The sequence below is a fragment of the Cupressus sempervirens genome, chromosome 10 (assembly GCF_028749045.1).
Source record: "Cupressus sempervirens isolate cs-2001-9-10 chromosome 10, ASM2874904v1, whole genome shotgun sequence".
NCBI classification, from domain to species: Eukaryota; Viridiplantae; Streptophyta; class Pinopsida; order Cupressales; family Cupressaceae; genus Cupressus; species Cupressus sempervirens.
The window spans coordinates 269,472,581-269,538,238 of record NC_143127.1 but is presented as its reverse complement, the minus strand read 5'-3'; the positions used below and the strand labels follow the sequence as shown (position 1 = coordinate 269,538,238).

The window sequence follows — 65,658 nt, the reverse complement described above, 5'->3', positions numbered from 1 at the left end:
GGAGACATTGCTTTGCAACATCAAATAATATGGACCCAAGAAAACAACCAGATGAATTAAAAAATCTAACCCAAGTTGAAGAGATGCTCACAACACGTGTAAAACCGATAGTGCAAGTAAAACATGCTCGTGGTGGGCAATACTAATATTACAATCATATGATTAGCTTCTCGCAAGACATTAGATCAATATCAAGTACCTCCCACACAAAATTTCAGATTTGGATGTCTTAATAGTTCACAGACTCCAGACCCATGGAACGTACTATGATTGCTATGTAAGTAAAACTCGAGTTTGGGCTGCATTAAAATATAAGATCAAATATGATCCATACTATAAGGATGTTCTAATTTCTAATGAATGTCTACATGAACTCCCAGATACAAGTGTGGACATTTCAAGCTTGCTTCATACTATTGATGTACACAATGAACGTGATCTCTCAACTGAATTTGAACATGCATGTGGTGAGGATGAAAATGAAAGTGACATGACATACACGTCATCTTTTTTCGCTAACTTACCAAATAGACGACATGAGATAGATATCATCAAAGAAGCAATGCAAATTTCAAATACAAATGACACTCTTATTCATTAGCCAGAGCTTGATCCCTCTCTAGTAAATGAATACAATATTGAAGGACTACTCGATATGGCTTTCCCCACATTTTTCCCAAATGGTGTTGCATTGCCAATGCAACCTCACTATCGACAAGTTAAGATGCATGAATATGTGTTGCACTTAATGAGATATCATGATAGTAGATTTGGGAGCCACCCAAGGTTCTGCTACTTTGTACTCAATCTAATGATGTAACATTGAACTCAAGGTCTCTCTTTTGTGTTTGTGAAGAAAAATCTAGAGGACTCCATCCCAACCACCGTTGAAAAGCTTCGATTGCACATACAACAGATGCCCAACACTTAATTGGCTCAAGAATTGATGCACTTTGGATCTTCCTTGAGGGGAACTCGTGTGTATCGGAGTAAACATCATGGTGAACTTACAAATATGATCAACCAGATAGGAACCCCTACTCTTTTCTTCATGTTTAGTGCTGCAGATACTAAATGGCTTGAATTATAATGACTTTTTTCCAAATGGCCTTCCATCGATGCTTCAGACCAACAAAGAATGCACAAACAATGCTATTAATAACCCACATACGACTTCTCTATTTTTGCATAAAAGGTTCACAATATTCCATGAAGAAGTTATAGAGAAATGCTTTTGTGTGATAGATTATTAGTATAGGTATGAATGGCAACATTGAGGATCAAGACTTATACATGGATTCATCTGGATTCTAGGTGCACTTGACATGGAGAAGCTTGACTAGAATAATCATGCAGAGGTAGAACGAGTGAGACCGTTCTTTGACAAATATGTGAGTGCATGGATCCCTGCACTTCGTCTTGTAGATGCAACACACAACATTAATCATTTCAAGAAGATCCTTGTCTATTGGAAACAAAGACTATCTTCTCTAGAGATATGTGTGTTGACTATGAGGAATTGATCAACCACATTCAATGACACACACAATGTACTGAAGCAACGTGCTTACAAAAATGAGGTAATATTTTAGAGTGTCACTACAAAGCCTCTTGGTTAGAATGTGTTAATTCATCCTTGCCTTGTGATGAGTCCAGAAAAAAAACCTATGCTCTAGCTTGGAATGATGATAGGTTGAATATACACAACCCATATATGCTTTCAATATGGAGGGCCAATATGGATTGCCAACTAGTTGTATCAAAGATACTTGTTCTTAAATATATAGAAAAATACACATCAAAAGTAGAGAGGAAATTAGAGAGTTGTATTGATATGCTAACGTGCATATGCAGGCAACAAGTGGGTGAAGACTATGCACTATTAGCATATCGTAGATTTCTGTTTGAGATAATTGCAAATCGTGATATTGGTGCACAAGAGACATGCCATATGCTACAAAAGTTACCACTTATTGTTAGTAATTGCTCTTTTATAACACTAAATGTTGGACATAAAGTTTTGCATCAGATTAACAAAAAACTAGGTGATAATACAATACTAGCAAGTTATTTACACTCCTACATAGAACGACCCATTGGTATGGAACTCATGTCATTGATCGAAACTACTAGATCATTCTCATTTTTAGCTACACGCAAAGGGTGCAAGTGGATGGTTAGGAAACAAAAGGCAATTGTCAATGCTTTTCCTTGTTTCTATAGTACCCCTGATGAGGAATCTGAACAATTCAAGTTGTTTTGTTGCAGTGAGCTACTTTTGTACAAGCATTATTGCAACATCGCTATAGATATTGGTCTCACTAAAGATGTGATTGTTGCAAATTGGAAACAATTAAAATTAAATAACTACCATGTCTGGCATGTGGACCGCCTAATAGTTACAAAAGATGACTATAAAGATGATTCCAATGATACAAGTGAGGTGGATCCAATAAAGACGAGTGACCTAGATGAATGTGAGATGTTATCATAGATGGGAGTTGGTGGTGGTGAGAACTTGAATGCCCTTGAAATGCTAGGAAGATGTGACTTTGATAATATCAACAATTGGGGTGAATTTTCTATACCTCCCCATTTGCACAATACTGCAGAACATTTCATAAGTACAAACAAGACATCCGAGAGAGATGAACACTCCATATTACAAGAGCATGCTCCACTATATCCATTATCATCTAAACAAGAACTAGCACTTACCATTATAAAAGAGCATTATAATGATAATTCCTCCAAACAACCCCTCTATATGATCATACAAGGAACGTCGGGCACATGCAAATCATACTTGATAAATTGCATCAGACATGTACTTTGGGTTTTAACATCTAAAAGTAATAGTCCACTCCTTACTGTTGCACCTACAGGAGTTGTGGCATTCAACATAAATGCCTCAACCATACATGCTACCCTTAGAATACTAATAAGAGAAATTTACCCATTGCGTGGACAATCACTACTAGTCTTTCAAGAAGAGATGAGATATGTGAAATACCTCCTTATTGATGAATTTAGCTTTGTAGGGCCGAAGTTTCTTTTGAAAATAGATAGTAGATTTTGTGAGGCTTTCCCCCATCAACAAAAACAATGCTTCGGTGGCACATCTATAATTCTTGTTGGTGACTTAACACAACTACCTCCTATCATGGATAAACCAATTTATGCATCACACTCAAATTCGAAATACCTTTGGGATAAATTTACAAAGGTCATCACATTGACAACCATATTTCGCCAACAAGGTGACAATCAAGTTCAAATCAAATTTCGTCACATGTTGTACAATATGTGAAATGCAAATTTGACTGAGAAAGATTGGGAATTACTCATGCAACGTACAAATAAAATGATATTTGCTTCTGAATGAAGATCATTTGATTAGTCGATGCATCTTTACTCTACAAACAATTTAGTCGATATACACAACCAACAAATGCTTAAATTACTCAATCTTCCTATTGCACTTAGTATTGCTATAAAAATACACTTATAGCCAAACCTTGATAGTGATGTCGATCAATTTCCAAAAGAACTATTGCTATGTAAAGGTCAAAGAACAATGTTACCGACAAACATTTGGATTCAAATGGGCCTTGTAAATGGATCGCTTGGAGAGGTGGTAGATATTGTGTATACACCAGGATGTAGGCCCCCTGACCTACCCCTATATGTGGTAGTCCGATTTGATAATTATACTGGCCCACCTTGGGACCAAAATGCCCCAAACAATCTACCTATAACACCAATAACCTTGGGTAATTATAGACAGATCCCACTATCTATGTCATGTGCACTTACCATACATAAATCCCAAGGATTAACACTTCAAAGGGCAACAATTGATATTGATACAACAGAATGACAGGGTTTGACTTTTACAGCTATATTAAGAGTTAAATCACTCAACAACTTGCATATAGACCCATCATTCTCTTTTGATCAATATTCAAGAATGAAAGATAATCCATATACCATTATTAGAAAAAAGGAAGAGTCACGATTGCAACAACTCTCCCTATAGAGTGGACAGGTAACAAATATATTACTTTCCTCTAATTTATATGACTATGTTTGTGCTTACATCATCAATTCTGAAATTGGCTAAATTTATGCATTTCAATCTCATTGTACGCTAATGTATATAATTGTTGTGTTACATGTATGGTGCATAAAAAAAAACCCTTTTGGTGATCCGTTGAAATTTACTTATGTATGGATACTTGCATGTATCCAATATGATCTATAAGCTGTCTTGTTTAGTATATCTCTATTGTATCTAACATGTAATACACTCTCTGCGTCTATTTTGTTAATGTATGATGCAATTGAATAATAAATATGTTGTCTTTGTAGAGAATCTATTGGTATCATTCTTTGTCTACACAACTTTAATTACATATATGTTACTTGTATCCCACATGGCTTTCAATGGGTCCATATTTGTGGAGGCTCCAAGACTCTATACTTTCAAATATTGTAGATTATTAATGTTTTTAATTTTTAAATGGTGTAGTTTGAAATTTTATATGCCCATGTACATTCTCAAAAATGTGATCTTTAGATGATGCACACATAGTATCATTCATCATAAATTGTAAATAATAATAAATAAATAAAAATAATTGTATTCGAAATGTTTTGATTTGTAAGATATTAAAAAAATGGTCATCAACATGCAAAGTTTGAAATAAAGTTATTGATTCCTTTCATGAATTGTTTTTTAATTGTCAAAATAACAACTTTCAACCTAGCATTTTTTGTTGTTTATATTCTTTTACCGTCTTATTATATGTATGGCACAAACTAGACATAATCATGTATCTTACATGTAAACTACCACCTTTTCTCACTATTGACGTATCCCTTGCTCTTTCCGGTGTAAGTGCTAGTTCTAACACTATTACCTATAATCTACTCAACTATTTTAGTGTCACCGAATATCACGGAGTCGACTATTAAACTTGTCGATATCCTATCCTCCTTACCTGCTGCCAATTCCATTCTTCAAAAGCCACCAAAATTCTACCAAATCGTCCGCATGCCGAAAATATATCCACGTGTTATTCACCACTAACATACAGACAAATAATGAAGTGATAACATAGGACTTGCCGCCAAATGTTCTCCCCAACCACCCCTCAAAATCGGGCACCATAAACCCCTGCCTTTATCTCCGGAAATACCCGGGTAGAAAATCGCTGCCCGTTGCCCGCTGCCCGAAGGCCGCTTAGTCGCCATTATAAAACTATCACAGAGCCGCTGGTTTGTCTTTTTCTTTTCATTTTATATTCCTTGAAATCGATTCGTCTTCTTTTGTTTTCAAGTTTAATTCTGTATATGTGTTCTGTTTCATGTAGGTCTGCATTATTTTTTGTTGTTTTAACTCCAGTTTGTGCTACGCTTTGTCAAGAGTCTGAAATTTGACTGGGGTTTTAGAGGGTTTGATTTGAGAATTGTAAGAATGTCGTCTCCAAATGGGGGGAGTTTGAGGAAGGCAGTGTTCGTTAAGATAGATCAGTTGAGGCCGGGGACGACGGGACATAATTTGGTGTTGAAGGTGATAAATGTTAAGGTTGTACTGCAGAAGGGCCGCCCTGATGCTCAAGTCCGTCAAATGCGAATCGCCGAGTGTCTCGTCGGCGACGATACTGGTATCATCGTCTTTACTGCCAGAAATGAGCAAGGTACTTACCTAGCTTATCCCATTAAAAGGAAGGGCACTTTCAAGTGTTTTAAATGTTAATTTATTGATTTTTTCATCTGAAAAATTCAAAATGCGGAACTTAGAGGTAGTTGAGTACTAGTACCTAGCATCTCGTTGTTTTGCGGTTTTGGTGTTTTACCAACTGCCCCTCTAGTTCTTTGTTGGTTCCGAACATTATACTAAACTTTACAAAGATTAGGCGGTCATTTAACATTTGCTGATTGAAAATTTCTCTCTGGGGTTTTTAGCTTAGATGGCAACTCAGTTAGGACTCTCACCTGGCCTAGTTCTTTGAAATTCAGCTTAGATATCCAAATCATCCTGGACTTGTACCTAGCACCATCCACTGTGATAATTAGTTTGGAAAAGCTACAGCCGGAATCGGATGCGGTGGGTTAACTTCGTCCTTTCCCATATTTAAAATAGAATGCGAAAAATGGACATGTATGTGCTCTATAAAAAATATTTTTAAAGAGTATATTTAGGAATTTGTTGCTATGAAACATCTAAAGACTTTTAGATATAATATATAAATTAATTTTGTTAAGCAGGTTTCTTAAAGTAATGTGCATTAACTACTCATTATGATGACCTATTTTCATGAGTAATTGTAGGAATTTTTGGAAGATTCAAGGTTAGAAAACTTATCACAATTGCCCATCAGAGAAACTTTATTATGGACATAGATGTGCTTTATAAAAATTATTTTTAAAGAGTATATTTAGGTATTTGTTGCTATAAAAAATCAAAAGACTTTTCTTAAAGTAATGTGCATTAACTACTCATTATGATGACCTCCTGCGAAGTCCCAATGATTCACCATTGTGAGCATCACCTAGGTCCAATTAATGCTAAGTGTTATATTCATTATCCAATTAATGCTAAGTGTTATATTCATTATCTGAGAGATGGGTTTATGTGTACCACTACTCATGAAACATGAGTCAGTCACTTTGATTCAAAAATTACACAGTTGAATGCTGATAGCAATATCACAATTTTACTTGCTATGGAAAAATCTCCTACTTATCGACTTTATGTCTACCAGGTTTGAAAGATCTATGATAGCCCACAAGACCCTAGAAGAGTGCTCAAGCCCAACAAAATCTCCCTTCTTTTTCACTTATTTGAAAAAACATTGACATCCCCTGCAAGGATCCAAGGTATCTATGTAGCAAGGACATAACCACCTGATTTGAGACCAGAGCATACACATTGTCGAGGAGATTAACTTGACCTTATTCCAACCTTGGGGCAGCCATAGACATCAATGATCTACTAGAGATCCACAATTTGGGGACAACTTTGTGAGGGTCTCTGTGACAAGACAGACCACCTGAATTTCCTTGAGTCCCTATGCACTAGCACTGGCCTCTGGCCCAAATCTGCCAAACTCAATATACCTTCCTCAAACATCTTAGTCTCGAAGGTGAAGACAACATTTAGAGAATGAAATCAAATCAAATATTGAATAGCCTATTGTCTATTGATGCTAGTCATACTCCTTATATTCCCTGAAAGAAAATGAAATGAAATGAAATATTGAATAGTGTATTGTCTATTGATGCTAGTCATACTCCTTACGTTCCTTGAAAGAAAATGAAATGAAATGAAATATTGAATTGCCTATTGTCTATTGAGGCTAGTCATACTCCTTATATTCCTTGAAAGAACTATCTTTTTTGAGACGGAGAAATGAATCATTGGTTTTTATTGCCAGATTGACAAACATCTTGCCAATTGTTTTCTTTTTTTTCTTGATCTTTCTTCCTACCCATGTTAGGAGGCTTCTCAAGGAATCTCATTTTTGAGAGTTTTTCACTGTAATCTCAATGCTGTTAAGGTTCCATTACTTCTACCAGCATCCCAAGCATGCTGATGCAGACATGAACTGTTGTACTGGCTTGATCTATTTATTCACTGTAAGGATCATGAGGCAGAGTACCTGTTGCCATTTTTAGATCTGCATGAATCACATGCCTTTGATTTGCCACTGTGGCCAAGGGGACAATTACCTGAAATATCCTATCTGCAGAGACTTTGTCAAAATCAATATCATGTTTTATGTATTCTTTTTTTAGTTGGAATCCCTTTATCTAGTTTCTTGTGGAATGTTACGAGGCTTCATTTTAGCATCAGTCTTTCTTAGGACTGAATGAGAAAACATTTTGTTTTAAGAATAAGAATTTTTAAAATTATGGTAAGAAATCATTCAGAAGAATTATTGCCAAAATTAGAAAACTCAGAAACCCTAAAATTTTTTAATCAAGAATTTAATAAAGCTACAAATAATTTTGTCTGGTCAATTTCTTTTTCCAGTTTCTTGACATGTTTTGTCACAATTTGTATGTTTTAACTTGTTGAATGTGTGATATGAATATCAGGATTTAACTGTGTGATTTTGAGTCAAACACGATGACCCATGTTTCATGAGTAGTGATTCAACATGAATCCATCTCTCATGAGAATAAATGGAACACTCATCACTCATTGGATCTAGGTGATGCTCACAGGGGTGAAGCACCGGGACTTCCCGGGAGGTCATAAGGCACAACACTTGGTGAAGGCACAACACTTGGTGAAGGTTTTAAACAGTGACCTCCCAGGAAGTCCCGGTGCTTCACCCCTGTGAGCATCACCTAGATCCAATGAGTGATGAGTGTTCCATTTATTCTCATGAGAGATGGATTCATGTTGAATCACTACTCATGAAACATGGGTCATCGTGTTTGACTCAAAATCACACAGTTAAATCCTGATATTCATATCACAATTTGACTAGCTGTGGAAATTATCTCCTACTTATCAATTGTTGAATGTGATTTTATCAAAAGCTTGTGACAATTTTGGAATGAAAAAATTGGTTCTGGAGTTGGCTTTGAGTTGTCACGATTTATTCCCAAATTTTGGAACTATAGACTTTGACTATCCTCTTTGTGCAGTATTTTGCTTCCTAGTTGAAAGGGTATTTAACGTAAACTAATAATTTGAGTGACCATTCTCATCTAGGTGTATGATTATTCTACGTTTTATCTCTATTTTTTATATTTGAAAACAAAGCTATCATATATCCTTTGGCTGTTGTAACAGATAGTTAGATCTGTGTCAAGAGGGTTTGTGTTTTATTTGAGAAAACAAGGATAATATTTGAATTTTAAAGTCAAAGATAAAAGTTGGTGAAAAAATGTGTGATTAAGTTCAACTAATATAAATTTGTAAATTTTTTAAAACATGAAATAATGCAGTATAATAAATTTTAAATATTCAAATTTTAAAATGTAAGTAATGAGCTATTTAAGATTGGTGTGGTAAGGTTTTGCCTCCCACAGCCGGTGTCTACACAACATGATGTAATGCTGTGCAACTCTTTGATAGCATGAGACAGTCAATGGCGGAAAAGGGAAAAATATATGATAAATACATTTATCTTAACCATGAGAAGTTGTTCATATTGGCTTATTGATCATCCTTGAACTATTCTGTTGCTGTTCTGCTTTCTTTGGGTTTCAGCAGTGAAAAAGGATAAACTATATGATAGCTACATTTAACCATGAGAAGCTGTTGTTCATAACCACGAGGAGCTGTTTATATTGGCTTATTGTGACATAAATGATTCCATTGGAAGAAGTGTTTAATGCGTCTGATTGCAAGTGTTTCTATTGTTCCTCAAACAATAATTTTGTGGTAGAGCATTGCCCTTTCTCTCTGTTGAGTTCAGGTGCTTTGTTCCCTCATGTATGCCATCATGCCCAGTTGTTGACTGGCCTGTATTTGAACAATAGACTAACAGTGGACTAGGTAGCATACTATCTCGAACCAGGTTGCTGGACAAACTGTCGGTTTAAGCAGTTCATGTTGAAGGTAGTGCATCTTTCTGACATTTAAAATAGTAATTTGAGTAGTTGAAAGAGTAAATTTTGCTCCATGTCCTTGACATTGATTCTCTTGTGTGCCTATTACAATTCAGAAATTGTACCAGAACCATATATGGTAGAAATATTTCGTAATAGTGCTAGACTGAAGAAAGACTGTAGCTTTTAATTGGACAGGAGGAGAATTGGAGATAGAGAGTTCTTCAGGACATAGGATGCTGAATGCTTTCCTCATTCCACTCCTGCTTCTGTCTTGAATTTCATCTAATCTGATCACTTTTTAAAGGGATAATTTAAATAAATAAAAGCTAGGCCTGCAGCTTATCGAGTGATATGCTCATGGATGCCTTATCTCATATGCTCTGGATACTTCTAGAGAAATGCAGATTTATTGCCATTTCACACAGAAGTAGAACCTAAATTTTTTGTAACTGTGTATGCAATCACAGCATTGCACAATTCCAGTTCTATAGGACTATTCAAGTCATATGCTCATGGGTACCTTCCATATTATCACATATGCTCTGGATACTTCTAGATAAATGCAGATTTATTGCCATATCACACAGAAATAGAACTTAAATGTTTTATAACTGTGTAGGCAATCATAGCTTTGCACAATTCCAGTTCTATAGGACAATTATGAAAAGATGTGTGAAGTACTTTCGAAGATCTTTTGGTCTTGGATTTTTCTTGGTTCGTTTTTCAATTCAATATGCAGTTCAAAGGCATTCAAGTTACAGGCACCACTGAGGGTCCACATCATTATATAGGTTTTGTAGTAATCCTTACAAGTCAATTGTAGCAACAAGATATACTGACAGTGAAATGGGTATCACGTTATGTTGGATCAGGTTGCTGGACTAATTGTTAAGTTTAGTCCTTCAGTTAGAGTTTTAATTAAATGTTCTAGCATTTGGTGCTAGTAATTTTTGAAGTTGAAATAATCAATGGTGGTCTGTCACTTCCCCAATCTCTCTCTCTCTCTCATCTCTCATGTTCGCTTTGCAACTCACAAAATTATTTTAAGAGTCTAAGTTGAATTAAATCACAGTAGTGCTAGACAGAAAAAATTCTGGAGGCCCAAAGAATTTGAGGAGGAAAGTTTTAATGTATCATGCACAGACACGAGGTAAACTGAAATCAAGCTTTGGTGGGATGTGAAGTAGAAATATAAACATTGCCTCATGCTCTAGGTATGGCTACAGAAATGTAGGTTTAAATTTTATTTCTGTTCCACACAGAAATAGAACCCAGAAACAACATTCTTATTACTGGCTAGGCAAGGACAGCTTTGCACAATTTCCAACAGTGTTGATGGGACTATTACCAAGGACTCATAAAGCAATCTGGCTCATCTTGGAAGTTGGATTTTCTTGGATGCAGTTTTCAAATCAATATGCAATTCAAAGACATTCGAACTTTAGGTCACTACTGAGGATCTGCATTTTATTATTCCTCTGAATTCTTCTCCCCTTATTTTGGTACTTTCTTACCTTCTTAATTCATCTCCCTCGTTGACAACAATGCCACAGGTGCCACTAAACATGAGTCACCAATTGCTGCAACCAACCTTCTACTTTCAACTTCTTTACATCCAACTACTTCCCCTGAGACGTAGTTTCCTGAACACCAATCCAATGAAAGATATGCAATGATTCCTCTGGATTGATGCTATAACAACATCTTAGTTCTACTCTAGTAGGGGAATGACCCCTAACTTACCTCTTAGATACTCAAAAACATCCTTAGTTAATGGCTCTGTGAAGATATCTACAACCTGTTCCTTAGATGACACATAATCCATCTTCACTTCCTCTTCTTGGACCTTTTCTCTCTGAAAGTAATAATTTATTGCAATGTGCTTAGTCTCAGGGTGCTGCACTGGGTTCTTGGATATGCTTATTGCGCTGGTATTGTCACAAAAGACAATCACTAGTTCTGTGATCTTCTCCTCGATTCCTTCTAAAGCTTTATCCATACAACCAATGAACAATTACTGGAAGCTGCTACATACTCTGCCTCTGTTGTGGATTGAGAGATACAATTTTGCTTCGTGCTAATCCAAGACACAAGTCTTCCACCTACAAAGAATATACCACCACTCGTGTTTTTTCTTATCATCTATATTTCCTGCCCAGTCTGCATCACTGTACACACTTAGAATGAAGTCGCATCATGTGGTTACTAAAGACCATATTGAGTAGTTCCTTTCTGGTATTTAAATATCTTTTCTATTGCAATCACGTGTGTTTCCTTAGGATTTGATTGAAACCTTGCAACTATCCCAACTGCATGAGCAATATTCAGTCTGCTGTGAAAATATAATGCAATTTATCATTCCGAATGTATTCAACACTTCCTTTACATATTTTGATTGACTGATGAAGATGTCATCCTTTAGTTGCATGACCTGCAACCCAATGAAAAACTTAATCTTTCCTATCATTAACATTTCAAAATCCTTCATTTTCGCTGCAAATGCCAAGCCTCATATCATCGTCACCACCACATATTATATCATCAACAAATATCATAGCTATCAATGAGTTATCACTTTCAGTCTTCTAATAGATATTATTGCCTTCACTAGTTCTTTTGAAGCTGATCTTTATTACGAAGTAATTGGAAAATATTTGTTTGATATTAATAGTGATCAAGAGATCAATTCATACAAGAGACTGAACGATGTTTCCTTAGGAAACAATTGTAAAGAATAGAAACATTCTATTTCAGAAATAGAAAACTAAATATTAGAATTACTCTAATATTTATAGAAGATAACAATAGATGACCATTAGAAACTAAATAGAGATAATAGAAACTAACTATTATCGTAATACCCTCCTTTAATGGTTAATCTATCCAGAGCACGAAGTTATCAAAAAAGTGTGAAAGACAGATTCTGTGTGCCCAAGGTGCTCCGCACTATTCGCTATGAGCTGCAAACCAGATTGCTTAGATAGGGCAGCTAAGCGTGTCCGACATTCAACCTTCATGTGCCCATACTTGTGGCAATAGTTGTGTTGGATGTTTTTTCTTCTAGGAGCCTTCTGAATCTGGAGCACAGGATGTTTGCTGATGGTACTTTTGATAATGCTCCAAAACTTTGCAGATGAGCATGATGCTCCAACACAAACTGCAAAAAGCCATGATTTTTAAGAGAAAATTGAAAGAACCGAACATGATTTTTGGGGTGAAAAATCAATCAAAACCCAACATGATTTTTGAGGTGAAAAATCAATCAAAACCCAACATGATTTTTGAGGTGAAAAATCAATCAAAACTTGATAATACAAAGCTTCATTTTTGTAGAAAAAACGGTAAAACCCGATAGATAATTTTTTAGGAAAAAATTACAAACCCACAAAGAAATCCCAAACAACTTTGCAAATTAAAGAATCAGAAAATTTTAAGGGAAAATTTATAGAAACCCATAATATTGAGTAGTTCTTTTTTGGTATTTAAATATCTTTTCTATTGCAATCACGTGTGTTTCCTTAGGATTTGATTGAAACCCTGCAACTATCCCAATTGCATGAGCAATATTCAGTCTGCTGTGAAAACATAATGCAATTTATCATTTCAAATGTCTTCAACACTTCCTTTACATATTTTGATTGACTGATGAAGATGCCATCCTTTAGTTGCATGACTTGCAACCCAATGAAAAACTTAATCTTTCCTATCATTAACATTTCAAAATCCTTCATTTCCGCTGCGTATGCCAAGCCTCATATCATCATCACCACCACATATTATATCATCAACAAATATCATAGCTATCAACGAGTTATCACTTTCAGTCTTCTAATAGATATTATTGCCTTCACTAGTTCTTTTAAAGCTGATCTTTATTACGAAGTAATTGGAAAATATTTGTTTGATATTAATAGTGATCAAGAGATCAATTCATACAAGAGACTGAACGATGTTTCCTTAGGAAACAATTGTAAAGAATAGAAACATTCTACTCTAGAAATAGAAAACTAAACATTAGAATTATTCTAATATTTATAGATGATAACAATAGATGACCATTAGAAACTAAATAAAGATAATAGAAACTAACTATTATTGTAATACTCTCATTTAATGGTTAATCTATCCAGAGCACGAAGTTATCAAAAAGCCGTAAAAGACAGATTCTGTGTGCTCAAGGTGCTCTGCACTATTCGCTATGAGCTGCGAACTAGATTGTTTAGATAGGGCAGCTAAGTGCGTTCGACATTCAACCTTCATGTGCCCATACTTATGGCAATAGTTGCATCGGATGGTTTTCTTCTAGGAGCCTTTTGAATCTTGAGCAGAGGATGTTTGCTGATGGTACTTTCGATAATGCTCCAAAACTTTGTAGATGAGCATGATGCTCCAAAACAAACCGCAAAAAGCCATGATTTTTAAGAGAAAATCAAAAGAACCGAACATGATTTTTGGGGTGACAAATCAATCAAAACCCAACATGATTTTTGAGGTGAAAAATCAATCAAAACTCAACATGATTTTTGAGGTGAAAAATCAATCAAATCTCAACATGATTTTTGAGGTGAAAAATCAATCAAAACTTGATAATACAAAGTTTCATTTTTGTAGGAAAAATGGTAAAACCTAATAGATAATTTTTTAGGAAAAAATTACAAACCCACAAAGAAATCCCAGAGAACTTTGCAGATTAAAGAATTAGAAAATTTTAAGGGAAAATTTATAGAAACCCATAAAAAAAATTTAGAGAAAAAAATATGAAAACCCATCAGAAATTTTTTTTTGAGGAAAAAAATTTATGAAAAACCCACTAGAATTTTTAAGGGAGGCAAACGTGAGACTTTGCATGGTAAAGCAACACATGCAAACAACATGCAAGTGCATGCAACCCTCAAATAGTAGAGACTTAGAAAATTTGAAGGGTGGCTTAGAAGAGAGTTCAAAAAACCCAAAAAGAATATGTTGTCGGTTTCTGGATTAGCTAGCTCAAAAATCAAGGCACCCAGAAAAATCTGACGACAACCCAATTGAGTTATCGAAAAACCCCGCAACAATGTGGAATAAAAAAATTTCCGAACTCGAAAACTAGGGTTTTGAACAAAAGCTACCCTTTTGCAAAAAAACCACAAAAATGGCAGAAATGTGCAGAAAAACAGATGGATCTGGACAAAAATGGGTTGCAGAACTGAACCAGAAGTTGACAGATTTAAATCTTTCAGAACGGAAACCCTAGTCAGATTGTAGAGAGAGTTGGAAGCAAATATGCATGTAAATAATTTCAAAAATAAAAGGCAGATAATTTCAACCAAGAAATTATAATTATTTTTGAAATCTTTTTTAGAGTATTGGCTTTGATACCATACTACAAAGAAAATATTTGCTTGATATTAACAGTGATCAAGAGATCAATTTATACAAGAGGCTGAACGATGTTTATTTAGGAAACAATCGTAAAGAATAGAAACATTCTACTCTAGAAACAAAAAACTAAATATTGGAAACACTCTAATATTTACAAAAGATTACAATAGATAACCATTAGAAATTAAACAGAGCTAATAGAAACTATCTATTGTCGTAACAATCTTAAATAGTGCAATCTTTCAAACCATACTCTTGGTGCTTGTTTCAGGCCATACAAAGATATCTGCAGATGACACACCATGTACTTATCTTTTGATAGCGCAAAACCATTCAGTTGTTCTATGTATAATTCTTCTGCTAGAATTCCATTCAAGGATGCATTCTTGACATTCATTTGAAATACTTTAAACTTCTTATAAGCAACATAGGCAAGTAACATCCTTACCTTCAAGTCTTGCAACCGGTGCAAAGGTCTTGACTCTCCATATTTCAGTCCTTCTTTTGCATAACCCTTGCAAACTAGTCTTCTCCATCTTCATTCAGTTAATTCCTGAAGACCCACTTTGTGTTGATTACATTTTTGTCTACTAGTTTGGGAACTAATATCCATGTATCATTCTTCTCAATCTGATCAAGTTCTTCCTCCATAGCCTTGATCAATTCATCACTCCTTAGTGCTTCAGTGACTGTCCTAGGTTCAAATTCTGAAATCAAACAAGTACTCTCCCTGATTTCCCTTCTAGTCTGAACTTCTGCATTCTTATCACCAATGATTTTGTTTGTAAATTGATTTAGCTTCACATACCTTGGTATTACTAGTTCAGGCTTTGGAACTTCTTCCACCAGTTGAACTACCTCATCCTCATCATTGTTCAGTTTAACTGTTTCTTGTTTTTCTGGTTGTACGTATACGATTTCCTGAGCTTTTCCGGATTCATGTGTTGAAATCATTATGCATGTCAAATCTATCTGTAGTAATTCAGATTCAACCACCTTCACATTTGCACTTTCAATTATCTTGTTAGCCCTTTTATTGAGACATTTGTAAGCCTTAATGTTTGTAGAATATTATAAGAAAATTCCTTCATCACTCTTAGGATCAAAGTTTCTTGTAAATTTATCTCTCTTGATGTAAGACCTACTACCAGAAACTTTAAAAGTGCTTTACACTAGGTGTATGAGCATACCATCATTCATGGGGAGTCTTACTGGTTCTTTTCTTTACAAGCACCTGGTTCATAGTGTAGGCTGTAGTATTGATTGCTTTTTTCCAATACATCTTGACAACATTTCCTTGGATCATCATGGTTCTGGAAGCATCAACAATTGTTCTATTTCTTCTTTCAACATTTTCATATTGCCGTAGAGTCTTTGCAGCAGATATCTGACGCTTGATACCATTCCTGTCACAATTATCAAGAAATTCCCAAGAAGTATATTCTCCTCCTCTACCAGATCTCAAGAACTTCAGATTCTTACCAGTTGCTTTCTCTACAAGTTTCTTGAACACCTTGAGCTTATGAAATGCTTCATATTTGTCTCTCAAGATATCTCCTTGTCCTCATAGGACTACACAAAATCCAACACATTCTCAGATGAATAAGACTTGCTACTGAAAATAGTATTAGTTAACTTACTCAATTGACATTTCTTGTACATAACATTGTTTGATTTTACTAGTGGAGGCAATCCTTTAATTGCATTTTTCTTACTTGCTTTGACCAAGCTATCAAAGTTCACATGACACCACCTTCTATGCCAAAGCCAGCTAGCTATCTTCGACCTTAGCAACCAAACAGCTGTTAGTCTTAATAGTAGTATAGAAATGAAATAAGTTAACTTCAGTTTGCCTCTTGGTAGCAATCAAGTCTCCCGAGCTTCCTAGAGTCCTGCAAATATCTCCCTTGAATTCTGGATGATTTTTTTATCATTTAGCTGACCAACATTGAGGGAGTTATGCTTTAGACCTTCCACATGATAAACATCATCTGCATTACTTTTACCATTCAGAGAGATAAAGCATTTTTCTTTTACATAACAAGGTGTATTGTTACCACTTATCTACACCACCATCAAACTGAAGAGCTTGATAAATTTGATAAACTTACTTCTATTGTCAGTCGTGTGATGTGAGCATTCACTATCAATGACCCAATCATTACTGTGATCTAGATGTGAGACTAATGGCTTCTCACCTTTTGTGGTCTCTTCCTTGACAACAACAAACACCACCTCTTCCTCATCATTATCCTCTGATACCTCATACCTTACACTTTCATCTTCTGCAACATAATTCTACTTCTTGCCTTTGTCTTTAGATCTTCTGATCTTGTCGTTCTGATCACCATTACGACATCTAGCAACAATATGTCCTATTTTCTTACATGAAAAACATTTTAATTGTAATTTGCCTTTGTACTTATTGGTACCTCTAGGCAATCTTCTTGCAAGTAGGGCTTCAAGTTCTTCTTGCTTTTGTTCTTCACACTAACTCAAGCTCTATGTGACCACTTGTCTCTTTATCTTTCTTTTTGGAACCAAGGATAAGGAGGCCCTGAAAGTTGCTTCAACCTTTGGAATACTATTATCATAATTGCTCAACTCAAAAGCAGCAAGCTTGCTAATTAATCCACTAGTGGAGACTTTGTTGAAAGTTCTTAATTCATGAATAGCAGAAACTCTAATGGCAGAAGCCAGTAGCTAGGTTCTCAACACTTTACTTACCACATCTTCATCATCAGTGGTACTACTGACACTTCTGATGGCAATAACAACTTTTATCCTATGACCATACTGAGCAATATTTTCGCCTTGTACCATTTTCATGTCATCATGCTTTCCTTTTAAAATTATCTACCTTAGCTCTCTGCACACAAACAACTCCACTATAGACTAACTTGAGCTTTTCCCAAACATCATGATCAGTATCAAGTTGACAAACAGTAATCAACTTAGTATCAAATAAAGTACTTACAATGGTTTCCAGTGCTTGAATGCTCTCCAACTGCACCTTCAATTGATCTTCACTAAGTGTCCTAGTAGGTGTAACATATTTGTTCTCAAGATGTCTCCAGTACTATGGCTTCATTCCTATGATATAGGTCTTCATCCTGTCATACCATTTGGAGTAGTTCTCCTTAGAAAACTTTGGACCTTGTTTCTTTATCATCCTTATCTTACCTCAAGTTGTTAGACTTACCACCAAGAGGACCTAGGGCTTTGATACCAATTAGAAGTATTATAAGGTCTAAGATTACTGGGGGGGGATGAAGCAATAATCTATCAGATTCAAACATTAACCAACTTATTAACATAGATCAGATCTGATCACTCAGACATTCAATCATTTTCACACAATGTTAACTTGTGAAGTAAGAAGCAAAGCAACACAGGAAAGTGTCCACACAAGTAACACAATAACACCTATATTTTTCATGTGGAAACCCGTGGTCAGAAGGAAAAACCATGATGGGAACTAGTAACTGCAAATATTTTACACTCTTCTAAAATGTGCCCCGCTGAAGGCCTAGCTATGTTAGGAGCCTACAATGATATCTGGTTAAGAGCAGGCCTTGTTTGGAGTTATCTGGTTAAGTTATTTGCCTCCAGCCATGCTAGGAGCTTTACCTTGTTAGGAGTAACCTTGCTGGAGGATTCCTAACTTATGCTAATGAGCCACCAGGTTAAGGGAATAAAATTTCAAAAGATTAGGCTCCTTCTCACCCTGTTAGGAGTGATCTGGTAAGGGATTTAGCTTGGAGATTCTATTTAGAATTCAACAAGGAAGATGATCAGGGGATAACAGTTTTTCTTTGCTTGTACATATCCAGTCAAGCTCAGATTCTGCTTGTTGTCAACATTCAAAAAGTTGATCAACTGCAATCGTCTTTCATGATCTACCAACTTACAAATACAACCTGCTGAAATATAAGTACAACTTCACTTGCTATGGTGGCCATTGCCTCAAACAAAATGTATTACATTTGAATTTCACTTGTGACCTGCCAAAATGTGTCACTAAACCTTAATCTGTCATTTTTCAGATCCACTCGATTACCGATTCGAACTGCACATTGATTTGACCAAGAACATCTAGCTCTTTTCACCTTTTCCAACAAACATGCACAACTTAAAGAAATTCGATCACAATGATCAACACAAGACCAATTCATCACAACTCATTAGTGCCACATCATCACGACACTTTATATTGTGAAAGATCCACCAGGGTCGGCCCTTCGGCACCGGCTAAGGATCAAACATAAATTATTCTAAGAGTTCTATTATTTTCCATAGATCGAACTTTTATCAATCCAAACCATGCCTTCCAGTAAACTAAACATTTGCGACTGTAACACTGGTCTCATAACTGAGTCTAGATCATAAATCCAAAACCTCACCATGTGAATCTTCATAGATTTGATAGACCAATCAAAATCACTCACTGTCTGTCAGTGACTGTTCTTTGTGGTTTTTCTTTCATACTTCAATCGATCATAACTTTGTTCAGACTTGTTTCTGGTGTGCGCAATTATAGACACTGCATCATGGGACATCACCCAGTCTTCCATACAAACCACACACTCCAGTTCCTACTGCAACAGGACTTCAATGCTGATTTTGATACTGCATATGTCAGAACAATGCTCTGTGTAAACTGTCAGCTATCAACACTTTAGTTGACCAGTGACAATACAAATAACCGACCAATTGTGTATCATACCTGCACTATAATATCTCTTCAATACAATCATTAGTTATGCCAACATAATTAGCTATCACATTTTTAAGTATAGCCAATCTTCAATTATTTTTATATTAATTAATTGTTAATACTTCAATATTTCAAATAACAATTACATCTGTCCTAGATAGCAGCCTTTCTAGAAGTAATAAACAAGTAAACAAGGACTTGATCATAATTAGCAAAACAGTAATATTTAAGTATCAAAGACCATTACACGTCAGCTAATATATTTCCCTAAAATGGATAATTTTCTGCAGTCAAGCTACAAACTGTGATTGGTTTGAGCCAACTAAACATCTACCACATCAACAAGTATATAATTGGAACATTGGTCTAAACCAACAGCGATCATGGCCATTAACCAATAAAGAAATTAATAATCATACAATATGAACAGAAACATAATGATACACATGCGATTTCATATATCAAAATATAAGAGAATCATTTGACCCTACTCATGGTAAATTAATTGTTGTCAAGCAAAATACCAAGGGCTGGATAAATAAATAATCCATTTATAATATTCATATTGAGAGATGGGATCTGTTGTGGAGAGACATGGTTAGGAAAGGATGCGTCTTTCAGACATTCAAGAGATACAATTGTTTAGATTACTAGATATATAATATGGATTAAATCAGAAAAGAGGAGGGGGATGTATAAGAGGAGAAGAATAAGTATCTTATAGAAGTTAATATACATTGGAGGAAAATTAATATATATATAGGTATTTAGAAAGGAATACGAAGAAATACATATCAAGTGTGCCTATTAAAGATAATTCATTTCTAGATTTAATGGCTGTTGAGGATAATAAAACAGCATAATGATTTTCTGTAACTTATCTATAAATCAACGATGAATTGCAGAATAGTATATCTGGATTCTCTTAGAATCAGAGATCCTTATTTATTTTAATATATATCTATGAATAAGAATAATAAGACAATCATATATCAGTCATATTACACAGAGGTATATATCTTCCTGATCTATTACTATTTGAATCTTAGAAGGTAAGACTGTCATGTCTCCAAGAAAGGCTTAAGGGCATGGATCTGTAAACTTTTACTGGAGCCTATTGTGATTGATACCTGAGCAACTTGTTTACATCCTAAGCTTCTTCTTCTCGAACTAAAATGGTAATAAGGTAGTACGAACAATAATAAATAATAATAAGATCAATGACTAATCTTAACAAGGGACATCACAACTTAAAGCCCAATCGAGAAATCTGGGATAAACTAAGTAAAGTCCCAATAGTGGACGTTACATCATGCTCCTTCGTTTAGGGATTTGTAAAGTTCGGAAAGAAAACTGAAGTGACAAAATTATGTTTCGGCATTGACTTTGGTGCCGTCTTGGAGTTAACCCTATTTATGAGTAACTCGTCAATGTTGTGAGTCTTTTGCAGGGTTTCACTAGATTTTTGCAATGACTTTTGACATTTTAAAGGATTTTAATGTGCTCTAAAGCTAAAGGGTCTTTAACAATTCGTTTAATGATTTGTCAACGATTTTTTCATGAATTGAGATTTTTTCAAGTAAAAAATTGGCTAGCTTTGGGATTCAAGATTAATCATGTTTTCTTTTGTAGATTTCTGCTTCTATGGTACTCACTAATCGCTATCCAAAATACTCGTTAAAAATAAGCTTGGTCAAACATAGTAGGTGTCATCCCAAATTGGCTTTGGATATTGTAGGTGAAAACTTAACCAAATTGTATGTGGGAAATATTATAGTAAATGGGTATGCTAAATGTGGAAGCATAGACAAGGCCCGTGAACGATTAACAGAATGCCTGACAAAGCCTCATAAAAATATTGCCTCAAGGAATGCCATGAAGTAGAATGCTACATCTCAATGAAAGTCTATATATTGGTGGAGTCATTAGAAGTCTATTCTAGCTCATAAATGATGGATTCATTGATTGGGCTTTTGTTATTTCTTATAGTTTGGTGAATGTTTGCAGCCATCGTGTTTGTTTGTGCCTTGTTCTTTCAATAGATTCTTACTCAAATGGGGAATGCTTCAAGGTTTCTCGTTGCATTTTGCATAGTACAACCCCTGATTAGTCCAAAATGTGGAACCAATAACTAGCCTAATTCCTTTTCAGAGAGAGAGTAACACGTAGTTGATAAAAAATGGTTAAAAGAGTGGACAAAAAGTGTCTATATAGATGTTACTAAGCTACGATGACTTATGCTTAGGTGTGAAAGGGTGGATGATTAGCAAATTGAATAGTACCATTTTCTGGCTTCTTATTTGGGATGTAATCCAGTTAGCAAATGCAAGAATGATGTGAGTTTTGGTAAAGACTTCATACGATTACAATGTATGAATAGTATTGTGTTTTTGGAAGTTATCTTTAAATAAAATGATGACACATATAACATTTTGCTGCCTATGAGAGATTTTGGTCATGCTTCAAACATTTTGTCACAGGGTGACATATTGCTATGTTTTGTGGGTAATGTGAATCATTTGAATGTATAATTTAATTGGTGTCAGGTATTCTAATCTTGCATTGTCCTCTTCTTTCCTAATATACTTAACCTATTTGACTTGTAAATTGTTGCCTATATAAATAGTGTATACTATAGTGAGATGTATTATAATATGCTAAGCAAACCATAGAAGGAAGTGACAATGTAATTTAGAAACACTGTACATATTATAAAATGGTAAAGCTTCTTGTTATTGTAAACTCAAAAAAAATATTAAATTGCTCTTAGATGTTCTTTTATGACTGTATACTGATTCCTTCTATACCTAAATTTGCGAGTTTATCGGCTTCAGTATTTTCTTCTCAATAAATATGTTCATGACTTATATTGTTGAAGTGATTTATCAGACCTAGTACTCTTAAGTAATTTAGAATTTAAACACCAGTTTGGGGTTGATCCCATTCTAATGGTGTTAATGATGATCTGAGATTTACCTTCAGTTTCAATTTTTTATTCCAAGAGTTCTACACATGACAAGTCCTTCTGACAGGGCTTCTAGTTCAGCGATGTTATTAGTGGCCTTTCCTATAGCCTTACTATTCTGATACAAATAACTTTGTTCCAATTGTGAATATTGCAACCAATGCCAGCCATCCCAGAATTACCATGGGAACCCCTGTCAAAATTTAATTTGTAACAATTTTGTTGAGTTGGGGACCACTTACAATTTAATGGCATAGTGAGGGGGAATATCAAGATTATTACATTCATTCTGAATCTTGTTATCCCATTGTGAGAAAATACATTCTGAGTATTTCATCTGTCGAGTCTATTATTTGATACTTCTACAATACTTGCTTGTACCTTGTTTAACAAAATGTCTGTCCCTAGTTTCTTGGCCTGAAATATCCTCGATTATTTTACTTCCAAATTTCCCACATCAGGATAGATGGGGCAATTTTAGCTAAGGGGGAAAAAGTGTTATTTTTAAATAGACTTGGCCAACTTTTAAAAAGTTCAAATAAATTTCTTGGAAGGGGAATTTGGAAATGTAATTTATTGAGTAACCAGAACCAGCAGTTTTGAGTGTATGGGCAATTTAACAAAATATGATCCATGGTTTCTTCATGTGATTCACATAAAACACATCTGAAGTACCTTCAAACCCTATATTTTTAAACCATCAGCTGTTAGAATTCGCTGTTGGAGAGCAGCCCATGTGAACATACCTGCATTAGGTAAGCACAACTTGACATAAATGCAACGGTAGATCAGTATTATTCCAGTTTTGATTTTTCACCAGGGGTTGATATCCTTCTTTCACCTTATAGGTTCGAGCTTTAGAACTCAACCAAACCAAAGAATCTTCAGAGTATTTAGGATTAATGGTTCTAGATGACAATCAACAGGATAATTCTGATCGTTCATCATTTGTAAGAGGGGTATTGTCCAAAGATTTCCATTTCAATTTTAGACTAGGATCACCCTCAGGAAATAATAAATATTGGTTAAACATTATTGTAATGATGTTTGATCTTGGTTAAACATTTACCAGATTAATATTGGTTAAACATTATTTTAATGATCTTTGATCTTTAAAATCGTAACTGCCTAGCTGACTAAATTAAAAATTATGGTCATCGGATTTGTCAGAAACAGATGCCATCAGTTACGAAGAGACAATCTTTTGAGAGCAGCCAGGAGACAAAACAGGTGTCTATTTGGAACATGTCAAGGGTTAGAATATAAATACTTTCAACCCAGCAGGAAAAGATTGAAAAGAAAACACAGTAGAGAATCATATCAAATCATGCACAACCAGCAATATATCGCAAGGAATATACACAACCAGCAATACACGGCAAAGGAAGCAATACTCAGCCAGCGACAGTCAGAAACATAAGGAAGTCAATCATCCAGCGGATCATCAAACATAGAAATAGGGCATCATTCAGGAAGAATAATCAGCAGTTCTATAACAGCACGGGTAATAATGTGTAAACATAGAACTGATGGCAGAGGGCACATCCAGTAAGGAAGAAGTGAGAACTATATAGAGCAGTGGAGAGAGGATAGAGGGAATAAACTAGGGCAAATTGTAGAAGGGGACAGTACAATTTCCCACCATTTCTCTTTTCTCCAGCTCAACAATATAGGTCAGAGGGGCAGGGCACTCCATCTTGAAGTTGTCCTGGTTATATCTTGGTTTCTCTGTAGAGGAACTTTCCCAGTACCTTTCACACTAGGGGATCCTTGATGAGGGTTCCAACCTGAAGCTTGTAAGCTATTTATTTTCATTTCAAGATATCCTTACCTCGATCAACTCCTTATGTTTCAAGACATATTAGGATGGGATTTCTTTTTAACAAGCCTAAAGGAAGAGAAACAAAGCTGAGCAATATTTTAGCCCCTACCTTTTCCTAGTTATCAGTATCATACTACTCAGGTTTTTCAACAAGAAGCAAATTTCTTGTTCAGTTTCTTCTATCATTGCATCAGTTTTAAGGCTTGCAGCATTCTGGTTTTTCATTCAATGTGGCTCTGTCCATCTTCAATCTTTTGGCCAGTTAAAAGTTAAACACATGTTTCACCAGCCACAAGGGAAATGAAAGTTTGTTGTCACATTTATGGTAAACAGAGGTTACAGTAGTTCACATGCATTTTCTAGGAGCTGTCACTGTCATGCAATGGTTTAGAAGCATTTACCTCTGCAAAGACCGCTGACATGACAAGTAATGTATATTTTTCAGCGGATGATTTACAAATGCCTACGTCACAAAGATGATACAGGGATCTTGACTAGGATTGAAGCTTAGCAATGAATGATGAAAGCATTTAGTATTTATAGCACTAAATGAGTACCAAAGTCAACTTCAATACACCAGGGAATCTTAGGTCTCAAATGATTTTGATCTTGGTAAAGCTATTTAAATAGCAGGAACCCCAATCAAATTATGTGTATCAAAATGCAATTTCTGGAAGCAAAGTTTAGGTGGGACATTCATAGCAGGAGCCCCAATTAACTTAGGTATCAAAATGCAATTTCTGGAAGCATAGTTTAGGTGGGACATTCTGGCCAAACTGTGCCCTTCGCTAGATGGTGAACAGCTAAAACAGAGATCTTTTAGATTGTCTTGAATTGAAGTTCTACCAATGTTATTTTTGCTGTAGTTTTATTTTAGACTGCTTTCATGTGCATGGTGCTAATGTGTTTGATATGGGCTTTCATGCAACAAGTCAGTTTGTTTGGCACATATTTCACCTCTTCTCTTGCATGTTAGCCTACTGCTCTTTATATCTATGATACAAATGTTTCGTCTCCTTCTTCTTTTGGTTTGACAACTGTGTTTTAGTTTATTAAGCTTTGTTCATTTTTATTTGAAGTTCTTTTGTTCACATGTTGACTTTTTTTTTTTTTTTTTGGCAGTGGATCTGATGAAGGAAGGATCAACTGTAGTCTTCCGCAATGCAAAGATTGATATGTTTAGAGGATCCATGCGTCTTGCTGTTGATAAGTGGGGTAGGATTGAGGTAGCCGAGCCTGCAGATTTTGTTGTGAAGGAGGACAATAATCTCTCTCTCGTTGAGTATGAGTTGGTCAATGTTCAAGAGGAGTGAACTAAAATAACTCTATGTTACAAGGAGATAACATATTTTCCTTGCATACTAATGATTATTCTAGGAGCTACATGCAAAATGGGGGTTGATAGGAATATGGTACATAAATCGTACTGGTATATGGTGTCACTTCTTAGCTTGTTTTTGGTAATTTAACAAGTTCGCTTATATAGTATGACAGTAGATAGATACACTACAAATTTTAGGAGCAGGTTGTAATGGTTTACAACTTTATTATGTTAGATAATTATGATAATACTCAGTAGATGGGGAGGCAGAAGGACTTCGGGGATATTTTATTTAAGACATGCTTTTTAGTGAATGCTCGTCAGGTTTGTTTTGGGACGACTTACTCACGAGGAATATTTTCTGTTTTCCTCTGTTATACAAGTTTATGGTAATGGCAAGAATATCCAGCTTATCCTAAGGTGCTGCCTTAGCTTATGTTTTAATGTGGTCGTAGACATGGAAATGCAGTAATGCTTATAGCTTTTAGCTTTCTTTTCACGTTTCACTTTGGGTGATTTTCATGTTGGACAATTTGCAAGCACTGGCCATGTCCAATAGCCATCTACATCCCTTATACGGAGCATTTTCTGATTTGTTAGCAGAAGGTATTCAAAAACTTGTGCAATTTTTCCTTCCTATAGTTATTGATTCAATTTTATTGGTATGGTATTTCAAAGTATAGAAATTATTGAGAATATAAGGTCCTATTCTTGCTTTTTTAATAACATTCCTAAAATAAAGGACTCAATGGTCCAAGTGCTAACCAAAGAAATGCTTGTGACAATAAATTGCATATAGAACCAAACATGGTTCCAGGGAAAATCAAACAAATCTACTACGTGCAACCTTACACAAATCAGAAATACAAAACGTCAAGGAATGTTTTGGTGTAATGCCACTGTTTTATGGAGATCACGGCAAGGACAATTGACATACTGTAGAATAAATGGATAATCAACCTGAAAAATATTGATATGCAACTCTAAAGGATCTTTGAAATAAAATTGAGTATTATTATTATGTCTTTTTGGCATTCTTCACTGCAGGCTATATATATCTTGAGTTCGAAAAAATCAGAATATATAGTTGGTAGTGTAACATAGCATTCTGTCGGAAGAAGTAGAATTTTAATGATTTTGATTTAAATTTCTCAAACACCTGTTCATTTTATCTTAGAGATGAACGTATTGGAAACATTGAAGATTTGGGTTGTGGGAAATGGTGGTAATTATGTATTCTACAGAATACATTTTATTGGAAGACGATTAGTAACGTCGGTGGGAGGATTTCTGTGTAATCATCAGAACTCTGGTAGAATGCTGTTATTGTTCAGTGAACGAAATGATTTTAGTTGAAGCTGTTCTTTTAAAACTAATCAATAAGTAGAAAAGGAAATATAAAAAATAATATAACTAGCACTTACATCCAAAGGAACTGTTAGTGTAAATAATAATTATTTGCACTTAAGTTTACTTAAGATAAATGTATCATTTTATTATTAGGAGTTTGCGTACTCATATGAGTTGTCATGTTGACAACACAGGAGTAAGCAACTCCAATTTAGCACACGTGTCTACATCACTGGAGTTTGCAGAATCAACTGAGTTGTCATGGAGACAAGGCAATTATTCACACTCTTAATTAAGCACATGGTGTCTATAACATAATTTTATGTGACACACTTTTGTAAGTTTATACTCGTCCTTGCACTAACATTAAGCACATGGTGTCTATAACATAATTTTATGTGACACTTTTGTAGGTTTATACTTGTCATTGCACTAACTCCTGCGCTGAATGGAGGATAACCCATTCTTGGTGGAGATGTGCTTAGTTGTGAGGCTTGTCATATTGCTAACTCCTAGTCATTTTAAAAGCATTCTAGAGGTCTTTATATTTAGAAGCTCCCAGTGTACTTATCAATCAATTAATAACATCGATTGAATATCATATTGTTATTTTGATCATACTGTGTTGGTCTATTTTGTGTTAGTTATTGTGCTTCTTGGTCTTGGGTGATATTGCCCTAAGGCAAATTTTTACATGGTATCAGAGCTATACCAAATTTTTAGAGGAATTGCAAGGGTATGCTGATAGGAATACAATGTGACTAATTATAATGTGAGTAATTATAAATTGCATGCCTAGTCGAGAGTAGAGGCTTGAGGCTGTGGGTTACCCCATGGTCCCGGGTTCGAAACTCTCTCCAGATGTAGTTGGTGGGACTATAGTGCGAGCTTGTTGCTCTATTTGAAGAGGATTAGTCTCGTCCCAGCTTGTCTCTTTTGGGCTCCAACTTGACAGTTTGTAAGACCAAGGTAAAGGCTCGTTGGGCGCTGGGCTGAATTGTGGGGATACCTTTGTAGTTAAAAAAAAATATTATAAATTGCATGCATATTGTTTTATGTGCTAATATTTGTATGCATTTTGTAATAATTGGTTACTCGTAAGTGTTTGTTTATAACATTTGTGAAACCATTTAATGTCATGTCCATGTAGTGGAATTTTATTATACTAATTGAAGTGTCTTATTCAAACTCTTTAAAACATAGTAAAACAAGTCTTATACAATCTAGATATATAATAAATCTTCCATATTTTAAATATATTGAGATTTTGGATATATTTTGCAATTTTGGTAAAAGGTATATGAAAAAAATGAGTACATTGAAAATTTTGTATAGGAGAAAACTATTTTAAAAAGACCATTTTTTTCGCCTTTTAAAAAGACCTTTTTTTTTTGCCTCCAAAATTTAGACAACTTCTAAGATTTAAACTTATAGAGTTGAGAAATGCAATGCATTCTCAAGTTACAATTTGATGATTTTCTTTATAAAACCATACAAAGTGATGACAAAATCCATGAAACATGAAATATATTAGGTCCCTTCATTCCCAACGCTTAAATGTTGTTTGGGTCTTGCCCCGTTTCCAACATCTTGACTCATTTTGAGTTTTGCACCTCTTCTTGAGTCTTTGATTTGGCTCCTTCATGTTGAAACATGGTGTCAGTAATATTTTATAAGGAGTGTATGAATAGTCATATATAGAAGGTAATCCTCGTCTTTGTATTCTACACATATAAATTGTTGCTTTCTGAAGTGTCAATTCCTATGTTTTATGTATAGTGATTTCCCATGCCATTAATAGTAGTAGCAACCCATGGTCCCCTTGGGATATGCATTTAACAAGTATAATTTTTTTGGGTCATTACGGTTCCAAGGTGGGCCATTGTAATTATTGAACCTAACAATCATGTAGAGAGGTAAATCTAGGGTTATAGTGCTAATTGTGTACACAATATGTAGTACTTCTCCAAGAGATCTAATGACCAATCATGTTTGGCTTTGCAGGTTTGTTTTAACATTGTTCTTTTTACTTTACACAATGTAATTTATCATGGCAAGTGGTCAACATCAATATTGAAGTTTGGATTTATGTGTGTTTTTACTTCAATACAGATAGCAAAAAGAAAACTTACAAGTAGCAACATTTTTTTGTTGGGGACCTTTATTAAATCGTTTGTAGCATTTAGATGCATTGATTTGTTGAATTTCTTTTGTCCTTCAAGACATATTGATTTGTTTGTGTGACTTATTAGTAATTCCCAATTTTGTTCAATTGGTTTTGCATTATGCATATTTTGTCACCTTGAACTTCATTAACTTTGAACTTCAAGTGTCACGATCTTGACGAAATATTGTTTCTAATGTAACAATTGTAATGGATTATTACAATAGGAAATTTGCATTTGAGTGAAATGCATATATTGGCTTGTCCATAACATGTGGTAATTGTGCTACGTCACCCACACAAATGATAGATGTTCCTCAATAAGTGTTATTTATAGGGGAAAGCTTCATGTAATCTAATATCCATTTTTACTAGAAACTTTGTTCCTACAGGGCCCATCTAAAAAATAAGGAGATAATTTACATGTCTCATGTCTTCTTCAAAAACTAACAGTGATTATTCCTTCAATGATTACTTTTTTCATATTGGATCTTAAGGGATGTATGTATAGTTGAAGTATGTATGTTGAATGCAACAATTCCTATAGAAGTAACAACAAGGATTGGACTTCGTGTTTTTAATGCTAAATCCAAAGTGTGCATTTGATGAAATGTATAAGGTAATATTTATTTGCACTTGGTGTTCCTTGTCTGATCATGTGTAATGGGTTCTTGTAGGAAAAATTAGTATAATGTTCTTTGACGATGGCAAGTGCTAGTTGTTTAGGAGATAGCGGTTATGATGGATCTTTCAAGTCAAATGTGCATTGTTCATTTTGTGGGGACAGCCTATTTGTGTTTATGAAATATTCTTTTGTAGTGTGCAAATGTGGAGGTATAGAACGTTTTTTGTGTGTTCATATTGTTGAAGTTACATCTACCAATTATTTCAAGGACATCTTCCACTATAAGAAAGGCTCATTTGTGATGGAAACTCCCATTCATTCATTTGAATTATATTTCGCATATCAAATGGTCCAAAAATGCTCGTATAGAAGTATCTCACTGTAACAAAATATTTTAAATTATCTAGAATCTCCATTGGGTGTAACATATAATTGGGGAGAGACCTTGATATAATTTCCTTTTGTTTTCAAGATGTCCACTTCCACCCCTTTTCAATATGAGAAAAATGAAAAGGATCTAGAAGATTCAATAAATGTTACCAATTTCATCTAGAAAGTCATTGTATGTAGGAGTGTAGATAGTTAATTTGGAATGCATTTTTGTGTGGCTTTCTTATGACAAAATAGAATATTTATCTCTTAATATTTATAGTCATAAATGAACAACTAGAAAGAACTACTAGCAATTTTGTAGTATATGGTATGTCTATATGCACCTATATCATATTATTTAATGATCTCAACCATAAATTTATGATATGTTGTTTGTACTTGGTCTTCTTCTACTATTTTGTGACACATTCATCTTAATATACTAACATAACTCTTTGTTTTCCTTTTTTCCTTAGATGCATATTGGGAAATATATTTAAGAATAAGTTATTTTGATACAACTAGTTGACAATCCATATTAGCTCTCCATATGGATTTCATTTTTGGGTTGTGTATGTTTAACCTATCATCATTTCATATAGGGGTGTGTTATTTCTTTGCACTCATCAAAGGATAAGGAGAATCTATCACATTCAAATCATGATACTTTGTAACATGATTATATTCTTGACCCCATTTGCAGTGGGCATGTTGCTTCAGTACATTTTGTGTACCCTTGGTTGTGATTTATTAAGTCTTTGTAGTCATTAAGTTTATTTCTAGATAATATCTCTATTATATTCAACAAGCAAGTTTCTTCACGTGAAGAATGATGTCTTATACTTATTCTTTCAGATTCACTTTGAGGATTCCATGCACAATTTACACATTGAAAACAAATAGTTTGTATTGTTCTACAAAAGCATAGTTTTTCTAGTCATGTTTGTCCATGTTTGGTGAATTTGGAAGCCAAATGAATCCATGTGTGTGTGTGTGTGTGTGTGTTGATCCTTAATGTTGTCATGCAAATTTATAACAATAATCTTTTGCACCTAGGAACCTCTCCTTCATGGAGTATTGTGCAAGTACATGGATGTAGTATGTGGGTTATCAATAATCTTATTTGTGCAATCTTTGTTATGATTTTTTTAGATGTCATTGTAGACCTTATGGTAAGATATATTGTCAATTAGTGCCAAAACATTTGGTAATTATGAGAAGTCAATAGTAACCAAGCTATCAGACAGAAGTGTTAACCAAGCTTATGAATGAACCAAGTTAACAATGTTAACTAAGCATGCATGAAGCAGTAACAACTGAGCTGATAGTATGCACTGAGTTGTAGTGTCAACTGAGCTACTGTGTAAACTGAGTCAGCCAAGCATTCTTGTTTTAGAATGATAATCAAACAAGCAGAGTAGTGTGAACCAAGCCAACAGTGTTTCCTGAGTGATTAGTATGAACTGAGCATCCAGTATCACTTGAGTGCCAGAGTTAGCCAAGGTGATAGTGTTGCTTGAGTGTTTGCAATACCACTTGAGTAAGCCATTGGACTTGAGCTACAACATTGAGCCGACTTGGTAATTGTTTTTGGAACTATTTATATTGTAGCCAACCTGTAATGTAATTATTTGGATGGATATAAGGTACTTTGATTATCCAAATGATGTACTATGAGTTGAAAAACATTGCATACAAGCAAATATGAAAGAGCAAAATATTTAGAAGGCTACAAGCAACATAAAGGAAAGGCATAGACTTATCTATCACAATCAAGTGATCAGTTTATTTCAAAGGATCTTCATCATCAAACGAAGTTGCATATCATAGATCCATCCACTGATTCATCCTAATGGTGCATCAGTCCCAAATCCTTTAACAAGATGGACTTAACAATCCTTTCCAAAAATTCCTAACATAGTACATAATTGTATTTTATAAATCCTTTCATAAGGTGGACCTAGTAGTCATTCTTACTCTTAATCGAGTAGATCACTAGAAGTGATCAATTGTAAGCCTTAATAGGCCAACTTTATTATTGTAGTAGTGAAGCAGTGTGGATGTCATCCCCACCCCAATTTTACCTTCTATTTGGAGGGTTTTCGGGTTACCAATCTTGTGTCAAAGTGTCATGGTAATGTTACTTTATTGCTTTATGTTCCATGCATGCAAGTAGATTAGATATCATAATAAAGTTCAAGTGGTATCTCATCTTGGCTTCTCCAACTTGCACTCTCCTATAGAGAATTATTATTGTTACAAAATACAAACTACCACCTACAACATCTTTTTTTTTTTCTTTTTTTTCTTTTCTCAAACTTGACAATTTTTGGAACTTGCAAAAAGCAGCAAGGAATGTGGATAGGCGACACTATAACGAACCTTGCTAATATCAATTTTCACAATGCTGCTTCTCACAAAAGTAGTCTTCTACAACCCATGGTCAAACAATTGGAAGAAGCTCTTGTCAAGTTTCAGAAGAGACACTTCTTTTTCCCTCTACAAACAGGCATAAAACAACTCCTAATTTATTCTGGCCCATTATGTTTTTCTCATAAATTCATAAATTTAATTTTTTGCCGATTGAACATTTCTAGGATCCGACCATTTCTGGTGACAACGCAACGATTTTGATGGAGATCAACAAAAGGATATGCAAAATAGTTAGCCTGGAAACGACCTCTCCAAAATGACAAACCACCTCCCCAAAATGGCTAATTGTTTTAAGCATCAAATAAGTTTACGATGAAATTCTCACTTATAATAGCCTATTGGCTAATCAAGTCTTTGTGTCTTGCTTTGGACTTGGCTTGAGACAACTTCGACCATCTTTTGGTCGAGGAGTATTTTTAGTTATAGTAAGGGGAATAGTAGATAAGAGATTATTTTTTATTTATGAAGGGAAAATAATTTTAAGATTTCTAAAATGGAGTTTTATCCAAGTCAACACGTTCTAGGATAACTTTTGTGGCTAATATTTGCCAATTGGCTAATTTCACTTATTGGTTTGGGTGGCTGTGTCACCCATGCTTTATTAAAATAGAGTTCCATGCATAGGTCAATCGTTAACCATGATACAAAAATAATTTGTATTTCATTGATGACTTCGCTAATAGAATCTAATCTTTCCACATGGTAAATTAAATTTTTTCGCTTGCAATTTCCAAAGCTTGTCTTAATTGGTGACCATATTGACCAATATGTGAGTAATATTTACGATTAGGGAACAAGTCAAGTAAATGTATTTTACACTTGTCTCTATTTAGAAGATTGTATATGGAAGCTTTTGTCTTTTTAAGCTTTAGCCAATAGACACATGTCTCTATTTTGAAGAGTTTATTCAAAACTTTGTGTCCTTTGAAGTTCTGGTCGAAAATAGAATTTAAGTCATTAATACAGGATCATCGAACAGTTACAAAAAATCAGGTTACTCTATGTCAGATGATATAAAATTAAGATACTTCACTAATATTCTAAAATTTATTTGAGCTTTTAGGGTTGTTGCCTCCCAAAACCCTTACAAGGGCATTGCTTCTCAACCCTGCCTTGTATTGTGATAGGGAATGCACTAAGTGCATTGCCCCTAGACCCCACAAGGGGCAGTGCCCCTTGATCTCATCTTGGTGGCATTGTCCTCAAACCATCATTTAATAATTTGGAGAGAAATCATAGCGATAAACACGGGCAAAATTTAACCTTCAAGTCTGATAATTCAAAACAATACATTTATTTGTTTTGAATAATATATTTAAAGGATAGAAAACTAGGTGCCTTATTTTATTCACCCATATGCCTCTCAATGCAGTCAAAGCAAGACAAATCCTCCATACAAGACATTTCAACCTTCATCCCATTCTTGAATTCTTCCATTATTTTTTCCAACTGTCTACGAACATTCTTCTAGGCAACAATGCCAATCTTAAGAATCCCCTTCTTTAACTTCCTCAGCTTTAAGACCTGATCACAAGTGTTGATTGCCCAACAAAATCAAGCAATCTACCAATACTAATAACCCACCTCACACAAACTATCTATTTGAATCACCAATTTTCTTTTCAATCAATCACTAGGAATTCAAATCTACCATCCAAGAATCACAGCTGAGTTTTGATATCATTTGATGCAGTTAAGGCAAGATAAATATCCTATGGAGATGACTAACGTTGCAGTTAGAGATTACATAACAAAAATGACTCAACAAGACAATAAACAACACCAACAAATAAGGATTAACAACTTTCAATCATCGTCAAGTTGGCTTGTAAGTGCAGATTCCTCTACACATTTTATATGGTTTTTGGCAATTCCAAAGGTTAACCGAAGAATTGCAGAGTAAAATTACTAAGTATGGGAGAACAAAGCAAGTGAGCATATTAAAGAAGAAACTTCGTTTCTAGATTATGAGGGGATACTTGAAACCTTTTGATAATTAATTTAGGGGGGATGTTGAAATAAATTAATTATGTCAGGATTGGTCGGCACAGACCAAAGAACTCTCCAAAATACGCATGCAAAATGTGCAGCCACCTACCACTGTCCATAGCCACCTACAGTCATTCCTGTTGACTACACATTAATATATGCAAATCCAGAAACATCTGTACATTTATTATTTGGCTATAAATATAATGAGTTGGGCCTGTGATCAGCAGAGCCCATTTTTGGGTTTCTCCATGGCTTTCTCTCAGTTTAATAGCAGGCCTTCAATCTCCTCCAAGCTAGGTACTCTTCAGCGGCATTTTCATATCACCTACACCAAGCTTTGCCAATGATTCAAATAGCTTGCAAATGATTCCAAAACAATCAGGCACAACAACATATCATACATTGATGCTCCAATGTTCAAACTCTTACTCACTGTTCCTTAGCGATGGCTCTGATACCATGAAAAACACACAGAGAAAATAACACAGCAGAATATGCAGGAAATGAGCGCTGCAAAACTCCAGGCCCAGCCAGTCTATTTATAGCTGAATGTACAGAGTATTCTAGAGAAGAGTTTGGTAATGTTTTTAATGAGAGTAGTTGGCAGTTGGAGGGATGGCCGCACATGCTTCTGGAAGCTTCTTGGTCGGTGCTGACCATGCTTTGCAATGTAATTAATTTACGTTGACAAAAGCAAGTGAGCATGTTACAGAAGAAACTTTGATATGAATATGTATGATAGAATCTTGTAGAGATAACGTAGGGGGAGATTAAGGGAGATGTCCTCTACCTTATCCTAGCTTCGTTGCAGCTGGTAGTGATTGATGAAGAAGTTTTGAAAGATTGAGTCTCAAACTGAGAAAGGACAAAATATGAAAAGATGTACTCAGTCAATGGATTGATCACCGATCCCAACAAATCAATGATCTATGTCGATGATTATGTTTGGATGCTTTATTTGACCTTTGCAATAGGTTCTTGGTGATTAAGAAGGTTAGACAAACGTTTTGGGTAAATATATAGTTGAGCTTATTCACACATTATGTTTTGTTCTTGGATTGACCAATGAAGGATATAGTTCTGATGAATAGTATATAAGATAAGGTTTTTGATTAAGTAAGTGTTTGTCTGATGTATGGATAATGATGTGGATGTTCAAATAACCTGGTTGCAAAGGATTGGATAAAAACATAACATGCTTTCCTAATCTCTTAAACATCACACACTAAGGGAAGAATTAAGCTTGGAAAAAAAAAGTCAACTTTGATTATTTAACACTTTTGATTTAAAAATTAAGCTTAGTGTGTGATGTTTAAGCTGTTTTTGTGATTAGAGTGACCTATTTCGAAGAAGTATTCAAGCATTTCTAGTGTTGTCTTCTAGTTTACTCTTGTTTATCCATCGTTGTGTTGTAAGGACGTAAGCTTTCTCTGTTGGTCAAGTCTAACGAGAAGTTAGACTGTTGTGTTTTCCCAGCTTGGACAGTTCAAGTGGGACGAATACAAGGAAAGTAGGAAACAATAATACGTCCTAGGTTTTCGTGATAACCAGACTTATTATATATCTGTGCATACCTTGTTTTCTGTCTTATATCAGCAGCTAAGATAAGCTAATAAAGACTCAGTCCTGAATATTCTCATAGTTATATTTCGTATTACGTTTTATTTTTATTTAACATAAAAAAATTCAGCATACAAGACTATTGTTTCTAGGCACGGGTCATGTAAATCTCGCAGGGTGATGTCATATTTCCTGATTTTTTAAGGATATGTAATTTGTATTTTTTATTAATAAAAGGGGATTATTCACAAAAAAAATTAGAAATCCATGAGAACACCCCATGCAGTGGAAAACTAAAACCATTAGCTCTACATATTCCACAGTACTAATGGGAAATCTAATATCAAATCGAAAAACAAAATTGACATTCAATGAGTATTAATCATCAAATATCAGATTCTAAGTAAAAAGACAGCGACCGAAACCAAGGAAAGCCGAGATGTAACTTGTACTACCATTAGATTTGGATAATGATTGAAACCAAACACATACAAGATGATATTATTTCAAATAAAAATACCCAACTTAAATCTTCACATCTCAGAGAGTACAAAGAAAGATAAACTGAGGCATTTTTGTAGTGCTAATTCTGCGACCCTCTGCGAGTTAATTTGCCAAAGTTCCCTAGTTCCACATCCACAAATGCATTATTATTATTATCATTATTATTTCCATTTGGAATGGTGGCTGATTGTTCTGTAATTGTAACTTGTGTTTTACAGATGGGACACCAACAATTGATAAGAAACCAGTGATCAATACATTCCCTGTGAAATGCATGGTGACAATTGGGAAGACTCCTCACAATCTCTCCATTCTCCACCTCATTCAAACAAATCGAACACTCCATCTTTTCTTCAACTCCTTCGTCTGCTTCATACAAAGTCATTGGAAGAGCCTTCATTATCCTTTTAGGGAGCGGGCGGTCTCTCTTATCGTAAAATAGTGTTTTGATGATATAGAGTAAAATACAGACTGTGAAAGTGAGTAATATTATCACGTCAACCATAACAAAAATGAATTGTTGTTTCTCCATGCTCCTTGCTTACTTTGTCTCTCTATATCGGTCGCCAACTGTTTATTTGGCCTGAGATTTAGGTTGTTTGTAGGAAGTAAGAGTTTAAACAATTCTTGCTGTGTACAGTGTAAAGTTACAATTTCTCATGTATAATCAAGTGATGATTGATATTGGAAATTTCTTTCCTATATATGTCAAAGTTTTCAACCTAGTAACGATAAGTCATGCCTTTCTAATTAGAGGATTGAATTATATATTATGATATTATATACATTTGTTTTTTCAAAAGTAAAAATATCCTTTTAATGGAGCTGATTGATATCCTTTCAGCCCTATTTCTTATTTCAAGAGTTCATTTCTGGTGGGTTCATCTTTACTCTAAACAAAAACTCAATGTCAAGTTCTATTAAATTACCTTTAAATAAATAACTTTATAATATTTAAATAAAATTTAATAATTTATAAACATAATTTATAATTTAAAATCGCTAATTAAAGTCTATCAGAATTTTGATACAGAAATTGGGAAAGGTAATTTTAAGTATATTACAAAATATTTTATTTGTGTTTTTATGCTTGCTCATGAATGATTTAAAGATTTAAATGTGTTGTAAAAGTTTATTAATATTATATAATATACATGTATAAAGGGTGGAAGATACTCATATTCATATTTATTATTAAACATTACACTTATTATTATAATTAATAATTGTTTATATTAATGATAGATCGAGTTCTATTAAAATGCTAAATGTCATCACATTCTATCATTTATTAATGTCATAACAATGATGTAGGTAGAATTAAAGAGCTCAAGGAGGACTTGGTTAAGGAATTGGCATGACTTTGGGAACACTAGTAGCTCTAATTTTTTTGTTTTGTAAGTTTTTGTTTTCATTTCTAATTTCAGTGGCCTAGCTATAGGATTTTTCTTTTTGGTTTTTGTAGTGGGTGTGCTGGTTCTATTAGGTACTATTTTATTTTGGGGCTTAATTACATTATATCTAATGAATTATTTCTTACGATTTTAGGTCCCCTTTAAATACACGTTTTAACCCAAACAATGATGTAGGTAGCTTGAGAAAGTCTCAAGTAGATGGAGACACAAAGGACAAGTAAAAGATGAAGGGACTCATGATAGTGACACTAGTAAATTTAGTCTTAAATTTTGACGCAAAAAGGTCGAAATTTCGACAAGAGTAGGTCAATAAGGCGACCAAGCTTGCTGTCGGTCTTTTTTGGTCAGTTTTTCGCCACATACATTCTGCGTCAAAATTTCAACTACATAAAGGTGGACTTACCGATGTGAATTTCGTCGATTTCCTTGGTCCAAGCTGAAGTGGTATTTCCTCATTTGCCAGTGGTGCTTGTCGAAATTTTGACGTAAACCTTCATAATTTTGCATCGAAATTGCGACGAATCCAATTTACATTTCTCTGCCGGTGGCATACAAGCGAGGTGGACCAGTTTTGCATCGGAATTTAGACCAAAATATTGCATTTGCGTCGAAATTGCGACGAAGGCAATTTACATTTCTTCGCCGGTGCCATACAAGCGACACCAAAGTGGACCAATTTTGCGTTGAAATATTGACCAAAATATTGCATTTGTGTCGAAATTGAGACCAAGATATGTAAAAATTTCGACGAGCTATCCCATTTATTGTAAAAGCTTTGCTCTCATAGGAGCCTTCTAAACTGCACAAAACTTGATTCTAAAGCGTAATTGCTCAGTGCATGAGTCAGGGTGTCGTGCACATTTCTACCTCCACACCATTGTTTTGTTTGTCACATGATTTATTTCATACAAAACAATGGGAAGGAGGAAGAAATGTGCACAATATCCTGAGTCTGCACCGAGCAATTATGCTTTACAACTCAAATTTTGTGCAGTTTAAAAGGCTCCTATGAGAGCAAAGCCTTTGCAATAATTGGCACAACACGTCTAAATTTTGGTTCCTGTAGGGAAGAATAAAATTAGGAAAGAATTATTTATCAGGAATGAAAGCCAATAATTTCATCTATTTTTCAAACAGATAAACGTGACAAAAAAACTTATAGTCCCAATCACATCATCATAAGAGCGCATATATAACTATAACTATGTCTAAAACCAACATAATTTACAAATATCCACAATTCAAATATTATCCTTTGATGTTTTCTTTAATGCAAAGTTTTAAGTCAACTATGTTATCACCGTGGATGTAATACCAAACTGTCATTAGGCTAAAGATTGCAGCAAGATTTACGATTTACAAATGCAAGGAGAACTACCAAACCAAAGTAGAAAATGACATGAAAAGTTAACAATCTAGATGAAATACTTCTAGCAATTGAACTGTACATTATAGAAACAAAAAATTGCCTTAAAATTGACACCTCACCAGTTGTTCATTTGCATCCGTAATGGCTTCACAAAAGTTGAAAGCTTACGATTTGTCAAGAACACAAAAGGCACTCGTAGTTCAGCTGCATCAATAAAACTAAAGTAATTTAGTTGCATGGTGAGGGCAAGAGACTGTCAATATCGATTGTGGAGTTGCAGATAGGTAAGCGATAAGCATAAAAAGGTAGTACAAGATTTTAATAGCAATTGTGACCTTCACAGTTTTTCTCAGTAGTTTTGGGTCATTAAATTGGATAGAAAATTGATAGTAAAATGTGAAAGAGAACACACATAATGTCACATCAAAATAAGTTTGCATCCTACATATGAGTATGCATCAAAACTGAATTTTTACCTCCTCAATTTATTTGTATCAATAAAGAAATAAGACATTTTTGTAATACAAAATTTTTGAACCCTATTCGATTGTAATCTTTCAAACCTGCAAAATAAAACAAAAGCCATAAGAACTAAAATAAAAGGATTTATTTCTAACAAACTATCACAAATGCTTTGTATATACCTTAGGACATGATACAAGCTGTTTCACAAGCAACACTAAACATTCCAATTTTTTTCTCGTTTACTAGAGTGATGATAAACTATATGCAAAGTAGAAATAGTGCAGCAGAATAGATGATTAGTATCTACAATTTTTAATACTGAAAATTATAAAGAATGTAATACTCACAAGTGTCGCTGCCTAAGAGAATGCAACCCAAGTTTATCATGATCTCTGCAGCATTCATTGCATTGGGAATATCCTACTTATTTGCAAACACCTATAACACTGCATCTCGTAGTTCATCTTGCAAGAACAAGAAACTTAAATGATAAAAAAAAATTCTACGGATAACATGAAAATAATTGTTAAAAGAATGAGGCCAATTTTACACATAATAACCAAAGTTGCCATGAGAAAGACATGAAATCTTCTTGATCCATTTTCCAATTGTGTTTATACAATCCTAAAAATTCACTTTGATAGTTCTAACTAATTATTGTTGGAAGGATTTTATTTGCTTCATCAAACGAGTGTATATTGTAGTCTTAGCTTCTTGTATTTTTCAAGATAGTATCATTACTCGTCTAGTATTGTTCAATCTGAAAGGATGGTATTGATATGTTTTTTTTCTATAACAACCAAAACAAAGGGGTTGTTAACTTTTACACACACAAGGGATGAAAGCATAAACATAGGGCATCAAAAACACAACAAAATAAACCTTTTCCTATGCACTTGGACAAAAGTCTAAGCAACGCTATTGTTAGGATTGCAACAAAGGAAACCCCACTACAACCTGTCAACAAGGCCCAAGAGTGATTATTTAAGAGTCAGCATTATCAGTAGAATTTTATTCAAAACAGAAGTGGGAGTAGTAACTTCAACAACATAGGCCACAAGGCTAGTGGGCATCGCACCTGAAATACGGTCTAACATCCAAAATTGTGGCAAGAATGGAAGCGATATAAGTCTAGCTCAGACCAACAGCATGAGAAGCATCAATATAATCAAAAAAAGTTTCTTCTTCATTAGAAATAAAGTCCTCAAAAGGAAAATCTAAAATAGAATTAGAAGCTCTAATTGTCAAATGGTCATTTTTCACGGCCCTCCATCAAGTGACAACACCTATCCAACACAAAATGACAATCATTAGGCATGTATTTTATAGAGATGCAATCTCTACAAAAAAATGGAAAACCCTCATATTCAATGCTTCACCCATGGCCTCTCATCAACCATGATTGAAGTGGAGAGATCTCTATTTCAACTAGAATACAAATATAGAATAGCCCAAAATTGTACTAGATCCATCCAATTTTAGGAACTAGCAAAGGGAATTTCCAATGGCCTCTAGCAAAACAACTCACAAAAGTGAAATGAAGATGAGGAAGGAAAACCCAAACATAACTCACATAGGTATAGCTCAATGTCACCAAACATTAGGGACTGCAAAGAGTTAGTCACCCAACGGTGTAAATCTTAGAGGCACTAGAGACTCTAAGAATTTATAGACCATACTTCTGCATTGATAAAAGTCCATGTTATCACCACAAAATAGGACAAACTTTGCATAAGACTTGACGCCCAAGCATAGCTCCTTCAACCAAAATTTGACAAACAATTATCTGGAGCATTTAGCGGGTCTAGAACCACCAACAAGAGCAAATACCCTAGCACCTAGAAGCCTAGCTTAGCGCTACACCAGGAGAGTCAAACCCCAACAAAAACCATCCAATGGATCTCTTCTGATGGGGTGTGTTATGAGTATATTAAGTTCCCCTCTTTCTCCAGAGTGGAAAACATCATGAATTTTGAGTTCAGATCTACGTTATGTAATACTGCTTTACTCATGTTTAGAGACCCTTACAGTATATTTAGAGATACTTATTATATCTACTCTATAATAAATGGTAGTGTAATAGCATACTAGCATCAGAGTTCATAACCCACATCAAAAGTGGTTAGTTACACAAGAAGAAGCATCAAACATGGGACATGAGAAACAAATTCAGATTGATTTGTCCTCTATTATTAGAGGATCATAATAAGGCACAACACAAATTCTCAAATATAAATAATAGTCAACTATCATTTTACTTAGATCCCTATGAAAATGTAGCACTAAAATACAATATACATTGGAGTTAGGAATTTGGTTGACAACCAAAATCAATTGAATTGAAATAAGAAACTTCACCAAAGAATCAACTAAATATGTAATTTTAAGCATATTTTGCTACTCAAAATGTTACGACTTCTTCCTTCTTGACCTTAAACTCGTGACATTTTCTAGTTTTACGGGGGGAAACACGATCTTTCCAACTGTTAACTATAAACTGTAAATGATTTTCATTTCGACTTGCTAATTGGTTGTCACTATTAACTATAAGCTTATCTTTAAAGTTTGAGCTTCACTTGGTTTTGAGAATAGTTAAATATTCTCTACTTAACAGGGCCAACCACGTGAAGTTGGAAGCTCATTTGGCCCCTCTCCCTCCCCCCCCCCCCAAACATCACTCTAAATTCCCTATTAACATTTAATAACATTCAATTCATCCATTTTTGAAATATAACATTCAATCATTATAATCACATGATAACATTCATTAAAACGTAAAATTCATAAACACACAACATTCATGAATAATTCAAAAGTAAGTCATTCATGAATAATTCATTAACACAATATTCATTAACACCCAACATTAATGAATAATATTTATTAAAACAATATTCATTAACAATATTCAAGAGTAAGTCATTCATGAATAATCATATCTTTTTTGCTTTCTTGTCGTTTCTTTTTTTAATAAAATTTCTAAGAGGAATATCAATGTCCTCGTCATCCCTATTAACATTTAATAACATTTAATTCATCCATTTTTGAAATATAACATTCAATCATTCTAATCACATGATAACATTGATTAACACATAAAATTCATAAACACACAACATTCGTGAATAATTTATTAACACGCAACATTCAAGAGTAAGTCATTCCTAAATAATTCATTAACACCCAACATTAATGAATAATATTCATTAACACAATATTCATTAACAATATTCAAGAGTAAGTCATTCATAAATAATCATTTCTTTTTTGCTCTCTTGCCATTTCTTTTTTTCATAAAATTTCTAAGAGGAATATCAATGTCCTCGTCATCCCCCTCCTGTACTGGTTCTAACACATGTCTCCTCCTCATCCATTCAGGAAAATCATGAGGCCGTTGCACCAAAGTGGGGTCCGCTGCAATAACAAGTACTCCATGAGTTAAATTCACACTATTTTATATTAGTGAATTACAAGTTTTTATTTAAGTAAAAGAACTATAAATCAATAAATTAATTTAAAAGAACAAAACATAGATTTTCTTTACCTGAATGTGCGACATGATCTACCTGCTGATCAGGCTGAACATCCTCCGGCACTTGTTCAGCACGACATGATTCTATATCCTCAACACAAAAAGGTTACACCAAGTTCAATTAAAGATGTTAAATTGTATTAATAATTATATAATTAGTTTTAAATAAAAAATGAGCACCTCCATCAATAGTACAACGCACATCAGGGGCTTCATGATACTGCGTATGATCTGTGTCACAATTAACAGGCTGCATTGCAATGTCATGCACATTATTATCAAATAAATTGTTGCTCAAGTATTCAATTTCTAATATATATATTGGCATATTTACCTGTGCACATGATGTAGGAGACTGTTTGGTTGGGGCAATGGAAGTTTTCCATAGGCATTCAGCCACCACTGCATAGCCTTGCTTGAAGGCAATTTTTTTGTGTTCTTCTGTGGCCTCCAAATTAAAATCAGCGCCCTGCATTTTTTTATTAATTAAAAAAATTATTTGCATTTTATAAATCATTTTTCTTTGCAATTCATTTATTGCTACTTACAACGTGTGCTTTGATTTTTGAATATCCCCCAGAGCCAAGTTTGTGCTGCCCAACCTTTTCCAGCCTCACCTTTGTTGCCTTTGATGTGTCCTGCAACCTATGAAAAGTTTGAAATATGTTAGATGATATAGATATAAAGATCAGTACTAAATAGTGGATTATTATATGGTATGAAGGTTTTAGCATAAATTAGCATGTTCCACCAAAAATATGAAAAAAGGGAAGAAATTATAGCATCATACCTTTAATTGACATGTGTAATCATGCTATTTATCCATGGAGTTCATGCTAAGTATTTATCCATATTCTGACATGCCTCTCCATAAAATTACACATCAATTTCGACAGTCTATATTATCCATTGTCACACAAAGTAAATGATAAGCTAAAAGTTGAAACAACTAGTAGATTTTATAGATTAAATTTTTATCCCTATGTTCCACACTCAAAGTGTTTTTATCCCCAAGGCTGCAACAGGTATAAACTTGAGGGTGAATGTCAGATTTCAGATTGTTTTAGTGGCATTCCTTTTTACTCGTAGCTGAAAAGTAAGTATTTTTTTGTTTTCAATTTAAAAGACGTCACCTTTGTGCATCAAGTGCTTCTATAGCCTCCACACTGCATGGAATTGATTTTATAAATGGTGGTTGTAACTGAAACAAAATCCCCACTGATTTGCTAAGATAACTAGCAACTAACAGGAACTACCTAGCATTGTTCCAGCAGAAGACTCACGACTTAAGACTTTTCTTAATCTATGTTTATTTTGATTGTTTCTAGCAGTGGAGCACCATTTAGAATGTTTGAGAAGATAAAAAATGTTACATCATAGTTTGGAGGATGTTTCGTATAGTCTACATCCACAACAAATGATTTCAAAGCTAACACTTGGATAGAAAACTGTTTAGATAAGCTTCAACTATTCTTAAAAGTCACACAGTAAAAGAAGAATTAAGGATAGAGAAAAATAAAAAGTCAACTTTAACAGTTTTACTGTAGAAATTAAGAAAATTAGTAAGTGATCATGTTTAAACCATTCACTTTAATAATGCCACATAATTTTGATCCTATAAATAAGGTATAAGAGTTTAAGAAACAGTAAATTTCATAGAGTGGAAAGAAATAGCAGAAATCATCAGCATTATTTATAAGAATGAAATTTGGGTTAGAGTTTTCCAAAAAAAAAATCATAACTTTAAATGCTTGCAAACAAATGCTTTCATGCAGATTACAATAACATAAATGCTTACACTTGTAGGGGACACGACCAATAATGGAGAATGCACACACAACTCCTCCAAATAAGGAAAGCATTGTAGAACTTTGACATTAGCAAAATCTTCATCATCAGAACAAGTGATTTTCCTGATCTATTTCACTTTTGCAAAATGTTCCAGAAGTTCAGTGTTAGTTTCCAAATAGAGACATTTAGGTAAATAGAAGCTCACCATTATCTTATTGGGCAAACTGCAATCAATAATTCTAATGCTTTCTAAGAGTGGACAATTCACATCCAATGTCATATATATATATCATTGACATGGGGAAGGGGTGATACAATCAAAAGATCAAAACTAAGTGCTAATCAGAGCACTATCAATATCTCAAGTCTCAAAATGATACATCAAATATACAATGAATCTCATGATCAATATAAAGATACAAAAAGGAACAAAAGATAGCATGGACCTAACTACAGCCTCCCCCCTCATCACCAGGAGGAGGAGGAGGAGTAACATCTGCACGTGCAGGAGGCACTACACCATCAGAAGCTCAAGCATAATCAAAGAACCTTGAGACATGTTGAGCTAGAGGTACTACATTTTCATATACTACATAATAATGAGCAGCCCAAGAGGTATGATGACAGGTCTCATCTCGCTCTAACTATAGGTCTCAGGTATGATTACTATATTATATTACAATTATTATATATCATTATATATTACAATTACTGAATATCATTTATCACCTATACTGCTAACACATACAACTATGGTACGTGTAGTTGAGCATTACTATATTTTCAAGACATAATATAGCTATATGTGAAGTTATATATCATTGACAATTCACATTGAGTGTCATATATATATCATTGACATGAGCAACCCGAGAGGTATGATGAAAGGTCTCATATCGCTCTAACTCTATCTATCTCTTTAGCTCTATGATCTTAGACCATAGATCTACTATCTCATAGTTCCCCTCTTCTAGCTAGTCATGCATCTCTAACTATAACTTACGCTTGTAACTTGCCCACCTACCTCTGAGAAGTCCTCAATCTCTCCCTCACATGTCATAGAGAATCTTGAGTTTGTGCTAATACATCTCCTATGGGTGAAACCTGTGGAGGCTAATTTGGCATGTCATCATCCCCTCCTCCACCCACATCCTATTGTGGTGGCTTCTCTACCCTATGTCTCCTAGCATCATCTCCTACTACACCCATGGTGCTCATCTCTCTGTGAGTTCTCACATGAGTAGGCCTATGTGCCTATTCATTATTGCTCGATCTAAGATCCAATCTAACAGTATGAGAAGGAATTGTAACAAGAACTACCAGTGGCTATTATAATGGTCTCTCCTCCCTCAAAGGATGTTCTTGTGGTTGTTGAACATCAGGGTGTGGTGCCTGACTAACTACCCCTATATGATCAGTTATATGAGGAAATGAATGTGTGGCCAAATGCTCTACGTACTAGGGAGTGACACCATCATTCACTACATCTAGAAAGTAGTCCCACCTATAAATGGTAAGGCCACTAACATCTTCCATACATCTAATTGGGTCCAATCTAGGAGAACAACCTTTCTTTACCTCCTTGGTGAAGTAGGTGTAACTACAGTACTCTTGTGATATACTATATTGATAGTTGAATTGTCTCTGGACATGGGTTAGCGGAAATCTCTCTATCTTCAATGAAGAATGGCCATTCAGTGGCTAAGATACCAACATGAATCCTAGCTAGGATAAGACATCATCTTATGGCTCTATGCCTAGCCATGGTCTATAGGTAACAGACATCATGTCATCCAAATGAAGTCTCAAATAGTTTGTCTTACCTAGTGTAGGCTGGATCATCTCTCCACAATACCAATAAATATAAATCTACAAGGGTTGTTGTCAATCCTCAAAGATAGGAACGTGATTGTTGTCATTAACTTGTGTTTCCAGCATTGAACGTGATGCTTATTACTTTTAGGAGACTGACCATTAGTAAAATTCTTGCAAAGTTTTTCAAAAAAATTGTACTTGTCATTACAATTACTAAATATCATTTATCACCTATACTGCTAACACATACAACTATGGTACATGTAGTTGAGCATTACTATATTTTCAAGAAATAATATAGCTATATGTGAAGTTATAAGCGCACTATTTATATCTTATGTAGGATTTATGCCCAGATTAAGATATATACAGTTGTGTCAGCATTAAGATTGAGATTTATAAGAAATTGTGTCAGCATATGAATTTAGGATTTATAAGCAGTTGTGTCAGTTATATCTTGTGTAGGATTTATGCCCAGATTGAGATTGAGATTTATAAGCAATTGTGTTAGCATATGAATTACATACCTTTCATCAATAGATAGATTAAATTGAGATAGTTGAAATTGTTGATATTGAAGTTGAACCCTAAATTTTCTCATTAATGTACTAGTAGTTAATACTATTGCATACCTTTTCAGATTTGCTAGTGTACTTTCTTTTGGATTTGTTGGTGTACTTTCTTTTGGATGTTCCCTTTTCTCCTTTGCATCCAAAATGAACTCATTCTAGTCCCTCACTGAAACAAAGGGAGGACGCTCGTACTTTGGGTTTAGGATGAGACTCTTTCTATATGTGTCCCTCACAACCTTAAGACGTCTGGAAGCTTTTTGTAACAATTTCTTATGATAAAAAATATTACTACCAAACTCATGCTCTATATCTTTGATGAGCTCATCTTTTAATTTTTGATCTTGGTAGTTCCACCTTTTAAGAAAAAACACAAAATTGTTAGATATAGCTAGTATAAGAAAAGACCCGGATGAAAGGAAAAATGTTGCACCAATTAATGATATGAAAAAAAATAGTGGGATAAAATTAGTTCAGGTATGATGTTCCACCTTTTACGTATGGTGGGCCTGAATCTTCGCAACGTGAGGTCATAAAGCCTCCTATAAAATGTATCGTTTCTTGCAAAAAATGTCATGGGATAATTAATAGTAAGAACCATTAAAATGAATCATGCGAAGAATACTTTTTATAGTGAATAACAAATACATAAAATGAGATACATTTCATCTTTTAGTGATCTATTTTAGGGTTGGACGATCAACTTGACCAAAATTGACCAAAAAAGAAGTTTAGAAAAATTTTTAAAATGTCTAAAACCAGTCAAACTCTACCAAGGTTCTGTTGCTGATGTTCTGAAACTAAAAAATGTACTGTGACTATATTAATCAGTATACCTTGAAAAAAAAATATAGTGCATAATACATATAACTTGCCATGACCTTCATTTTTTGTTATTCTTCATTGATGTTGTCACTAATCATACCTGGGATATTATGAAAAAGAAATATTGCTAAAATAGATAGTGAAGCTGAAAGTGAGCACTCTAAAACTCTAACAGGAAATAGCAATGATGTGGAAAATCATTGAAAACTGAACATTGAATATGAAAGAAGACTCCCACTTTTGGTTCTCTATACAAAAATTGGTTATTATCTTCTACTGAAAGCATGAAATTGCAATGTACCAAATTACTAAACTAGAGAATTACTGGTATAGACAAAAGGTCATCGATAATTCAGATGATCCTACCAAACCACTTCCTATCATGTTTACGTCTTGCAAGAAAATCCTTATTACAATATAAAACAATATTATTTAAAGTACCTGGAATCTTAGGACATTTCAAAGGCATTGATTCATCATCGTCAATCAACAACGATGTCTGCATAGCTCCCATGCTAGAAATACGGGTAGCTCTGAGAAATGACGGTGAATTATCACCAATACATGCACTATGATCCACATTTGGCAGAGTACCAGACAATGCATCTCCTACCACAAAAAAAAACAATACACTATGTGATGCACCCAAGATTAAAGTACATATTATCATTTCATAATTAATACAAAATCAAATATAGCAAAACAAGGATTTACCAGCTAGACGTCCCCTTGTTGCCAACATTGCAGTTGACAATCTCGTACGGGCATCTGTCAACCTCTTAGGAGTCTCCTGCACTGGATGAATTGAACAATACATTGTTAGCAAAGACATTCTGAAATAATAAAAGTAAGAGTTAAGAAGTTTTGAATGTTTGAAATAAAAAATTTCTTCTAACTTGTCAACTAAAAGATTATTTTACCAGTGGTAGTTGGAGCTCTGCTACTACCGGCGTCACCACGTTGTCCTTGACCAAGTTGTGGATCAGTTGCCAAAAATTCCTGTATAACAAGAATTTAGTAGTTAAAGTTTCTTACAACTCTTTAAAAAAATTGCATCAATAAAGTATTTTTGCCAATATTACATATTTTACTTCACAACATAAAAAATTATAAAATAAAAATCTTTATTAAACTTTTCTTATAACTAAATATTCATTGGAGCTTACTTCATAATGGCAAGCTTGCGCTCTCAAATCTAATAGCCTCTTCATCATCTCCTCAAATTCCATATTTGCCTCATCCAAAATTTTCATTGCTTCTAAATTAATTTTAAAATTTTTTTTTCAACATTTTTATGAAATCGGGAGTTTCAGCAATATCCTCATCAGAAGGCGTAGCTAGTAGCTTGACACTTACTGATGCTACTTTACCCTTATCCTGAACATCAAATCGTGAGAGAAATATCAGTAAAACTATCATAAAAACTAAAAAACCGTAAATAAAATAACGTAATAATATAACTTTTTTCAACTATCTAATTTGTACAATTTCAAAAAGGTTTACCCTCGCTGAAGAAGGGGTGGGAGTAGCATCCTGGTGACCTCTATCATCTGTCGGATCCATATTGTCCTGTCACAAAGATTAAACATAAAAAATTCAGCTAACTGAAAGCAATAGACAACCAAAAAAAACTTATTAACAAAATGGTAAATAGTACTTACACTGTAAATAAAATAACGTAATAATATAACATTTTTCAACTATCTAATTTGTACAATTTCAAAAAGGTTTACCCTCGCTAAAGAAGGGGTGGGAGTAGCATCTTGGTGACCTCTATCATCTGTCAGATCCATATCGTCCAATCACAAAGATTAAACATAAAAAATTCAGCTAACTGAATGCAATAGACAGCAAAAAAAAAACTTATTAACAAAATGGTAAAGAGTACTTACAACCCTCATGATAGTAACTTTGTTTGTATCTATGCAATTTAAATGGTAATCAATTAACAGTTCTTCCCCTACACTTATTGATTTTATTGCACAAACAAAAACTTCAATCCCCTCATGCGCCTCAAATATGCAATTGGGTTGCTTACTAGTTGAAGAAGGTCGCGTACTATTTATAAAACTTGCAATATTACCTATTGCTTTTGGTCTCCCATCAATGTACATAGAAAATCTTTTACTGTGATCATTTTCTTTCCGTTGTATATAATTAGCTGATACCCCATACCTACGCATACTTTTTTTATACCGAACAATCCGCATCCAATCATTGTAATTGTAACATGGACTAACATACTTGAACAATTCGACAAATTTGTTGTAACCTACCTTTATCCCATCCATGAAAAATAGGCCCAAACCATGTAATGAGGATGGAGCAATGTGATACATCCTTTCATTAACACAAAAAACTGTGTTAATTGGAGGTAGCTCATCGGGTACCCATTCTTTCTCAATGTGTGAGTACCGAAAGGGAACCTTGATGTCGCCTTTGGTCTCATCATCATAAGAACATGACCCCCCATTAGCAAGGAAAAATTGCATGCATTTATCAAATTGTTTTCTATTCTTTTGACCTCTAGTTGATCTCCCTATTTTAGTCGTACTACATGTAGAGATTTCATCTACCAGTTCCTCATTTCCCTCATTTGATGTAGATAGATCCGACAAGTACCTATTTGGTGGGTCCTACAATCAATCAAATGGAAAGTAAAAGTGACAAATATAAAATGTAGTAAGTTGAAAGTGATTATACAATTATATTTCTATACGAACCTTCTTTGTCTATATATACATTATATGATTATATAATATGTCTATTTATAACATACATGCTCAATGATAAACAAGAAGAATATAAGAAAATTATGTCTATTAATTGACTTATACCTGCTGATCCATGTCACTGTGCACAATCCATGCCAAACGGGTCAAATTTCATGTAGTCAATTGACTGTTTGCAAAAAGGGTGACAATCAGACACAATATAAACATTGGTAATTATAAATAACATATGTTGTAATCATTAGAAATGAACACAATAAATATGTAATCAAATTTCCTGAATATGTTAATCATTTACTTTAAGTTAGCTAAAAATTACATGATACACGTTTGCTACAAATAACTTAGAAGACAACATGAACAATGGGCAACATCGCAAACATGAACAAATTGCTCTTATATATGGAATGCAAGATTGTCAACAGGGGTGACGATGTACCTATAGTCAATTGACTGTTTGCAAAAAGGGTCATAATCAGACACAACATAAACATTGGTAACTATAAATAACATATGTTGTAATCATTAGAAATGAACAAAATAAATATGTAATCAAATTTCCTACATATTTTAATCATTTATCTTAAGTTAGCTAAAAATTACATGATATGTGTATGCTACAAATAACTTAGAAGACAACATGAACAATATGCAACATTGTAAACATGAACAAATTTACTTTATATATGGAATGCAAGATCATCAATAGAAGAGGTGACAATGTTTTTAGTCATTGATTATCTTCGTCTTCATCATCATCATCGCCGTCATCACCATCATCATTGCCATCATCATCGCCATCATTGCCATCATCATCGCCATCATCATCATCATCACCATCGCCATCATCATCATCATCATCATCATCATCATCACCATCACCATCATCATCATCATCATCATCTTGATCTTCATCATCTGCTTCTTCATCATCTTCAATATCTTCTTCTTCCATAACATTATACTTTATCGACCTTCCTCTTGGATCATGTCTAACAACAAATGACCAACCCTGTTTATGTGGAACCTCTGAGTAAAACACTTGCTCACATTGGCTTGGAAGAACATAGGGCTCATCTCCAACTGGCTCAAACGACCTTGTATTGATCATTATAAATTCATTATCATGTTGAATAACTGTTCTATCTGGATCATTTTGATTTAATCATAACTTGTACCATTTGACGACGAATAGAACTACTTTGAAGGTGTTAAATTCACACTCAATTATATCATCCAAGATGCCATAGTATTTATTTTGAGATTGTTGAGGATGTATGTTGTTTCTAGATGATATATTGGTGACCTCGAAAACTACAGTTATCCCAAAATCATAGGTTTTCTTTGTGTCATCCAACCTTTTTGTGCAAAATTTGTGGCCATGATAGTACATAGCTTTGTGGTGCTTGACCTGCAATTTTTGAAGTGTGTGTAAATTATTTGCATCGTGAGTTGATACGAAACATACATCGAGTTATGCTCATTAATAAATTTTTACGTACCTCTCCACCTCTTAAACCCTTTACTAGATCAACTACCATTGGCATAACATTGGAATCTCCATTATGATGAGCTTCTGTAACCAATGAAGCAACACCTTCCCATGTTAATGAGCAACCATTTTGTTGACATCGTTCAATCCATTCTGTCATCCAATCAAGATTGTTCGTAATATACAAATGTAATGCATCCCACTCTCGACCACCTGTTTCAAAAAAATACACCAATTAAGAATAACTTATATTGAAGATTTATAAGAATTAATTAATTACAATAACATCTTAGATTTACCTCTCACTTTCCTCGATCTACCTTTCCCCATCAAGTACTCCCATTCGAATTTGTTAATTGAGTTGGGATCCCAAATACGATCTACATGGATCTTTGTTGCAAACTTAGGAAGATATTCACTAATGTGCACCTTGGTCTAGTATACCATATATCCCTCCACCATAGAACCCTCGGGATGTGCTCTCTGTCGAACCAAGCCTTTCAAAAATTTCAAGTGCCTCTCAACCATCCACATTGACCTGGTTGGTACAGGTCCACACAATTCAATCTCCTCAACTTGATGTATCAGGTAGTGTTCTTGTGCATTGAAAAAACTTGGAGGTAGACACTTTTGCATTTCACACATCAGAAGAGGAATTTTTCTCTTCCAATATTTTATATCTTCTTTATTGATTTCTTTAGATGACAATCACCTCATGTATTTTCCAAGATCATATATAACCTGTTTGACATTGTTGGCGAAGTGGTGTGAGAGAGATAGAGGTAGAATGTACTGCAATATTTGTAAAGTGATCTTGTCAATATTTTATAAAAGAATGTAATTGAAACTACATGCAATATATAAATATATAGTGAATACAAAATAACATGAATTACTTTAATAAATGTATGCCAATCGTGTGTTTTCAACCTTGGCCCAAATTCACTTTTATTTGATATGACATTGTTTATGTTCGCAGCAAATCCTGTGGGAAATCGTATTTTTTTTATGACTTCTTTTATAGCATTGCTTTGCTACTCTGACAATAACCAAGGGCACTTGTATCAATCTGGTCTCCATTGTTATTTGATCAACTGCCATTTTTCATTGCATGGTTGGATTCTTAAATGTCACTACAAGTTTTGACAATTTGATCTTTGTCACACCTTCCATCCAAGATTTTTCATAATTTCTCAGCTACATTCTTTCCAATATGCATAGGATCAAACAAATGCACAATTGGGAGTTTCTCGTAGTACGACAACCTATTAAATTACGTAGGATAAATTTTTAGTCCTTTTGGAAGTTGGTCATTGATGTCTTGACAACCTTCACAAGCATCAATCACATCATCAGTAAACAAAACACAATATCGAAATATAAATTTGAAACAAAAACCATCAAATGGAATGACATTACCTCGATGATTTATTTTATTGTATGCCAACTTCCATAGGCGAGGTGTCATTCTCTGTGGCTTTGACGTAGTCTCTTCTAGACCATTGAAAAGATGTTTTTTGGTAATTTGGTACTTATGATTTTTGTGCAGAAAGTGTCTATTCTCATCAAACACCTACTTTCTTAAACTTTTTGAATGACAAGATTTCGTCTTTGGACCACAAGCTGGACATGCAAATTTACCCTTTGTCTGAAGACCTACAAGATCATGTATAATTGGATTAAATGTGTTAACTTTGACATACCAAAAAAGAGGTGTCAAGAAGAGAAAACACCACAAAAATGTGCTCTCCCAGGGGCATCATGTATTGTCCATACAAGCATTGCATGAAATTGAAATTGTCTTTGTCCTATTGGTCTACAAATGTCATACATAGTAACCCCATTCCATAACACCACCAACTCGTCGATAAGGGGTTCAATATATACGTTGATATCTTTAACTTGGTACTTACCTAGTTGAATGAGCAAAAATATTACATAATTATTTTGACCATTTGATGGATTAGTAATAATAAATTAATTCAGATGACCACTAAATAAAAAAATACCTGGAACAATCAGTGTTAGCATTATGTGCTTTCTCTTTATGGACAACCAAGGAGGTATGCTATTGTTGATAACAAAAATAGGCCACACCGAGTAAGTAGATCTCATCTCTCCATAAGGATTGACACCGTCTGTTGCCAATGAAAGCTTGAGATTACGAGGTTCTTCTTTAAAGTGTGGCCATTTTTTCTTTATTTTCTTAAATGCCAAACCATCTGCAGGCATTCGCATAATGTCATCTTGACTTCTATTGCGTGCATGGTAATCCATAAATTGTGCCAAGCTATTGCACTTGAATAATCATGCAGACATGGAATAATGGGAATATGCTGAAGAACCTTGCGAGACACCTTTTTTGTTAATCAATCTTATTGATATCTACTGATATGACAAGTAGGGCATTGTGTTGCAAATTCATGCTGTTTATGATATATAATATGATCGTTCAGACATGCATGTATTGTTTGATACTCCATTCCAATATCTTTCGTAATGGCAGATAATTCTCAGTACGAGTGAGGTAGAATGTTTGATGGTGGTAACAGACACTCACCTATCAACCTACGACCAAAAATATAATTTCTTAATTTAAAGAATATTAATTGCTACATGAACCCAATGTTAATTGTAAGGGAACTAAAAGTAAAATAATGAAAGATGATGGCATACCTTAACATACATGTCATTGCTACGTTGGATAAACCATTCATAACCTTCAAGTTCACCAATAGCAATACAATGACAAGAAGAGTTTTTTTGGAGCCTTCATATAGGGACTATTGTGCCTTCTCAAGTAAAGGTACATCAAGCTCTGCATCATCATCATCATCATCATGATCTTCATCATCCTGGTCTTCTTCCATGGTATTATTACCTTCTATTTCAATATTCACACCTCCATGTTCCCTCGTTTGGAAATCCGCATTCTTCGAATTGTCATGGTCCATAACATGAAACTCAGGGATGTTGACCTATATGAAAATGATGACCTTATATTAACCATGACCATGATGTCATCATCAAATCATGTCTTATGTAATTTATAAACTATTAAAATACATAGCAATGGGTGATACTCGTTTCCCCCTTCAATATGACCATGTTGCCTACAATGTTTCTCAGCTGTTGTGATTAGATATTTTTGAGTCTTTAAGCCCTTACATATTTTGCAAGGACAATAACGTTTTCCATCACATTTTCTTTTTAAGTTAGACCACAGTCTAGCAATTGTCTCCTTATTTCTTTGTGTGTTGATATTGTCAGACATGGTCTTTCTTGAATGGAATGACTCGTTGGTGGAAGAAGGATGATTTGTTTGCAACTTGCAGATGGAGTAGTAAGAGGAAGACACATAAAAAGGAGTTAAGGTCTCTGAACCAAGTAGGAGTTAGGACATGCTGGAGTTGGGTCAGCCCAAGATATTTTGGAATCTTGAAGAACTTGGTAAAGGGTATCTGGAAAGGTGAAAATAAAAAAGTATTTTTACAGCTACAAAGGAGGAATTGAGAGCATTATAAATAATGAAGAAGAAACTTAAATCCATACAACTTCACCTCTATTTACAATTTGACCTTTCTGCAAGTGAAATATGACAACATACAAAATTTCCAATCACATTTTCACTTTAAAAAGAACACCAAATATACCTTTGCTACAATATCTTCTTCAAATTCTTTGCTATCAGATTCTTTAGAACTGCAAGCTCCTGTGCAAAAAAAAGATGAGATGTACTAAGTAATTTTTGATGGGCAATATTTAAACAAATCAACTATCATAAAAACAATTTATGAAATTTAGTTGTTTTATTATGTACTAAAGACTTGGCAAGATGTTCCCAAGTCTATCTATAGAATGCCTATCTGCATGGTTGTTTGCAAATAGTCTACTATGGTGCCGCTTTTGAACAACAACAAATGTCACTGGGGCTGGTAATTTGGATCAAGAGATGCACAAGCCTGTTGACACCATAGAACTTTTAGTTCATATAGCATTCAGCTGTCTTCTTTAACAAAATCCAAAGAGAATACAAACAAACTAATGAGCCGTGTCTATCTCAATTAAATAGCAAGTACTATAGTAAGTATTAGGAAATTGACCTTGTGAATAGCATCTCGTTCATAAAGTATTAGGAAAGTGACCTTGCTGATTAGTTTAACATAAATTGGTGTACAAAAAATTCGTAATAAAAATCTAATTTTTTTCCACACTTGTTCAAACTATATAATGAAATGACAAAAAATGAATTGTATACGAGTCACTCCAAACCCTTAGCTTTTAATACGCTTCAAAGATGAGATTTCATTATATGGTTTGACCAAGATGTGGAAAAAAATCAAATGACATAGATATAAGCATTCTCACACCATGAGTGAAGCAATAATTGCATAAATCTTTATTGCAAAAAAATTGTCAATATTATTTACATTGTACATACTTGTTTATATAATGCTTCAATTCCTAAACTAAGAAACTATAGCTAGTGTTCTAACCATGCATAAAAATAAAATTACAGTGCAGATGTATGAAATTATATGCATAACTACTACTATACTAGTTTATAATATTAGATTATAATACAAAAAATCCTCATCTAAGATTTAGAATACTACTTTGATGATAAGCCCCAGGCTTTTGTGACCTAGACCAACACACAAGTTGATGGAATAAGATGGTCACATAATAAGGAGAAGAAAGAGGATCAAAAGTTCAGAGTTACTAACTCAAAAAACTTAAAAATGATCCCCTTGAGGTCTTCTATGAGGGACTCTCATGCACATTAAAAACTACACATGCACCCATATAGGTAAAACTTCAAAAGATGAAAATAAAAAGCCTGCATGTAGTTTGGCAGGCACTACTCCATGTGGGAACTGTTAGTTAAATGTCACAATTCCCATCAAAACATGAAAAATTACCTACTAATTATTAAGAAGCAACACTTTGAAAACAAAACTCAAGGGGCATATGGGAAAGTGATGAGAGGATTACCATTACTAAGGGAAGCCAACTCTTTTTTCTCATCCATATTGGATCTAGCAGATGAGATCCAACTTTAGGATATGTCCTAAGGATTTCTACTTCTCATCCATTGCAAAAAAGTATGTCTGATAGTAACAACGTATGTCATTTGGTAAGCCAATAGAATTGCTAGAAGTCTTCACAATCTACTCCTTCCATGCTACAAGGCTTTTGAATGATCTCTTTCAATGCCTTATCAATGGCTTCTCTTGCCTATTTGCCGTTGGATAGTTAAAAGCCTGATGGTGAGTGGAAGATACAAAACTCTACTATTGCTACTCTAATAACAAGGTTAAGAAATGACACCTACAACCATTTGTTGTCTGTTTCATAATCCTAAATATAATTAAAATTGGTTCATACAAACTTCCATCGTATTTACCTATTTTCAATGGTCCAATTTTGAAAAAGCTTCTCTTGGTTCGATTGAGAAGTTCAAGAGGTCATGAAGTGTTTTAAGCACTTTCTAACTCTCCAGCACACATCACAACCTGTCAGGCACTATTTGACACCCTACTATACTGATGCCCACCAAGATCTTGCTTGCAGTACTTTATGTTGCATCATGTCTATATATATTCCATTTGCACAAATTGAAATATAAATATAAAAACAATGACAATGAAAATAATTGGATGACACACAACAAAAAAAGGCTTGATTTGGGCAAGACTCTTTGACAATAGACAACTGAATATAGTAGGGCTTTATTAGCTCCTACCTAGCCAAGGAAGAATGCCTTACAAATAGTCTATACAAAAGCATGAGCAGAAAGTTAAAGAAGATTTTCTAGGCAACAAAAACATCCTTTCATTTTAAGATGATATATAAAGGCATTCTTCTAGAGAGGGGCCAACTCGGTTCATTTTGAGTTTGTTGGGTTTAACCCATAGGCATTACTACACCGAACTGGATCTCAAATAACCTTTATATCAGACCCAGATCCAGGGACTATGAGTGCAAAACTGATAACTTAGCTTTTTGTACAATCAAATCAACATATTAAAGACATAAAGCCATTTGTACAAGGGTGATATTTCCTCAAGTTTTCTTTGTTGCCAAATTCTTTTAGATAAAGATAGCTACTATAAATAAGTGGATAGATTCACCCAAGAATCTCTCCTATATATGGAATTCCTTCTCAATTTTGGAAGGATAATTTCAAAAATATTGTAATGTAAACTTCTAAAATTAGTTCATCCAGACACAAAACCAACAAATGTCTGCCAAATCTTATGAGAGAGAACAAAAAAAAATGATCAGGAAATTGAAGTGGGTTATAGGATCAGACATTTCACATACATTTCCATGTAATTATTAGTCTAAAAGGTTGAGCCCTATCTTCCTTATGAGAGTAGTTTTGGTTTGGATAATAGTTTATAAAGCAAAAAAGCTATGTTGTGGACTAAATCCTTTGGTAGATACATATCCAAATTAGAGAAGATTATAGTGCCAGGTTTTATTATAAATGCTTTTTTTGTGATTTGACTTCCATATCCTTGAATCTTGATCTTAATGTTTTGTTTTAATTTGTATTTTGATTATGTAGGTATAATGGGAGAGAATTGGGGTATGTATAATTTCTTTTCTTCCTCGTAAAATTGAGCTTCAAATGAGGTTCAGGGGTGGACCCAATATCCATTTGCATTGGATTTTCTGTAAAGTTTACAGTTTTGGCAGGTTCGAAATACATTTTGAATGGGTGTCATGGGTGGTGGCGGCATTTCTCTATTCCAACATTGCTTCAAAAATCTAGAGGTGAGTCATTTTATCCAATTAGATTGGATTTGCTGAAAGTTTTTAACATTCTAGTTGATTGGAAAATTATTTTATTCTTTTAGTTGTCATCTTTTCTTAGTTTTCAATCTTATCCTTATTAGACATGGTTTGTTACTCTTGTTAATTGAGACTTTCACTCCTTTATTAATATTGAATCTCTAGGTGATCATTTTGTGTGTCATTACATTTTGCAATACCCCTGTCCCTGAGATGTTTTGGATATCTAGGCATTATATCAATCCTGGCCATGCATCCACATGGAATTTCATTTTAAGCCACTAAAATCTATATATTCAATGATATACTCCTCTCTAATTAGTGTCTGAGAAAATAGATACTAACAATATAATTACGTCGTGAGATTTATACTTCTATGAAATACATAAATTCTGAAATCTTTGAACTCAGGAAAATTTGACATATCTATCTATGAAGTCTTCAAAGATAACTGAAAATATCATGACTTTATCTTTGATGCCTTCACAGATCACACAAAGTGAATTTTTTTTGAAGCCCTTGAAGATTACTGAAAATATTGTAAATTAATCTATGAATCCTTCAAAGATTAGTAAAAAATAATTGTAAATTTTGATCTATGAAGCCTCCAAACATGATCGAGATCTCAATGCCGAAGAACAATGTGGCTGCATCACAAATCATCTACTGTAAAAAAAAACATGTTAACAAGGTTATAGTAGTATATTAGTTCATGTTAAGGGTTCCAACATCTATCTTCATAAGTCACAGAATATGATCATATCCTCCTTATTTCATTAATTTTCTATATCCATTAGGAATGTTTTTTGAATTTTTATGTGCATTGATGAATTTTTTTGTGCGTTGACTCTTTTCTAACAAAATGAATGTGTTGAGAAATATTTTCTAACAGTGCCTTATCAACCATGAACATGGTTGTGAGGTAATATGTTTGGTGTCCAACCTCAACAAAAATTGGTTCCGTAGAATAAGAGCAGAGCATAATTTCATAAGCTATGTCAGCTTCTTCCCCTGCATGCTCCAAGAGGCTTGAAAATTATATTTGGAAAATAAATGTTGATGACAATCCTCATTAATTATAATCCACCTTTTCCTATTCTATCTAGAATAATATTTACTCTGTTAGATCTAATCTGTTAGTATATCAAATAAGATTTGGGGAAATTACATTGTGATAGAGGAGTGAATCTAAGTAAGCAAAAGACTAAAACTACACTAGCAAACAAAGTAGGTCATTGAGTTACAAGCTCAATCACAATCAAAATCACAAGAAATAGCTCATGGATAGATGAATGAAAGGGGGTATATTTTTTGGATGATAATAGCTCACAGAGACCGCAAATCAGACTTCACAGTCCATCAAGCTTGAGTTCCCTTCTAACATCTCAATGTATCATACCTTGAATACATAGGATTAGTAGCACGTAGGTCAACAAAATGGAGCAATTCCAATTGACAGATGAATATGTTTAAGTTCATTTCCATCATCTTGGTGTATTAGACCCTTGATGTACAACAATATCAACTCATTGATCATGACATATGCTTGCAGTTTTGCAAATTGACTATTTATTATTTATTCAATATTTTTAGGCATCTGTCCCAATTGATTTTGTAGTTCCAATATCTCTATTCTTATGAATTACTATTTTCTGTCTTATTTTTCATTCTATGATTTGTTCCAATACATACATAGACTATTGTCTTAAGATTTCTTCCTTTTATCTATTTCTTACATGTAGCCCAGAAGTGGGTATTATAATGGGCTCAGATTCTAATCTTCCAGTCATAACAGCTGCTGCAGAAATTCTCAAATCATTTAGTGTCTCATATGAGGTTGGTTTGTGAAGACTATTTGAATTGCACACAATTTCCTGAAGAATAATTTTAAGAAATGCTTAAGTGAATGGAATGCAACAATATTTGGTACCACACATTTTGATAAGATATTTGAATTCTGGTTGTGTTGCAGATAACCATTGAATCTGCTCATTGAACACCTGATGGAATGGCAAAATATGTTAAAGAGGCCCATGGAAAAGGAATCAAAATTCAATTCTTAGGTGGGTACACTATTCAACTGTAAAGATTATTTTTCATATAATGTTAAATCCAAAAAATCAAATTTCAAAAGTTAAATCTCTTTGCTATGTTTTGCTTTAGCACTACTTAGGCTCCACAGCATCAACTCAATGAATATGAAGTTTTTAAAGAAATAATGAAATTAAAAAATTGGGTACATGAAAGATGAATTAGCATTTCAAACACCTGAAGTATTGATAGTAGGGAGTCCATTTCATCCAGTGATGAACCTTTAACTGGGACACCAAGAACAGTAAGTGTAGTCATCGAAGCTATCATACCTGTGTTATAACTTAATTGTTTCATTAATAAAGATTCAAGAACCTATCAAACATTTTGTTTCTTTTTAGAGATGTGAACCACAAATGACTTTATACATTATTATTTCATTCATTAGAGGTTCACTCACCAGGCAGGGGTGCTGCTCCACTTACACTTGCTTTTATGACACTGCAAACATAATCATCAAATCTAGCTATTGCCATTCATGCAATGCATCAACAATCAAAGCATTGATGCCAAGGAGGCTCGTTGTTGGATGAAATAGACTCCTTGCCATCAATTGTTTAGGTGTTTGAAATGCCATTTCATTTTTCATGTACCAAATTTTCTATTTTAAAAATTTCTCATAATATTTCATATTCATTGAGTTGACGCTATGTGGCCTATGTGGCGCTAAAGCAAAACATACCTAAAAGATTTGATACAAGAGTTTATAGATTTAGTTGTATAGGGAAACTCATCCCTTCACTTGAATAGTTTAACCCATCTAACAATTAAATAATAAAAACATAACCTTCAAATATAACTACTATCATTTGTTCCATATATCAACTATCAAAACATTAATGCCCAGTGGGCGTCTCAATTGTTCATGCCAGAAACCTAGATGATTGAAAAAGTGACTCGATGGGTTTCAAACCTTTCCTTTTTAGCTAGAATCAGTGCCCATTCATAGAAATATCTAGGAAACAAAAGGATTTATGTGTTTTATGAATAATTTTGTAGATACTGTAGTCACGAATCCAAGACTCCATAAATGTCCAAAATGATATAGGAGAAATTTTTTTTCTTCTCAACCATACATGAGCCTGGAAGAGTTAGCAAAGTTTATGCAGCAGGTTGATTAAGCGAATTGGGTGCTCATACATAGGAAAGCATCAATTGGCAATGAAGCGTGATATACATGTGGCAAAAATTGCTAAAGAGATTGCAAAGAAAAACTTTGTTCAAAATGACCTAATGGGTGCTATGGCTAAGATTGAGCAAAAAATGGCACAAAAATGTGATAAGCACCTTGATTCCTTGCCTCTTCCTTGATTTTTGCCTCTTCTCCTAAATTGCTTGTGCAACTCCCCCTGTAGAATCTTTGAAACTAGCGAAGACAAGAAAAATTCTATTGACCTCGTTGCCCAAGCGTATTCACATCCAAATCGAGATGCACATGTCCTACGAGTGATATATCTACCACCCTCTACGCTAATCTACCGCCTCCCAATTTAATAGAACAATGAAATGAGTGGGCGAAACCCCTATTTAACAAAACAATGAAATGGGCGGGTGCAACCCTTTTTCATTTTGTCATGTTCAACTAAGTGTTGGTCAACATTTCAACCAACACTACGTGTTGGTCAAAATTTTGACCAACACAGGCATGGATTAAAAAAAAAAGAGTTTTTTCCTTCCATATTGCGACCAATCTAAAACATTTTAGTAAATGGTCGAAAAATCACCTCAAATGTACCAGTGTGAATATAGTTAACAACTCCTATTTAAAAAGCAATGGGAACAAGTGGAAGAAGAATATTCTTTAGTGGTAGTGCTTTTCTAATGAAGTCAAAGATATTACACATTATATCATTGTTATCGATAAGGCCTCCTAACTTTTGAGAGGGTAATAGGAAAGAGTTAAATTTCCCAAAAAGAATTTCCCATCTAGCGATTTCATCCTCAAAGATATTGTTAGCAATCTCCTCCTAATTCTTATTTCTACCAAAAGGATGATTGAGAAAATAAATGTCAAATAGTTGCCAACATAAGTTGTGTATCATAAAGGTATCAACCATATAATTAGAAGAAAAATAATGAAGACTCCCATCCACCTTAGTTAGGTTCTGCAAGGTAGAAACAATACCATACACACCATAAAATTTAGAGCAGAAGAAGCAATATCATGGCCAAAGCCTACAAACAATCAAGGAAAATGTTTGATAAGATATCTTAACTGCTACAAACAAAAACATATCAATTTTATAGTCAAGAATGTACTATTTGATTACTAATTGATTTTGGGTTTTGTTTATTCTTCTGATGTTCCAAGAAAGGAACTTCATTTCTTAGGAGGAAAAAAATAAAACAATTATCACTCATTATATTTCGGTGATGCTCATAAGAGAAGAACATTAGACCTTCCAAAAGAATCATCCATTTTCCTTCATAATTTAAATCAAGCACATGTCCTACTAGTTAAATGTGGAAGTGCTTTACTAACATGTTCCACTTTCCTCCCATATCCATGCAATTCTTCATCTACTCTCCATACATAGCAACCAACAACCAACAACCATTTCTTGTTCACTACTTCCAAACATCTATTGTTCAATGATGATTTTTGAATAGTATTTGCAATACACTCTTGTCAAGTTTCATAAAAGACACTTCTTTTTCCCTCTGCAAATAGGCATAAAACACCGCCTAATTTATTCTGGCCCAACTTGACTTAGATTATGTTTTCCTCGTAAATTCATAAATTTATTTTTTTGCCACTTGAACATTTCTAGGATTTGACCATTTCCAGCGACAACGTGATGATTCTAATGGAGATCAACATAAAGATATGCAAAATAGTTAGCTTGGAAATGACCTATCCAAAACGACAAACCACCTCCCCAAAATGGCTAATTGTTATAAGAATCGAATAGGTTTACGATGAAATTCTCACTTATAATAGCCTATTGGCTAATCAAGTCTTCATGTCTTGCTTTGGACTTGGCTTGAGACAACTTCAACCATCTTTTGGTCGAGGAGTATTTTTAGTTATAGTAAGGGGAATAGTAGATAAGAGATTATTTTTTATTTATGAAGGGAAGATAATTTTAAGATTTCTAAAATAGTTTTTTATCCAAGTTGACACAATCTAGGATAACTTTTGTGGCTAATATTTGCCAATTGGCTAATTTCACTTATTGGTTTGGGTGGCCGTGTCGCCCATGCTTTATTAAAATAGAGTTCCATGCATAGGTAAATCGTTAACCATGATACAAAAATTATTTTTATTTTAGTGATGACTTCGCTAATAGAATCTAATCTTTCCACATGGTAAATTAAATTTTTTCTCTTGCAATTTCCAAAGCTTGTCTTAATTGGTGACCATATTCACCAATATGTGGTTAATATTTACAATTAGGGAACAAGTCAAGTAAATGTATTTTACATGTGTCTCTATTTAGAAGACTATATGTGGAAACTTTTGTCTTTTTAAGCTTTAGCCAATAGACACATGTCTCTATTTTGAAGAGTTTATTTAAAACCTTGTGTCCTTTAAAGTTCTGGTTGAAAATAGAATTTAAGTCATTAATAAAAGATCATCGAACAATTACAAAAAATTAGGTTACTCTATGTTAGATGATATAAAATTAAGATACTTCACTAATATTCTAAAATTTATTTGAGCTTTTAGGAGTGTTGCCTCCCAAAACCCTTGCAAGGGCATTGCCTCTCAACCCTACCTTGTACTATGATAGGGAATGCACTAAGCACATTGCCGCTAGACCCCACAAGGGGCAGTGCCCCTTGATCTCATCTTGGTGGCATTGTCCCCAGACTACCATTTAATAATTTGGAGAGAAATCACAGTGATAAACACGGGCAAAATTTAACCTTCAAGTCTGATAATTCAAAACAATACATTTATTTGTTTTGAATAATATATTCAAAAGATAGAAAACTAAGTGCCTTACTTTTTATTCACCCATATGCCTCTCGATGCAGTCAAAGCAAGACAAATCC

The 65,658-nt window shown here is 34.2% G+C and overlaps 1 protein-coding gene across 3 annotated transcripts; it reads left to right on the top strand.

The window, feature by feature from the left end:
- The first annotated feature begins 5,022 nt into the window (after nt 1–5,022).
- On the top strand, nt 5,023–26,181 carry LOC149533676 (uncharacterized protein At4g28440-like). 3 transcript variants are annotated; one of them, XM_089803356.1, is made up of 3 exons: nt 5,023–5,280; nt 5,376–5,702; nt 25,564–26,181. In XM_089803356.1, exons 2-3 carry the CDS (start codon nt 5,480–5,482, stop codon nt 25,752–25,754), a joined length of 414 nt encoding a protein of 137 aa, XP_089659482.1. In that variant the 5' UTR covers nt 5,023–5,280; nt 5,376–5,479; the 3' UTR covers nt 25,755–26,181. The 3 variants fall into 3 exon arrangements, with proteins under 3 accessions (XP_089659482.1, XP_089659483.1, XP_089659481.1); XM_089803357.1 differs by having other exon boundaries at nt 5,137–5,280; nt 5,408–5,702; XM_089803355.1 differs by lacking the exon at nt 5,023–5,280 and having other exon boundaries at nt 5,287–5,702.
- Nucleotides 26,182–65,658: the final 39,477 nt, after the last annotated feature.

Coding starts and splice junctions, on each gene's coding strand:
- LOC149533676 (XM_089803356.1), top strand. CDS start 5,480: ATGTCGTCTCCAAATGGGGGGAGTTTGAGGAAGGCAGTGTTCGTTAAG. Junction 5,703..25,563: donor TACTGCCAGAAATGAGCAAG/GTACTTACCTAG, acceptor TTTTTTTGGCAG/TGGATCTGATGAAGGAAGGA.